Genomic DNA, 72089 nt, shown 5'->3' on the forward strand with positions numbered 1-72089 from the left:
TCATCCGGGAGAAAGTGTATTTTTAACTGGGAAATCCAGGAGAAATCTGGGAACTTTTTTTTCCTTGTCTGCATATACACCCTGTGTACGCTGACAATCAAAGTGACTTCACCATGACTTAACACTACATACAGCCAAACAGCTTAATAACCTGCTGGAAAATGAACCTCAGTTTCATATGCATTAAGAGCTTCTTTCCCATTCTATTCACAAAAATGAACCGACAGTCAAGGACTGCATATTTACTGTCCTTGCTGTCCCTTGGAATAGTATTTTGGACACTTACTGAAAGAGCTAATAAAATCTTTATTTTGTACAAGAAAACTGTGATAGTTATGTCATGGGACATACTGTGAAGCCTCTCCAACACTTGCATAGATGATAATATGTAAACTAATTGATTTTTTGTGTCATAAAATTGTCTTTATTTTTAGTTAATATGAATAAAATCACATATAGTTTATTTATAATCACCCTTTAAGAACTGACCGTAAAATAAAGTATTGTCTCAGTTCATATATGCAGTGCAGGTTAGCTGTTTGGTTATATTTCAAATGATTGACCTGTGTACCATGAGAATGTCTACAGATTTGTGGACTGTGTGCATGGTGTTGTTAGCCTTAGATATTCATGCTGGCTAACCTAAATTACCTCAGGTCAGTGGTGAACTAAGAGTATTGGAGGCCTGGGACAATGAAGCTAATCGAGGCCCCCAGTCTGCTTAGAAATTAATGTATTTGTAGTCTATATTTTATGAAAGCGTAGTCTGCTTCTATGGAATGTGGAAGAGCTGAAGAACACCCTAAACTAACAAACAACAATATTCTGCATGCACATGACATAATAACCCTCATAGAAGCTCTGACAGCTGTATCCTTAGAAATAAACAGATTTTACTCACAACATATACCAGCAACATAAGGACCAAGAGGATGGCCAAAATGAGGAATTTCCTGCTTCTTCAAGCCAAAAACGGGAAAATTACTAAGCACACACCAGGATCAAGACACACTTCTGATGAATTTCGAAAACCTCTCTGTAATAGCCATGTACGTAGAACCACTAACACCAATAGAAGACATAATAGCAGCCATTATGATTGCATTGAGACACGTGACTCCAGGACGAAACATCTTCATAGCTGGAGATCTCAACTGCAGGTTAGACATCATTTGTCATAGAACAAACGAGCTGCTAGACATGGTGACAAGGAAAGATTCACCCTGGTCACCAAGGCAGACTCAGGATGTAGCACCATGTTCTTAATATTCTTCAAAGGATCCAACATGACACTAAATAATAATAAATTATGTCACTCAGCAGATGAAACACCTCTAAAGAAGCACTGCCCAGTTGTGGCCAACTTTTGATTCCCAAACACAAAGAGCAGAGTAAAAGCAAAGCAATTAAAGCCTCACAGCAGCTAAATAGCCAAGTACTAAGTCAGTAGACAGAAGATTGGAAAGAATTTGAAAACCACTTAAAGGGAAATGACATTGAATCTGCTGCCACAACCCTGGAAAAATCGATTCAGTCTGCCCTAATGTACAATCCCAGAAGGAGAGCGCAGTAATGGTTCAACATAGAATGTTATGGAAAAAGAAACACCACCCTCCAGGCACTACATATAGCAAAATCCAGCCAGAGCCCAAAGGATCTAAGATCCTACAGCCAAATCAGAAAAGAATACAAAAATCTTCTGAAGACTAAACGAAAGGAATGCATGGAACAGGAAGCAATCAATATGGTGGAGGAAGCCATTAAGGACCCATACTTAGCATTGAGGCCACGAAAATCTCAGAGCAGTGGACAAATAGATATAATGGTTGGGGATGAACATTCCAGCAATATTCTCAACATAGGTAAAACCAACACAGCATATGAAACGATCACTATGGAGACAGACCTAGCGGAAACTAACCCCTTCATGATAGAAGAGGTACACGAGATAACATCATCTCTAAAACACAATAAGGCTCCAGGCCCCAAGAGAATATGTAATGAACGTATCAAATGGTCAACTAGCCTACTGCTCCAACCAATAACAGTTATATGAAACTTAGGTCTACAAGAGGGCAACATACCAGAACTATGCAGGATGTAGACAATTAAGATGCTATTTAAGGGGAAAGGCAACCAAATTGATCTGAACTACTACAGGGGAATTGGCTTGGAAAAATACACATTGAAGATACTAACAAGCATTATCACAAAAGCAAATTTTTCAAGAAGTAGACCAGAAGATCCCGGAAGAACAATTTATATTCCGGAAAGGCAGGAGCATGCTACATCCTATTAGTAACCTAAAAGATGACATAGAGGACACATTAACAGATCCCCAAGGAAAATTTCATGCAGTCTTTGTAGATTATACCAAGGCCTTGGATAAACTAAACAGGTGCATACTAATCTCAAAACCAGAATTAATAACAGAGAAAGATAAACTTACAATGTTGATCCATAACATGCTGACAGCCGACTTCATTCAGATCACAGCCAATGTAAGCATGTCAAAAAACGATAGCACAAACCAACAGCATATTGCAAGGGGACCCACTAAGTCGTTTACTTTTCAATATTGCCACATACGATGTTGTACAGATGATAAGAAACGAAATGGGGGATGTCAAAATCTACATATACGTTGACGACATGGTCATTGGATCGAACTCCAGACTCAACCTGCAAAGAGCAACCAACCAACTCAAGGCGGTGGCACAGGAGATCAATATGGAAATTAACATGGGAAAAACCGTAAAGATGACATGCCGCAACAGAGGCCGAGAAGCTGCGGAGGACAGAATATATCTTGGGACGGAACCTGTTGTGATGGTCAATAGCTTCGAATGTCTGGACTGGATCTGCAAACCACTGCCAGAACATTCCAAATACATGTAGAATCTCAAGTAGCAGCTGCCACAAAAGTCATGTTTGACATCAAGGCAATATCCAGACTGTCACTAAAAACGGACATGGCCTTGTTCACCGCAAAAATAGTTCCCATCACAACCTATGGAATAGATCTCATTTGGGAAAAGTTGAGTCTGAAAGACCTAAGGACTCTGGAATCAGTTATGTCATGCTTCTTGAAAGCGGCCCTACGTGTTTCAAAACACACAAATTCAATGCTAGTATACGAACTCACCAGGGAACCCTTTTTCATAGAGGAAATGCATATAAGGCTCCCATCCACCAACAACCCGAATAAACTCCTACATGAAAGAGAGAATAAGAGAAGGGAAATTTTCCTGGACTTTTATGCAACAGAAGCCATGACAAATAGACCCTGGACCAACACAAATCAAGAACTCCTCACCTGGTGAACTCAATAGCAGTGCATGGATACAACCAAAAAATATGTGCCAAGAACAAGAGTTTCCATGCTCCCAGCAGCAACTGTGTGTGTGAATTGTGCAACCAACCCTGTGACTGTTACCATTTGACCAGCTTTAAAAATGAGTAAAATCACTGGTAGAACTCTGTAAATAATAAGCAATGTGAACACAGAAATGTGACGAACAAGATGTGATATCGCAAAGCTATGTAACTTAGGCACAACTTGTGCACATTTATTCTAATAATAATATTTTATGAAAAATAAATAATATATGTGTAATGGCTGACAAAAAATATCAGGTATTTATAATGGGTTTACACTATGCTCTGGTAATTATAAAATATAAGGGGCTGTCAAATAAAAATGAGACAGATGGAAAAAATTTAAGTAAATTGTTTATAATTTCAAAAGTAATTACACTGTGTGACGAGACAGTCAATGCTTTCACAGAAAAATGCCTAATGAACCATGATACATTCATGCACCTCTGTGTCTGAAGCAAATCAACAGCCATGAGTATCTTGTTTCAGGGTTCCAAAAATATGGACTATAAGTGATTTAATTGGTAATGATTCACTGAAGTTCCACAGCAACACCCACACTAGTATTGTTTGCACATAAGTGCCTTTAAGATACCTTTTTATTTCTTGCAGCACCATCCATTTATCAGACTCATAAATTTCTACCACATTCTCCTGTGCTACAGCCAGAGCACCATTTGAAGTTTAAAGCATTAATTTTGTTTCAGCAATTTGGAAACATTTTAAACTGTACTTCTGGTACCCCTATGTAGATGGCATAGATACCAAAATTCGTTTCATGTAGAATAACTGCATCTAGCAGACAATTGGGTATCTTTCTACAGTTCTTAAGTTCCTCACAATGTTCTATAAAAAGCGTAAACATTTTGAAACCACCCGTCAACAATTGCCATAAGCTGCTAATTCATAATACGTATGTATGTTTCTATCAATATGTGTAGGTCTTCGAATTTCAAACTGTCTCTTCTTTACTGAACTTACTTTGACCTTGTTTAAGATTTTATTAAAATTTATCTGGTCATTGGGAGGAGGTGGAGGGGCGGGAAGTAATCTTGAGGCCCCCATGATTTGGAGTTACCCCATGACCAGAGGCCTGGGGCAGACTGCGCACCACCACGCCTCTTCCCATCTCCCTAGCCCACCACTGCCTCGGGTTCATTAGACAGACTAAGTACTGACTGTAATGCATTGGTTTGCTGCATTTCAGTTTCTTCTGTGAGCCTTGCTTCAGTCAGGATTAGAATGATGGCTGAGTATGACACTGAAAGGAGGTGAGCACTTTGCTTAAAAGTGCATTATCCATAATAATACTGTATGGACCGTGATATCACAGAGTAGCTTGTTACCAGTATGTCACAAACTAGTGTGTTATAAGCGCCACTAGCAATTTTACATGCAGCCAGATTGAGGGTTCCCTGAAAACTGATTGTGACAGCAATGAAGTTAATAAACTTGAAATTTAATTAATGACTGATGACTCATACATACTATTCTGCATATGTTGGCCTGATCAGTTTTGTTCTGGATCTGTTGAAGACAATAAGAAACCTGCTCAATAAACTTGACATTTAGCCTGTTTAGAGGCCAGAAAAAAAAAAAAAAATCATTTCATAGAATGTTTAATGTTTCTGATATTTCACGATATCTTGCCTAAATTATAAATAATTTTGGACTGCAAATACAGTTAACTACCTCTAAAATGTGCAGTACTTCATATATCAAAGCATTTGTTTATCAACATTGATACATATTTTAGTCATGCATTTTACATAATACCAAGGATAGCAATAATTTATTTCTTGCACAATGTTGGCATATAATTGGAAGCAGGGGATACTGATATTGCAATCTGTTTAGTTGTCACCTCTTATATGTAAAATTTCCTCTTTGTATTTTATAACAGCTGCACAGTCTCAAGATGACTATGAGTGAAGTGTATGGAACTACAGATTGCTCCGAAAAGTGCCGGAGACTCATTGCTTGTTGTTTCGAAATACAGGAACAGTTATTAGAAAAAGAGGCCAATTTGATGATGAAGCTCAAAGGTATTTATTAACTAGTTTATTCTTTTGTGAAGTTAAAGCTTTGGATATTGTTATTTTGGAAAAAAAATTTTAATTCACATTGCAAAATTCAACATAAACTAATGAAATTCTTAGCCACAAATACCATAGAGTAAGAGCGTGGGTCAGTGGGGAATGTAGTTAAGGTGACTGCTATAACAGTGCCATCCATGCAAAGTGAAGGTTTAATTATGTCTGTAACACTTCCTGAGCCTTTGTTTGTTGGCAAATCAGCACAGCTCTCATCATCAATCCTTTGCTGTATATTGTTCATATTCAGACCTATCTGTATTTTATTTTCACTCTAATACTTCATTGTTAATTGTACATATGTTACATCAATAACCATGGAATGACATTCCACCATAGATGCAGGGTGGTGAAGAAGGCGTAGGCCTTTAATGTAACTTTTTCTGCTGCAGCTGAGATTGCTGAAAGAAATCTTTTTCTTGCTTTGTTGGATGTGCTCTGTTTCATTGTCCTTCTTGCATAAATATAAAATGATTAAGTGGATTAATGAGTAACGTATTCCACACCAACATATTTTGAGACTTGGGGTTTATTTTGTAGGAATAATTTCACTACATAAAAGAAAACACTTGTGTGGAATTTATACTGTGAACGACCACCTTTATTGTACCGCACAAACACAATAGATACATACGTAAACGCGGGAAACGAACACTGTTTGGTCCTCCAACGAACCCCGCTTGCAAAGAGAATCTCTCAGTGTCTTGTTGACTATCGACTTGTCACTCCCCACTCCCACATAGCCCCCCCCCCCCCCCCCCCCCCCCCCGAAGTGCGGAGCACCCGGTATGGTGGGGTACTTAAACTTCACCTCTCGGCCTGCCCGAGTGCGGATAGTGCGCGTGTGGGTGTTGCTTGATGATTCCATTGCTGCATTAGGTCCCCTAGTGTGGGGCTCCTGTGGGTCACAGGTGTCTGGTTCTGCAGAAGGTGTGGGTTTGTTGCAAGTTGTGTCTGAAGTTATCTCTGAGACTGTAGTCGGTGCTGTCATTGTCCAAGCAGGTTTCACTCGCTCAATGGAAACCTTGGTCGACTTTCCCTGGAGTAGGATATCCATTGTGTGTGTGTACCATCCTAGCACTTGGTATGGTCCAGTGTACGGTGGCTGTAACGAATGATGTACCAGGTCTGTGCGGAGCATGATGTGGGAACAAGTATCGAGGGACTTGTGTATGAACACTGGGTGCGTGCCATGCTGAGATGTCGGGGCTGCACATAGTGTCTCTGCCTGCTTCCTCATTTGTTGCAAGAGGTGAGGTAGTTGTGTGTCTCCTGGGAGAGGAACTGGTGCAGGGAATTCTGCTGGAACACAAAGTGGTTCTCCATATACCAACTCTGCCGAGGAGCAATTGATGTCTGTTTTTAATGCGGTCTGTAACCCCAACAAAATCAATGGCAACGCTTGAGTCCATGAGTCCTCGTGGCACATCAGGGCTGCCTTTAAGGTCCGGTGCCACCTTTCCACCAAACCGTTGCTGGCCGTGTGGTAGCTAGTAGTCCGGTTTTGTTGGAAGCTGAAGAGTTTTGACAGTTGTTGGAAGAGTGTTGACTCGAACTGTCATCCTTGGTCAGTGGTAATGAAAAATGGGCACCCAAAACGAGCCACCCAAGTTTCCAAGAATGCCCGTGCAGTAGTCTCTGCAGAAATGTCCCTGATTGATGTAGCCTCTGCCCACCGTGTGCAATGATCCACTGCCGTAAACAAGTACCTGTAACCTTCTGAAGGGGGGAGGGGCCAGACCAAGTCAATGTGTACATGCCCAAAACGTGCCGTTGGGTTTGGGAATTGTCCTACTGGAGCGCGAACATGACGTCCCACTTTGCTATGTTGACACTGATAGCAGCTGCGGGCCCACTCCCGTGTATCTTTCTTGATTGAAGGCCACACAAAACGGTCCATCATTAATTTCACTGAGGCATTGGTTCCCGGGTGTGCCAGGTTGTGAATGCTGTTGAATACCTTTCGTCGGAACTGGGGGGTGATGTATGGGCGTGGTCTAACGGTGGAGGTGTCGCACCATACCTTCCATGGGCCGCAGGGGACGTCCACAAGTTGTAAATGTAGGCCAGTGGACGGGTCCACCAACAAGGACTGCAGCTGCACATCTGAAGCCTGAGCCCTTGCCAATTCGGAATAATCCAACATTGGACTTATCCCATTAATGCGTGAGAAATAGTCTGCCACAATGTTGTCAGCACCGTGGATGTGACGCACATCTGTCGAAAACTGGCATATAAACTCTATATGGCAGGCCTGGCGGGGATAACATGAATCGCTGACTTTGTAGAAAGCTGCCACGAGAGGTTTATGGTTGGTGTATATGGTGAATTGCCTGCCCTCAACGAATGGGCGGAAGTGCCTGATGCTTTCATACATTGCGAGGAGTTCCCTGTCGTATGCACTCCAATGAGTTTGACTCATCTGTAGTTTTTGTGAGAAAAAACTTAGTGGCTGCCAATGACCCTTCACTCTCTGGTGCAGTGCTGCACCGATTGCAGCTTGGCTTGCGTCCACTACTAGGGCTAGCTGAGCTCCTGGTGCAGGGTGTGCAAGCCCCACTGCGTTGTGAAGGCTGTTTTGCAGTGCCTTGAAAGCCAAGTCCATCTCGGGTGTCCATGGGAGTGGGCGCTTGCCAATTTTGTTGTGTCCGGCCAAGGCATTGTTCAGTGGCGTCTGGATTGCTGCTGTTCCGGGGAGGTGGCGGCGATAGAAATTTATCATCCCTAGGAATCGTCGGAGATCGTGGTAGTTTCGAGGCCGTGGTAGGGTACGCAACAACTCCAGCTTCTCTGGCAGTGGGGAAATGCCCTGAGCTGACACTTTATAACCCAGGAAGGTTACCACGGGTTCCCTGAACACACACTTGTCCTTGTTAAGTGTTATTCCATGGGCACTAAGCCTGCTTTGCACCTCGCTTATGTGTTTCTGATGGTCATAAACATTCCCCGAAAACACCAGAATATCATCTAAATCGGCGAGACAATATGGTAGTCCTCTTAGCACGCTGTCTAGGAACCGTTGCCATGTCTGGGCAGCGTTTTTCAGTCCAAATGGGATCACCAAAAATTCAAACAGCCTGAATGGGGTTGTCACTGCAGTCTTTGGTATGTCCTGCTCTGCCATTGGGATCTGATTATAAGCCTTACGGCAATCCAAAACACTGAATATGGTTGCCCCGGCCAGTGAATGGGTGAAATCTTGTATATGTGGCACAGGGTATCTGTCTGGAACAGTTTGGGCGTTCAAAGCTCGATAATCACTGCACGGGCGCCATGAGATGCAGAGGAGAGGACCACGGACTGTTGGATGGCTGTATAGTTCCTTCCTGTAGCATCTCATTGAAAATGGCCTTGGTTTCCCACAAGCGATCAGGTGCAAGCCTGCGAACACGTGAGGAGACTGGTGGGCCTGGAGTTGTATGGATGTGGTGCACCGTCTCATGCTTCGCTCTGCTCTTTCTTGTTCCCTGTTGTAGTTTGGGTGTTGCCTTTGTGGTTGAAACCGCAGGAGCCTGTTGTTGTGTCATCAACTGTTTTGATGTTTGAGCCATCTGCCGGTCAGATTCCTTCGTTGCTATGGTGTCCTCCCAGGTTGGTGCACTGAGGTTATCTACCCTTTGGCATGCATGAGAGGTCGGACGTCCTTGTATTCCCAGAATAACCCATCCATTGGCAGAATGGACGAGTTGTGACTTGTGTAAATCCACGGACAATGAATGTTTTGCCAGGAAATCAGCACCTAGTATAGGTTGGTCGATATCGGCCATAACAAAGGTCCAGTTACATTTTCCTGGTAGCCCAATGTCCACCGGCAGTGTTTTTTGTCCATATATGTGGATGACTGAATCATTGACTGCTTTCAAAGTGGTCTCTTCAGTGTGTTTGTCTGAAGGGAAGAAATTTCAGTGCGTTTGTCTGAAGGGAAGAAATTTACAGGCAGAGTGCTGACATCTGAGCCAGTGTCAACCAAGAACATCCATCCTATAGAGCGATCGGGAACGAAAAGTCTTTGTGAAGCAGCGTACCTTACAGCTGTGGGAGACGTCGATCCACATAACATAGTCCCGTGCTGAAATGGGGGTGTTCTCCTTCCAAGCGTCTGTGAGTTTAGGCACAGTTGCTTGTTTTCACGGTTGGCTGTGCCTAAAGCAGGCCGTGGGATGCGTTTGGGTGCGAGCAAGGCGCCTTACACTTCGTAGCTTGCGCGCCAAAGCGCTGGTGGAACCAGCAATAACCGGTGCTGTTGTTTGCATGATGCGGCGGGAGCATCAGCTGGCGACGATGCATGTGTGTGTCAGCCACCCCAACGTCGCGTGGCTCTAGCCGCTGCAGCTGGGCAGTCAGCTGATCAATGGCAGTGCGGAGAGATCGGAAATCTTCGGTTGCGTCCGGCGCTCGTCGTGCGGTCGTGGCAGCACAAGCTGGAGGCGCCGCGTCGACCAGCTCCAGCCGTGCTCGGCTGGTGTCGTTGGCCGAGGTGGTTGCGGCGGCGGCCACTGTGGCGCGTGAATCGAACAGGGAGTGCGCTCTATCGGCCACTTGCAGCAACTCGCTTAATGGCCGGCCCTCGTGGTGCAGGAGCTGTGTTATCCGCTGGTCCACAGGTTTTGTACAACGTGAAATTAAAGCCGTCTTGAGAGTGATGTAGGCTTGTTGTGGTGGGGGTCGCATAGTTATATCCGATACCACTGACGACGCATGTTGGTCCAAGTTGCATATCACTAGCGTGAACTGTTCAAAATCGTCGACTATTTGTTGCTGCACGAAAATGTTCTCCATAATAGCGAACCAAATTTCTGGACGCTCGGGAACGAAAGGTGGGGGCCGAATTTGTAACCGCAACGCGGGTGGGCCACGATCACTGGCGAACGGAAAGTGCGAAAGTCGTGGGAGCGGTACTGACGCGGGTGATGAAAACGGGACCACTTTTGGTCTGATATCGGCGTGTCCTGCGGGCTGGTTGTGCGAGGCAATATCCTGTGGTGGCGGCGTGGGACCCAGCGGCACACATGGCACGGTTGGGAACGTAACGTCGTGGGCGAAATCGGTTTGAGATGTAGGCGTCCGTGGCACTGTGAACTGAGGGTTTTGCTGCATCGTGTCGAGCTCCTTCTTGATATTTTGGATGATGCCGTCGATGTCGCGGAAGATGTTCTGTGCAGACGACATGTCGATACGAGACATTGCGGAAAATATCTAGAGAAACTTGCGTACTGTCACACTGCTTAGTTACAGGGTCACCACTTATGTAGGAATAATTTCACTACATAAAAGAAAACACTTGTGTGGAATTTATACTGTGAATGACCACCTTTATTGTACCGCACAAACACAATAGATACATACGTAAAAGCGGGAAACGAACACTGTATGGTCCTCCCAAGAGCCCCACTCGCAAAGAGAATCTCTCAGTGTCTTGTTGACTATCGACTTGTCACTCCCACAATTTTAGCTTTCTGCTACAAAAACTCTTTGAAAAAGCCAAAAATTGAATTTGTTATGTGAATACTAAACTGAAATAATAAAAACCTTCAGTCAAATCTCTTTACCTAACATACTTGAATACAATAGTAGCAATTATTTTTGTTTATCTTGAGAAAAATTGTCATTTTGCAAATCATTATGCATTTGCATATATGTTACATAATTAATTTGTATAAAGTGTGCATGTTAGAAATTTTTTTATTAATGGTGTGTTTCTAAGAGTAACATCCAGCATTTTCATCTGAGCATTTGCCACTATTAGATCCATGGGAAAGATCTGAGAAAAACCGGAGCAGATGACTTCAGCTTAAACAAATAATTTTTCCCAAAAAGTTTTCTAATGAGTGGGTTTAGGATGTGATGGTTGTTGTCTTCTAGCCAGTTACTCCACCTTGGTCCTGTGTCATCAGAAATGCTACAGTTGTACAAGTGTATGAGTACAGTATGTAACTATGAAGTACATCTGTTTCCTGAAAGTGACAACTGCCATTGATATGTATTTTAGCACATACGCACTCCCTTGTGAAATATTCTGTAAGAGAAAACATTTTGTTAGCTTCAGTTCATTATTGTTATTTAAAATTTTACTTAAATTAAATTCATAATATCGCTCATTAATTGTTCGTCTATGAGAGAATCCAACAGTCATGAGATTTCACGTGCAAAGCATAACGTATTACACTCATTTTGTATAAAAAAGCTTCCATAACATGAACACAAATCCCACCACCTGGCATGAAACATGTGAATCATTTAGCATTTGTGTACATGAAACAGGTTGAATTCTGTCTATCACTTGTTCTTAGATGTAAGCAGCTCATAAGATCCATATGTCACAAAATTTTTAACACATGCAGCAGCAATGTAGAAGGTGCTATGGGTGTCTGGTGCTTCTTATTCATGTTCAGCAATCAATTTGGAATGTTTTCCTGTTTAGTTCATTTCTCACTCACAGTATACATTGGATTCAGCATCATTCAGCCACGGATACTACCATCTTTTACTTGTGAATATATTACTGATCCTATGAACAGTGGAAATTCATGGATGCCTTAATACTTAATATAAATGAAAATATAACTGATTGATGTGAGGTGCTTAGAAACATGTAAACAGAAAACAGTATCCACAATAGCTTTCATGCTCTTGCTCTTTCTCCAGCAAATGTGCACACATTCATATACACAACCCCACAAGCATGCAAATGCACACTTCGGTACCTGTGTGATTTTGTTTGTGTGTGTACTTTTACTAGAGAAAGAGCAAGAGCTCAAAAGCTAGTGGGAATACTGTTTTCTGTTGCCTGATTCTTTGCACCACACATCAGTCAGCTATGGGCTTTATTTTATGTATTATTCACCGCTCATAGGATTTTACCTCAGGACATTGACTCTTCCTGTCTTCTGCTGGCCATTGCTGGCTGCCACTGCTACCCCTCACTCACCCCACCCCCCATCCCCCCACCCCCCACCCCGTCTGCTCTTTTTAAACTCACATTAGTTCACTATTACATAGTGTTAAATTGTCCTGCAGGGACTGGATGTTACAAAGTGCTTAGCAAATGCTTGTGTGTCACAAATAATGTGTCTTTTTCTCTCACGGATTTGAAATTCGGTATCTTACTTAATATTAGCTACTATATAATATTTGTAAGCAAACATTATTTACTACTGTCTCTGAGTTTAACTCATTCATGTACTCACTGCTAACGTTAAGTTATTGACACTAGGTCTCTTCATATTACACGTTTCTCATGAATGGAAGTCTCAGCTAAAAGTTCCTTTAACATATTACCAAAATACTCACTTTAACCACAGCATAACATTGCTCTTTTGTACTTATTTGTAAATCCCTTGCATAAAAACAACACATTCAATGGGGGATTTGAATCTTAGTACATTTTAATACGTAAGGATCGTAAACACAACAATACATTTGCATGCTGGCCCACCCACCCACCCACACACACACACACACACACACACACACACACACACACAATGACTAATAAGAAAAAAACACAAATAAAATTCACATATGTCTATATTCAATAATTTCTCTGTATGCTGGTTCATTCTTGTTCTCTCCTTGTATAGCTGTAAAAATACTTTAAATCATGGTAAGCATGTAGCCTTTGTATGTGTCCTGAAGTTGTATAACATACCAAACACATTTCTTCATGAAGAATGGAAACTTTGTAAACATACCATACAAGGCAATGATATATTTCACACCTCCTCGTCCTTTGGGCCTCAACACTTCCCATTTCTCTGTATATTTAGCTGACAGTGACAACAGGATGATTTGGCATGAGGACTAAATCTCACACCTTATACTCTCATTTTTGAGCTCTTTTTCTGTCAGATACTCTTTTGTTCTTTTGCTCAGTTTAGCATTGTAATTACTGCTTGCCTCACTTTCTGTTCTTGTCCAATGCTTGTGCATTTACATTGAAGTATACATTGTGAACTTTCATTTCGTTCTTTGTTCCTAAAAATTAGTTCATGTGACTTAAGGTCAGTAGATGAGTATGATTTCCTAAAACTGATATTGATAATCAAACCAGCTTCCTTGTCTTTTAGAACAATGTAGTCTCATAAATCAGTTCAGTTAATGAAAAATTTGTTCTGTTAGGCTGGATTTCATATAGTATTTTGATGTAAGTATTTGCTTAATCCCAGAAGCTGCTAAAAAGTTGTGCCATTGATCACAAGTAAACTGTCTTCTGTTATCTGATATTATGTCTGGTTTGCCAACCTTCACAAGGTAAGCATCATGAATTCTCATAATAAATAATGTTTTTATTATGTTTTCTGTCACGCATAGTTTCAGATACTTTGTAAACAAACCATACAAGGCAATGATATATTTCACACCTCCTCGTCCTTTGGGGAAAGCACCACAACAGCAACTATTTATAATGGCTGAGTGGGGATAATCGGATGTAACTCTCCTTTTGTGAATTTATTATTTGCTTTGCTTTTTGACAAAGTAAACAAGATCTCAAAACAACCTGTACTTTCCTTCTTGCATTTTGGAAGTAACAGTACTCACTTAAATTATTAACTCATTTTGTGACACCCAAGTGCCCCGACACATGTCTTTATGCCAAATCAGTTTGTTTTCAGTCTCCAAAGGAATTCATACTAACCAGTTATCCCTGTCAGGCCCTCTCCTGTAAAATAATACTTATTGGTTGCTTGCTGTTTCAGTCTATTTTCAGAGTTCCTTTTGCTTTCAACCAGGTAAGATATGTGTCTTGGAACTGGAAGTATTTATGCCATGTTCAGTCTTTCACCAGTAAAACTTCTACATCTCCAATCTCTTCCTTACATGTAGACAATTCTTCTAATCCTCCCCATAATGATGGTAATGCATCTGTGACTATTTTCTGTTCTCATTTAAGGGTAATTATTTCAAAACTATATTCCTGTAGGGATAATACCTGGAGGTACTAACCATACATGCAATTGTGTACAATTGAATAGGCAATTTATAGCTGTTCTTTTCTCTTTAATGTCAATTGTTTCAAATCTGTATTGCTGTAGGGGCAGTGCCCAAAGTGTAACTATTCATGCAGAAATGTAAAACAGAGTAGCAGACATAGAGCTTTATGATCATTGTGTATTTTGGTATGGGGCCTGTTAAATAACACTGAAACCCCCCAAATGCCAATACTATGGCCAAAGATTAAATTTCAGTTGTGAAATATGACATTCCACAACCTGTTAACACTCTGCTTCTAAAGTGCAAAAACTTAATTCTTCATTAATAGCTTGAATCTGAAACAAAAAAAGCTCGCATGTCAACAGATGAAGGATCGGTTGCTACATTGAAATCCAGGTTTAAATCTGAGTGGTATAACCTGTTGACTTGGCTCAGCCCTTGTTTAGTTATGCCAAAGGCATATTGACATACTGCTGTCCATTCCCATGTCATATGTTTCTTTAACACTGAGTTTATACTTTGTACAGTCTGGATGCACTACACTCCAACAACCCTTCTCACAGCAGTGACTTATCAGCAGCCTAACCTCAAAGAGAACATCAGCTATGAATATCAACAATGCAGGAAAAGATAAGATTGCTACTTACCATAAAGAAGACATGTTAAGTTGCAGACAGGCACAATTAAAAGACACTTTCATAGAGCTTCCAGCCACAGCCTTCATCAGCAAAACAAAAACAAACATCTTTCATGCAGGCAAGCAAGCACACTTCATGCACAAATTACTGCGACCTCAAGCGTCTCAGGTTGGAATGCAGCTATCATTTGGGGTGCAAGCAGCAGTCAGGAAGTGTGGGAAAGGGAAAGGGGTGGTAGTGGAGGGTGGGGAGAGAGACAAACACAGTCACAACCTCAGGAGGTTATGGGGCAGGGAGGTGGGGAAAAAGGAGCCAAGTAGGAGAGGACTGGGGAAAGAGGGCAGGAGCATTGTCAGAAGGCGGCAAGCAAAGATGGTGGGAGACAAGAATGGGGAAGAGATGATAGCACAGAGGGGCTGGAAACTGTTGGGTGGAGGCTGTGGGGACAGTATGTTAGCATAGGCTGCAGTCGAGATAACTGCAGGAGCAGAGAGTGTATTGTAAGGATAACTCCCATCTGTGCAGCTCAGCAAAGCTGGTGGTGGTGGAGGGAAGGAGCAGCTGACTCGGGTAGTGAAGCAGCCATTGAAATCAAGCATGTTATGTTGTTATGTTCAGCTTGCATTTTGCGCCTACTTAGCTGTTGGCCACAGTTTGACAGTGGCTGTTCATCTTGGAGGACAGCTGGTTGGTAGTCACAGCAATATAAAAAGCTGTTCAGTGATTGCAGCAGAGCTGGTAAATTATATGGCTGATTTCGGAGGTAGCTTGGCCCATGATGGGTTGGGATAAACCTGTGACAGGACTGGAACAGGAAGTGCTGGGTGGGTGGATTGGGTAGGTCTTGCATTTGGGTCTTCCACAGGGATATGATCTTTGTGGAAAGGGGCTGGGATTGAGAGTGGCTTAGGGATGGACTAGGATGTTGTGGAGGTTGGGAGGGTGATGGAACACCACTTTAGGAGGGGTGGGAAGTATCTTGAGTAGGGTGTCCCTAATTTCAGGGCATGATGATAGGTAATCAAAGTCCTGACAAAGGATATGGTTCAGCTGTTCAAGTCCGGGGTGGTTCTTGTTGATGGTAGGACGATTGGGGCAGTGGAGGGGGGGGGGGGGTGAGTGGAAATGGCATGGGAGATCTGTTTGTGGATTAGGTCTGGGGGATAGCGCCTGTCTGTGAAGGCCTTGTTGAGACCCTCAGTACATTGAGCAAGGGAGTTCTTATCGCTGCAGACACACCATCCTCAGGTAGCCAGTCTTTATGGGAGGGATTTGTTTGGTGAGAAGGGGATGATCTCTGTCAAAATTCAGCTACTGTTAGTGGTTGGTGGGTTTAATGTGGACAGATGTGTAGATGGAGTCATCAGAGAGGAGGTCAACGTCTAGGTAGGTGGCACACCAAAGTGGATGGGAAAGAAGATGATAAGGTTGAGAAGGTTGGCCCTGTGTCCAGTTCATATCATCAATGAACCTGAAAGAGACTAGGAGTTTGGCATTTTGGGATGCTAGGAAGATTTCCTCAGATGGCCCTTAAACAGGTTGGCATAGGACTGTGACATGCAGGTGCCCATGGCTGTGGCGCAAGTTTCTTTCTATACCTTCCCATCAAAGGAGAAGCAATTGTGGGTTAGGATGAAGTTAGTAATGTGTATCAGGAATGGGTTTAGAGTCTGACGGATGTTACGAAAGGTAGTGTTGGTGGTACAACTGTTGGCATGAGCGATGTTGGTGTACAGGCTATAGGGAGTGACGAGTAGGGATCCAGGAGATAAAAGGGTGGGGATACTGGAGAGTCAATGAAGGAAGTGGTTGGTGTCTTTGACATACGAGGCTAGATTAACCCATTAGTGCTGTGCATTGCCATATGGCAACGTTTGTAACACTTGTTTTAAAATTGTTGATTCCACGACATTAATGAAGTGAAAGTGTTGGCAGTACTGTATTCCTTTCCGCAAGACTGTAAAGATCACTACAATGCAACACTTTTAACAATACATTTAAATCCTGTGGCGTAAGTAGCGTTGGAAGTCGTTATTTGCCAAATGACGAAGAAAAATTGAGTATATATTCTTTGGAGGTTACTGCTTGCTGTGAAATAAATTAGGTTCATTTAGGCTGTTTGAATGTCAGTGTTGCCATATGGCAATGCTAGGCACTTGTACTCAGTAAAAGGACGAATTTTCTCTTTTTTCATTTAGAAGAGGTTTCTCACTTGCTTAGGTGCTGGAGATTCTTTATAATGACAATATTGAAGGTGATGTGTTTGTTGAGCCCCAAAATTATTTTCCAAGAAAGATCGGGGATATTTTGAGACAGCAATAGAGAAGAATGATGGATTATTGTATGTGCGGTAGCTGGACAACTCTGTTGTCACAATGATGTCTTCTTCATGTGGTGCACAAGAAGTTGGCCAAGTCAAGAGATTCCCGCAACTAAAAAAGCAAAGTATAATGATTCCCAGACCAAAACTGGTAGCCAAACATAATACATATATGGGAGGTACTGATCAGATGGAACAGAATCTAGCATGCTATCGCATTGCAATAAGAAGCAAGAAATGGTACTGGTGTCTCTTTACATGGTTGTTAGATGTACCATACAAAACAGTTGGATTTTGTATAATAAAGCAAGAAACCAAACCATTTCTCAGTGTGATTTCAAGAGAGAAGTAGCAACAGTGCACTTGCAAAGACACCAAGCTTTACCAAAAGGAGCCAGGAGACCATCTGCATCAAGGGCATGTTCTGACAGCTGCATATCAGATTCAGTTAGGTTTTATAAGACTAACCACCTCGTCCAGCACACAGAAGGAAAGAAGAAGAAAAGGTGTGCACACAAGGACTGTAAATCTATTGTGAGAACAATGTGTTCAAAGTGTAATGTGGTATTGTGTATTAACTGTTTTATTCCATTTCATGTAAAATAATGCCGAGTTCAAGATTTGATTTTTGATTATTAATTGTACCGTGTTATAAAGTATCAATTGTATGATGAAGACTGAATAATAAAGTTGCACAAAACTTGTATATGTAATAAGAAATTTAAATAACCTACTTATTTTAGTTGAAGTTGTAATCCACATAAATTTAGGTAGTTAAAGCGCCTAGCGTTGCCATATGGCAACATCAAATATCTCGCTAATGGTGGTAATGACTTTCATCGAAACAACTCTGTTGTGTAATTTATGCCTTTTACAGAGATAATAACGCAATTTTTTTAAAAAAGTCACGAAAAAATTAATTCCGACGCTAATGGGTTAAGGGCAATTGGTTGGATGTGTTGGCCAATGAGGGCCGAAATTCTTTCAGTGGGGGCACAATAACAAGACACAATGGGGTGTCCAGGATATTTGAGTTTGTGGATTTTTCAAAGCATGTTGAAGATGGATGTGTGGGGTGTCATAGAGGTGAGGAGGGAAATGGATTCAGGGGAGAGGTTCTGGGAAGGGTGTAAGGCTTTAAGCAGGTATTGGATGTGGTATTGGACTTTTGGGATGGGATCACTCACAGAGTTTATAGGTGGAGGAGTCAGATAATGGTGGAGGCCACCTGTCAACTAGTCACTGCAGTTCATAACAACAGTGGTGGAACCTTTGTCTGCAGGCAGGAAGATTAGGCAGGATTTGTTTTGAGGTCATGTGGCTATTCTTTCTTCTTCTGAAAGGTTGATAATCTGAGGAAGGGACCTGGGGAAGGATGGTGATGCTAAGTTGGAGGAAAGAAATTCCTGGAAGGTGACTACTGGTGTGTAAGTAGGGGGAGGGATCACAGTTGGATGGTGGTATGGATTGGAAGAGTCACAAACTTCTTTGAAGTTGAGAGTTTCAGTGGAAAGATTAACAACAGTGTTGCAGGAATGTTTTGGCTCTGGATTTGGTGAAAAGTTGGTGGGCAATTATTGGGAATGTGACAAGTTGAAAAGGTCAACTAGGCAGGGTTTAAGTGCTATGAGGGTGGACGAGGAGGAACACAGTGGGTAGGATAGTGGTTGAATAGTGATGCCCTGAGGTGGCAGTAGGATGTCAACAGGGTGCATAACATATGGTGTGGTGTCTGAGATGTTCCTCCAGGAGCTGGAGAGCAAAGGATTCGTTTACAGAGATGTGATCTATGGAGTAAGGATTGCATACTTCTTTGCTGCCAATCCCTCCAACCAAAACCACCCTAATTCTAACATTGAACCCTGCCTCCTCCAGTTCATACCACCAACCAACCATGATCCTTAGCCCGCCCCGCCCCCCCACCTCCCCCACCCCTTCCACCTCTACACAACTAGCCACCTTCAAGGAATTTTGTACCTTGAACTTAGCATCACCATCCTTCCCCAGGTCCCTCCCTCAGAACATCAGCCTTTCAGAAGAAGAAAGAATAGCCACACACACTGTAATAAAAAATCCTGACCTAATCTTCCTGCCTGCAGACAAAGGTTCCACCACTGTTGTTATGAACTGCAGTGACTAGCTGACAGATGGCCTTCGCTAATTATCTGACTCCTCCACCTATAAACTCTGCCAGAGTGATCCCATCCCAGAAGTCTAATACAACCTCCAATGCCTGCTTAAAGCCTTATGACTTCCCAGAACCTCTTCCCATTTTCCTCCTCACCCCTATGACAACCCACACACCCATCTTCTACATGATTTGAAAAATCCACAAACCCAACTGTCCTGGACACCCCATTGTGTCTTGTTATTGTGCCCCCACTGAAAGAATTTCGTCTTTCATTGGGCAACACATCCAAGCAATGGTCCATATCCTAGCGTCCTGCATCAAAGACACCAACCACTTACTTCACCGACTCTCCACTATCCCCACCCTTTTATTGCCTGGATCCCCACTCATCACTCCCTATACCCTGTACACCAAAAACTCTCATGCCAACGATTGTACCACAATTGAACACTACCTTTCCCAATGTCCTTCACACTCTAAACCCATTCCTGATACACCTTACTAACTTCATCCTAACCCACAGTTACTTCCCCTATAAAGGGAAGGTATAGAAACAAATCCATGCCACAACCATGGCCACCTGCATATCACGCTCCTATGTCAACCTGTTTATGGGCCATCTGAGGAAATCTTTCTAGCATCCCAAAATGCCAAACCCCTAGTCTGGTTCAGGCTCATTGATGATATCTTCATGATCTGGACTCATGACTGAGACTCCCTATCTTCATTACTTCACTATCCCAACACCTTTTGTCCCATCCAATTCATGTGGTCCTCCTCAACCCAGCGCACCACCTTTCTAGATGTTGACCTCCTCCTCTGTGATGGTTCAGCCACACCTCTGTCAACATTAAACACAACAGTACATGCATTTTGACAGCCGTCATCCCTTTCACATGAAAATATCCCTCCCATAAAGCCTGGCCACCTGACGAGGTGTGTGTGCAATGACAGGAGCTCCCTTGCTCAGTATGGTGAGGGTGTTACCAAGGCCTTCACAGACAGGCACTATCCCCCAGCCCTAGTCTGAAAACAGATCTCCTATGCCATTTTTCCTCACAGCCTCAATTCTCCCATCACCCCAAAGAACCAGCCCCAAAGGAGTGCTCCTTCATCAACCAGCACCACCCTGGACTGGAACAACCAAACCATATCCTTTGTTATGGCTTTGATTAGCTATCATCATGCTCTGAAATGAGTGACATCTTACCTGAGATACCTCCAAAGTGGTCTTCCATCACCCACCTGACCTCCAGAACATCCTAGTCCATCCCTATGCCCCTCCCAATTCCACACCCTTGCCACAAGGATCATACCGCTGAGGAAGACCCAAGTGCAAGACCTGCCAAATCCACCCACCCAGCACTTCCTATTCCAGTCCTGTCATAGGTGTTTCCTACCACATCAGGGAAAAGGCCACATCTGAAAGCAGCAATATCATTTATCAACTTTGCTCCAATCATGGTGCAGTTTTTTTATGTTGGTATGACTACTAACCAGTTGTCCAACAGGATTAACGGCAACTGCCAAACTGTGGCCAAGAGTACAGTAGACCATTCATTGGTACAACATGCATCTGAACATAACACACCTGGTTTCAATGGCTGTTTCACTACCCAAGCCATCTAGATTCTCTCCTCCACCTCCAGCTATTCTGGACTATGCAGGTCAGGGTTATCCTTGCAACACATTCCTGGCCTCAACCTATGGTAACATACAGACCCCATACCCTCCACCCAATAGTTTCCACCCTTCTGTCCTCCCCATTCTCTTCTCCCATCATTTGTGTTTGCCACCCTCTCCCAATGCACCTGCTCACCTTTCCTTGCTCCTCTCCCTTCTCACTTCTTTGCCCTTTGCCCCCCCCCCCCACCACCACCACCACCACCACCCTACCCCACAACCTCCTGACACTGCTTCTGTTGGCATTCTAGTTCCTGCATGCTCTGGCAGACAGCGTTTGTCTCTCTCCTGCCCAAACACTACCATCACTTCCCCTTCCTCTCTCCATCCAGATTGCTGCTTACATCCCATGTAATAGTTGCATTGGGGCCTGAGATGCAGGAGGTGGTGGTTATGTGTGTATGACATGTGCTTGCTTGTGTGTATGAATGGTGTATCTTTCTCTTTTGCCGATGAAGGCTGTGGCTGAAAGCTGTATGTAAGTTTCTTTTAATTGTGCCAGTCTGCAGCTTTACATGTCTTTTTTTACAGTAAGTAGTGATCTAGCTTTTCCTACATTGTTGATTAACCTCAAAGGGGTTACATCATCAGATGACAGAGCTTCAATTATGCACACTGCCTAGTCCAGCTAGTGGTGGAACAAGTGCCGCCAGAGGTCACTGGCCCCATGGACCTGTTTGCCTCCATGAGCCACATGATCACAAATAGCTCCTCTAGTGTCGCTATGCTGCCTGGGTACTTAGGGCAGTGCAAAGCCGCTTCAGGTGCTTCCATTAAGCTCTGTGCCAGGTGCCAGCTGCATCCACAGATTTTCAAACAGAGTCTTGACTGGAACCTTCACTGTGTACGATGGTGTGCCACACCCACCATTGCCAGCCAAGGGAACTGCCAGTGTCTTTCACGATCTTCTGGACTTGGCATCTGCATCAGAGATGATCATGAACTTGGTATTGGCTGTTGACGTTCACTGTGTTGTTTCATTCTACTTTTGAGTGAATAATAAAATTTGACTGTTTCACCATTATAGCTTTTTGTGGACTTATGTAAATTCAGTGCGAATCATGAACTTTTGCAATCTGTTGTAGTGAGTAACTTCTTCCCAAAGGAGGAGTGTTTTGGTTTATGTACTTCACAGTAAAACTGCTGTGTGTTGTTTACCTCAGATGTGTTTTCATTGCACCTCAACCAGTGCAAGACTTACTAAGTGGCAAGGAGAAGATGGTTTGTAAACCAATATTTTCACTTGTGTTTTGCACCCCAGGTATACAGTGTCAGTATGCATACAAATCCTACGTTGTGAAGACCATGGTAGTGAATTTTTGCTCCACCATGCCTAACCCTTCCGATGTTACTACTCAGATGTTGCTACTACTCCGCGGCATGCAACAAGCTGTGCACACGATAGTGGACAAGATAGTGACCACCACCACAACCATGTCCAAACACTGTGATGTCCAGCTGGTTGTCCTGCATCGATTCACTGTGAAAAGATTCAGAGGGGCATTGCCATCATTCCAAGTGTCGACTGGAAGATGAGTGCTGGGAAGCTATGTGGTCAGAATGGAGTAACCATTCCTGGCCCATGGTATTATAGCTAACACCTAGCAGTATGCATTATTTTTAGCCTATGCAGATCTGGAAATTTATCTGTTATTTCAGGAACTCAACCATGAAGTGAAGCCCAATGCCCTTCCGAACAATTGCTTAAAGACTTTTACTAGAATATTTCAATGTTCAAGTGCATGTTAGGGTGCCACACAGTGTTTCTTTTAGCAGCCACAAGCTTTCAACAGGACCGTGTCTACTCGTCATCACTGATATTGTTCAGATTTATGGTATATGCAGCGCCTGTCCAGAAATGAAAGTGGTGTAAGTGAGAGCTCCAGATGGTTAAGTGTTTGGAAAAAATAGCAATTTTGGTGCAGGTTGGGTGAGGTATGAGGTGTTCATGTTTATGTAGTCTCAAGGCAGAGGTTGGTGCAGTAGGAAAAGTAATCCAAGGGTTATGAAATTGAGTCCCTGTATGGAAACATTTTTTTGTTTTTTTTATTTTCCAAGTTTTGTTACTTACACTGCACATAAACCAAGATAATGCTAAATAAGCATTTGATGTGATGAAATCCTATGTTCAAGAGAACAGATTTCTCCTTTTAATTGACTCATGGGAAGGACAAACAGATTCACAATTACAAAACAAGATTTTTCAAGATGAAAGAGGATTGCCATTGTGCAGTAGCTAAGTGATCCCCCCCTCCTCAAATACATTCCGTTAGTGCAACCCTGCTTTGGCCAGTTTCATCATCAGCTAGAGAATGTGATCTTATCTTGTCAAGAGAGAAAAAGAAATCACATCTCAAGAAGACTGCATCAAAATACATTCCATTGTATGTCACTAGCTATCCCTATGAATATCTGGTAAAATGTTGCAATACATGTGGTTTTCATACCAAACTGTGGGATGAGAGAGAATCTTTTGCACATTGTAAACCATGTTAGTTTTTGTATAGAAAAAATAAATATGTAGTTGTAAAAATGTGGGGTTTATAATGTTTGCAAACCATCCAGAAAATTACTGCTTCCCCATTTTTTATTACCTCAGCATGTGTCTACCATCAGCTTCAAAATAATAAAAGTATCTAATTTTGTGTATGAAGTTCTCATGTATACCTCACCATTTTTTTTTCTGGAAATTTATTCGCAATCCCAAATTTTTCTCTTTTTCTTTATGAAAATGTCAATAACACTATATATTGAGCGTTATTTCATTTTATTTTCAGTGTAAGTAACGGAAAAATTGAAAATAAAAGAATTTTCACATAGGAACTCGAATGCACGAACTTCAGATTACTGTTCTTCTTGGGTCCTGCCCACTCGTCTTGTATAGGGTGCCTAAGGGATGCGGCATTCTTGGAATGCTGTACAACAATACAAGCAAATAACATTAGTAGTTTTACTTCTATAAAGCGGATCTACAATACTTAACTTAAATGTACAAAGGTGTTACAAGCGATGGGTGACACGCAACATAAATCCGAGTCCTGGCTACATACAACATTCAAACAAGCAATGGATATGGATCACTACAATCTGATATTTTAGCACTCTCTGTTAGGTCGTGCTAATGCTGCCCTCCAGTGTCTGAATACTCAGCACTGATGTCCAGCTTGGCTGACAGGAGTGGTGCTTATATTCACTTCTTGCAGGTGTCACTCCTGTTGTGGTGTGAGCCTAATCAGCACACCATTGGCCGACATTGTTTCACTGCCTTCTCTGGTCTTGCATTCTTCGACTTCATTCTGGTGCTTGTGGTTACACCAGAACAACAAGCAGTGGATATGGATCACTACAATCTGATATTGTAGCACTCTCTGCTAGGCCGTGCTAATGCTGTCCACTAATGTCCGAATACTCATTACTAATGTCCAACTGAGGCTGACAGGAGCGACGCTTATATTCACCTCTTGCAGGTGTCACTCCTGTTGTGGCATGTGGCACTGTCTTAATCAGTGCACTGTCTTAATCAGTGCATCTTTTCTTTGCCTTCTCGAGTCTTGCATTCTTTGTCTTCGTTCTGGTGCTTGTGGTTACACCAGAACAGTTCTGGACTCTTCCCAGTGTGTCAACCACTGCTTGGGAACTACACTAGTGTAAACAGCTCATGCTTTGCCTGACCCATGCCAAAAATGCTACTTTTCTAAATGCTTGCCCATCTGGAGCTCCCACTTCCATTCTTTCATTTCTGGACGAGCTGTACATACATGATAAATTTGGATGAAATCAGTGATGATGAGTAGGCATGGTGATCCCCTTGTGAATGGACCATCTTATAGGGAGAGAATAGCCAAATTGTAGGGTTTATCACATGACTATCAGTTCTAGTGCACTAAATGTAAACAGTCCTACACAATTTCCCTTGTTAAAGACATGGTTACTGTACATTCACCAGATGGAAGACTTCGTAATGAGCTCCTCAAGCAAAAGGATCCACCATTAGAGACTTATCTCCCAATCATTAGGGCTTTTGAACAGTCTGTACAGTCATCATTAGCATTACACGACACTTTGAAAATGTTTGTGGCTGGCCTGACTAGCTGTCTCCAACCCTAGCCACTGACTTGATAGCATTTTGATTCGCCTGGGGCTGGCAATCCCTCGAAAAATGTTCATCACTCGCAGTGGTTACTCTCGTGCAGCCACTGTTTTATCACTCACCTACAGCAGCAATGTTTTAATTGCCTGAATAAATGTTCTTCCTGCAACAGAATAGGACACAAGGTGGAAGTTTACCAACATTCCCTCAAGATGGAACCCCTTCCCCTACAGTTGAGAAGGTGCCTGACACCTATACTGTGCTCCCTGTTTGTGATAGACTCTTAATGCTCATGGTGAAAATCAATGCAGTCCCATTGGATTTCCAAGCTGATATGGGTTCTTTCATGAGTATCATGATTTGGGAGACTTATCGCCATTTGAGCTCACCTACACTACAAGAATTCTCAGGATGCATGCATAGCTACAGCAACGATACTATCAACATGAAAGGACAGTTTTTGGCTTGCATTCAGGATCATTCCACTGCTTTCATGCTAAACATCTTGCTGGTAAACATTTAAGGAATCACAAACATTCTCAGTTTGGATCTTTTTAATACTTTGGACTTGGAAGTAAATGACTCCACCAAGAGCATTCAGCCACCAGAGGCTAGCTCATACTTTAGCAACTTACGTTCCAAGTACAATACAGTCATGACGCCCTCCTGCCAACAGCCATTCCCTGTTTCTTCAAAGTGTGGAATGTTCCATTTGCTCTCAGTGATGAGCTGTAGTCAGAACTACAGTGTGTCTAAGAGAAAGGCAGTCTCACTGCAGTCCCCAGGAGTCGGGAGTGTTATTGTGGAAAAGCCATTTCACTTCAAATTTACAGTCACTTCAAGGTCACAGTCAACACACAATCCACCACGAACACCTATCCAATTCCAAAAGTGGATGACATAACGGTGCAACTTGCAGGAGGCAAAATTTATTAGCAAGATGCTTTCTTTCAGCTGCCTGTGGACGAAGCATTATAGAGCATTCTGCTTGTTAACATTCCTTTTGGACTATTCCGCCATAACAGGCTTCCTTTTGATACTGCCAATGCTCTGGCTATTTTTCATTGGTACTTGGAACAGATGATGTGGAGTGTATCCAGCATAGCAGACTATCTTGATGAATTCTAGTCATTACAGGAGTTGCATCCAACCTTGATGTCCTTCTTAATGTTCTTTAACAAGCCAGTGTCAAGTGTAACATTTATTGTCCCTCAGGTGGAGTATCTTGATCATGTTCTCAGTGCTTCAGGAATACAATCCACACCCTAATACATTTAAACAGTCCAGTAACTTCTAGTCCCAAAGGACATTAAGTAATTACAATTTGTGCTTGGCCACCTTAATTATTATTGCAAGTTCATCCCACATACCATGGTCATGATGGAACCACTCCATCAGTTGTTATATAAAAATGTGAAATTATGCTCTTTGATCCAGCAAAACCTTCAATTGTAGCAACTGATGCTTTTTATTATAGCTTTGGTGTGGTGTTATCTCACATAATATATAGTGTGGAACGTCCTATTGCGTTCATATCCAAAACTCTAACACAGGCACAATACAACTACAGCCAAATAGAAAAGGAGGCTGTGGTTGCTGTGTTCGCACTCAAGAATTCCATGATTATGGCTGATGCTTCATGTTATTGACTGAACATAAACCACTTTTACCATTATTGAAAGCAGACTCCAATATTCCTACCACACTGGCGTGTTTCGTCCGGAGATGGGCATTGTATTTCTTTGCTGCTCGTACGACATCAGATATCACTCAACAGCTCAGCATGCCACAACTGACATTCTCTATACATTGCCAATTGGACATGACACACATTTTGATTTGAAACCAAAGGTCTCTTGCCTGATGGACACAGAAGCTGAAGAAGGTGTAGCCACCCTTACTTAAGGTGCAAAGTTCGTTCCCGTCACTCACCGGAGGACCCAATTATCCCAGAAATACTTCATTTGGTACACCGAGGATGAGTAACAGATGGGAAAGAGTTGGCTCATCCAGAAGTCCAAGCATTCTGGCACAGGTGCCACAAGTTCTCTACCATCATTAGAGCCCTCGTGTTGCAAGGAGAAAACGGTCGCACCTGCACTGTGATTCAATCTGCCTTGTGACATGGTATACCATCTCCCAACATCAGGGCCACTGGGGAATTGTGCTCATGAAGAGGCTGGCCCCTCAACATGAGTATTGGTGACAGATTGATGTAGATATTGCCAACATGGTGGTGGCATGTGAGACCTGCCAAAGCAAACAGGCAACACACACTCACAGGTAATCCCCTTGGCTAGGTGCTTCGTGCCCCAATCTCGACTCCATTTAGACTTTGCAGGTCTTCCTTGGCTATTTTTGGTTGTTGTGGTTGGCAAAGTAACCAGATTCCACTACTTCAACATCCTCAGCAAATGCTCTCCAGGCTCTGTATGGATCTTCTCCACAGAAGGACTCCCAGAAACCATGGCTACTGTCAAAGGGCATCAGTTCACATCTTCTGAATTTACTACTTTTTGTGCTTCTGATGACATTGCCGTAGTGTGCAAAGTGCCTTTCATTCTGCATCCACTGGATTAGCAGAACATTTTGTATGCCCATTCAAGTCACAGTTATTAAAGCTGCATCCCCTTCATGATTTAGATGAAGTCCTCACTTTGTTTTTTGCACTGTATTGCGCCACACATCAGGACGACATCAGCCCCATCAAAAAGCTCCATGGATGATAGGACCGGTCCAAACTCTCCATCCGTCAATGTACAGGACCTCTGTTTCCCCATTCGTGGTCTCGATGCCAACTTTATTCTGTCAAAGATGATGTACGGGCATTGGTTTTTTCCAAAAATCCCGACCAGTGGGGCCCTGGCAGTCGTCACCAATTTATTAGGACAGAACATGATAGAAATATGACTAAACAATGGCTCCATTTGTCACAAGCATCTCAACCAGGTGTGCTCACAGAAGACACCTCCTAGCATTGGATTGTTAGGCTCTTTGGTCCCAGAGTTGGACAACAGCATTGCTCAGACAATAATGCCCGTGTTGCCATGTGTCATGGCTTAAGGTATGTGTGTATGTGCAGTATGCAAAGTTTGCCCTCACCTAGTTTATAAGGTAGTTTGTCACTGTCGCCACCAGAAATCCATTGTATCGCAGAATGGACCAACCCTAGACTGGAAATATTTTTACGAAGTGACTTACCAGTAACAGACAGTGTTTCATTTGCATTGAAAGATTAAGGATTTGTATACCATTTCTCTGAGATAACAGAAGAGGAAGGAAATTAAAAACTTTACAATGATTCATTCATTGTTGTTGTTGTGGTCTTCAGTCCTGAGACTGGTTTGATGCAGCTCTCCATGCTACTCTATCCCGTGCAAGCTTCTTCATCTCCCAGTACCTACTGCAACCTACATCCTTCAGAATCTGCTTAGTGTATTCATCTCTTGGTCTCCCCCTACGATTTTTACCCTCCACGCTGACCTCCAATACTAAATTGGTGATCCCTTGATGCCTCAGAACATGTCCTACCAACCGATCCCTTCTTCTGGTCAAGTTGTGCCACAAACTTCTCTTCTCCCCAATCCTATTCAATACTTCCTCATTAGTTATGTGATCTACCCATCTAATCTTCAGCATTCTTCTGTAGCACCACATTTCGAAAGCTTCTATTCTCTTCTTGTCCAAACTATTTACCGTCCATGTTTCACTTCCATACATGGCTACACTCCATACAAATACTTTCAGAAATGACTTCCTGACACTTAAATCTATACTCGATGTTAACAAATTTCTCTTCTTCAGAAACGCTTTCCTTGCCATTGCCAGTCTACATTTTATATCCTCTCTACTTCGATCATCATCAGTTATTTTGCTCCCCAAATAGCAAAACTCCTTTACTACTTTAAGTGTCTCATTTCCTAATCTAATTCCCTCAGCATCACCCGACTTAATTCCACTACATTCCATTATCCTCATTTTGCTCTTGTTGATGTTCATCTTATATCCTCCCTTCAAGATACCATCCATTCCATTCAACTGCTCTTCCAAGTCCTTTGCTGTCTCTGACAGAATTACAATGTCATCGGCAAACCTCAAAGCTTTTATTTCTTCTCCATGGATTTTAATACCTACTCCAAAATTTTCTTTCGTTTCCTTTACTGCTTGCTCAATATACAGATTGAATAACATCGGGGAGAGGCTACAACCCTGTCTTACTCCCTTCCCCACCGCCACTTCCTTTTCATGTCCCTCGACTCTTATAACAGCCATCTGGTTTCTGTACAAATTGTAAATAGCCTTTCGCTCCCTGTATTTTACCCCTGCCACCTTTAGAATTTTAAAGAGAGTATTCCAGTCAACATTGTCAAAAGCTTTCTCTAAGTCTACAAATGCTAGAAACGTAGGTTTGCCTTTCCTTAATCTTTCTTCTAAGATAAGTCGTAAGGTCAGTATTGCCTCACGTGTTCCAGTATTTCTACGGAATCCAAACTGATCTTCCCCGAGGTTGGCTTCTACTAGTTTTTCCATTCGTCTGTAAAGAATTCGTGTTAGTATTTTGCAGCTGTGGCTTATTAAACTGATTGTTCAGTAATTTTCACATCTGTCAACACCTGCTTTCTTTGGGATTGGAATCATTATATTCTTCTTGAAGTCTGAGGGTATTTCACCTGTCTCATACATCTTGCTGACCAGATGGTAGAGTTTTGTCAGGACTGGCTCTCCCGAGGCCGTCAGTAGTTCCAATGGAATGTTGTCTACTCCGGGGGCCTTGTTTCGACTCAGGTCTTTCAGTGCTCTGTCAAACTCTTCATGCAGTATCGTATCTCCCATTTCATCTTCATCAACATCCTCTTCCATTTCCATAATATTGTCCTCAAGTACATCGCCCTTGTATAGACCCTCTATATACTCCTTCCACCTTTCTGCTTTCCCTTCTTTGCTTAGAACTGGGTTTCCATCTGAGCTCTTGATGTTCATACAAGTGGTTCTCTTATCTCCAAAGGTCTCTTTAATTTTCCTGTAGGCAGTATCTATCTTACCCCTAGTGAGATAAGCCTCTACATCCTTACATTTGTCCTCTAGCCATCCCTGCTTAGCCATTTTGCACTTCTTGTCGATCTCATTTTTGAGATGTTTGTATTCCTTTTTGCCTGCTTCATTTACTGCATTTTTATATTTTCTCCTTTCATCAATTAAATTCAATATTTCTTCTGTTACCCAAGGATTTCTACTAGCCCTCGTCTTTTTACCTACTTGATCCTCTGCTGCCTTCACTACTTCATCCCTCAAAGCTACCCATTCCTCTTCTACTGTATTTCTTTCCCCCATTCCTGTCAATTGTTCCCTTATGCTCTCCCTGAAACTCTGTACAACCTCTGGTTCTTTCAGTTTATCCAGGTCCCATTTCCTTAAATTCCCACCTTTTTGCAGTTTCTTCAGTGTTAATCTACAGTTCATAACCAATAGATTGTCGTCAGAGTCCACATCTGCCCCTGGAAATGTCTTACAATTTAAAACCTGGTTCCTAAATCTCTGTCTTACCATTATATAATCTATCTGATACCTTTTAGTATCTCCAGGGTTCTTCCATGTATACAACCTTCTATCATGATTCTTAAACCAAGTGTTAGCTATGATTAAGTTGTGCTCTGTGCAGAATTCTACCAGGCGGCTTCCTCTTTCATTTCTTAGCCCCAATCCATATTCACCTACTACGTTTCCTTCTCTCCCTTTTCCTACACTCGCATTCCAGTCACTCATGACTATTAAATTTTCGTCTCCCTTCACAATCTGAATAATTTCTTTTATTTCATCATACATTTCTTCAATTTCTTCGTCATCTGCAGAGCTAGTTGGCATATAAACTTGTACTACTGTAGTAGGTGTGGGCTTCGTATCTATCTTGGCCACAATAATGCGTTCACTATGCTGTTTGTAGTAGCTTACCTGTATTCCTATTTTCCTATTCATTATTAAACCTACTCCTGCATTACCCCTATTTGACTTTGTGTTTATAACCCTGTAGTCACCTGACCAGAAGTCTTGTTCCTCCTGCCACCGAACTTCACTAATTCCCACTATATCTAACTTTAATCTATCCATTTCCCTTTTTAAATTTTCTAACCTACCTGCCCGATTAAGGGATCTGACATTCCACGCTCCGATCCGTAGAACGCCAGTTTTCTTTCTCCTGATAACGACATCCTCTTGAGTAGTCCCCGCCTGGAGATCCGAATGGGGGACTATTTTACCTCCGGAATATTTTACACAAGAGGACGCCATCATCATTTAATCATACAGTAAAGCTGCATGCCCTCGGGAAAAATTACGGCCGTAGTTTCCCCTTGCTTTCAGCCGTTCGCAGTACCAGCACAGCAAGGCCGTTTTGGTTATTGTTACAAGGCCAGATCAGTCAATCATCCAGACTGTTGCCCTTGCAACTACTGAAGAGGCTGCTGCCCCTCTTGAGGAACCACACGTTTTTCTGGCCTCTCAACATATACCCCTCCGTTGTGGTTGTACCTACGGTACGGCTATCTGTATCGCTGAGGCACGCAAGCCTCCCCACCAGCGGCAAGGTCCATGGTTCATGGGGGGGGGGGGGGATTCATTCATAGTATACAATAAAAATAGAAAACAGCTGTCTGTGTTTAAATAATATGACTTTATCTGCTTGTAGCCCTTGAAAAGGGCAAATTAACACGAAAAAAAAAGTTCTGCAACCTCATTTTTCAGCCTTTAGCACTGACTATTAACAATGCCCCGTGCACGATCCTCAGTTACATAATTTTTGAGGAGGGTTTCAAAAATTAGAATCAATATGAGAATACTAGTGATTTTTTGTAGCATTCAAACACTTACCACTATTTGAGGAAAAAACTGAATGACAGACAGACTAAGTTTTCTTTTATTTGCTTATTTAATTTAATATTTTGATCATGTGTACCTTGAAACTGAGAGACTAAAAGTTTTCAAACTTTCTTTGATTTCAGTATTTATTACAGGAAATTACAGGAAAAAACCCCAAAAATAGGTTATTTCAGAAACAGGTTATTTTGAGCACCTTTAACAGTCAGGTTAAACTGGTGTGGAAAAATATAACTGAAAACTGGTTGTTTCAGCAATTACCACTATTGCTAGGAGTTGCATCACAATGGGTACATGTGTAGCACTGACTATCAGTACCAATTGCACAACTGTTTCCAGCATCTAAGTTTGCCAGAATGCCTTCTTGTGCCCCTAGCTAAGCCGGGGCTTGTTCTGCTAACACAAAGGAGTGGTGACATTGTTTGTTTTAGATTAGCCAAGTCCAAACCTCTGAACATCTGACAGATTAGTCCTCAACATGAGTAAGATTGGATTTTTAGTCCTTGGTTCACAAAAACGGGCTAGAAGGGGGCAAGGGTGAGGGGAGCACCCACTTCTGTGGAGTAAGGGGTACTATTGCCGGTGAGGATTGGTTGAAATCATTGTCACTGAAGTGTACCGGTGAGCCTGCAATGGTGCAGCAAACCCTGCAGCTCGGAAGTGTCCATGGTCTTGATGGGTGGTCTACACTCTGCTCCCCTCTCCCACCTACCCACCCACCCACGCACCCACCCACACAGGCTGTTGTACATGTCAGCTGGAGGGAAGATGCAAGCATAGGATTTTGTGGCCATTGTCAGAGTCAGAAAATTCTTCTGGGTGTGTGACTACATTGTCAGTGTGTAAAACTTCTGGCGTTTAGGCCATTATTGCAGATGGACTTCCTCCAGGTGTTTTTGCAAACTGCTGAATGAGAAAATTTTTGGTTGTTGTATACTGGTGGATGCGGCTGTTATCAAACACTGATAGGCTATTGACAATGAGGGGGGGAGGGGTGCTGGACATCCTTTATTGGTGTTTTCATTACTTATTTTCATTGGTGGAATGAGATGTTCTTGGTTGGTGTTTGCTTTATTGCTTGCCACAGATGGCTACGGTAAATGGAAAACAGGCGGTAGTTGCAACTTAGCACTGTTTACTTGCTGCCAGGTGCTGGATGAAGCATAGCAGTACTCCATGTACCTGTGGCTGCTGTGGTCTCCCGCATGTCTGTGTGTGTGAGCTGCTTTTCCATAACACTGTTACTGGTTGGCAGCGTAGACACCGGAAGTCAGTACCCATCCTATCTATTCTTGTTGGTAGGTCAATTTGATATTTCTATTGCCTCTATAATCTCCAAGAATAAACCTGAGGTTTTCTTGATTGGAGTCAGTGGTTATGGCATGAGGATGATAGCTAAAACTATGGCAGCAAAGGATGAATATGTTCAGGTTCCTCTACTGATCAGGTATCATGCCAATTGTTCAAAACAGTAACAGAATAAAAGATGTTCTTGGCTAAACAACAGGTGCAGTTGACAAGTTACCTGCTGCTGGAATTTACAAAATTGTTTGCAAGTGTGGATTAGTGTATGACGAGACGGGGCAACCTATCAGCGCACAGGTATATGAACATGAAAGACATACTGGACTTAGACAGCACCCCAAGTAAGTGGTGGAAATACACCAGGATAAGTGTGGCAAACAGATAGTATTTCGTGAAGCCTGTGTACTGGTGAAACAGATTTCCAAATAGGATTTTATCTGTTGAGACTACAAGTCAGAAATGAAATGTCGGTATAGGGAGGCAGAAGTGCTAATCACTGTGTACATAATAGAGGATAGTATGAATCAGCACATGCAGTTTCCTGCACTTATACCCAGAAAACATGATGTGCATCCAGTGGTATTTATAAAGTCTTTCCAAATTGTATTACCACAAATGTAGACCAAAAATCAGAAGATTAGGTTTATCAGTGGTTACATACAAGGTGATTCACCACTGTGGGCAACATAAGTTGCCAACACATGCTAGAAACATCAACATCCAAAGAGAAGTTGCACAAGGAGGTTTTGTATCTGGAGTTATAAAATGTAAGATAAGAAATTTCAAAAAGTACCCAAACGAAGTGAAGTAGTGAGAGCAGAACATGCTACAAGTAGACATTTTTAGGATTCTGAAGGGAAAGCTTCCATTCTACATAAGAGAAAAATTATTAACAGCACCAGACTGCAATGTAGAGGAATTTTTGATGGTATTTGATAGCACTGACATGTTGGAGGCAGATCAAAGAGATGCAATAGGACACAATTTTAGAATAAGGAATGGCAGAAGAAACTATGAAAACAACTGAATCCTTAACAACTCCCCCCCATGCCATGCACCAGGATTTCTTATGCCAGTTCAAGATGCCGCACCTCAATTCTTTAGACAATGGATGTTGTCCAGCCTGAGGGGCAATGCAAGAACACAGAGAGAGCTAGTTAAGGAGAGGCTTTATGTAATAGCATCCTTCTGCAGAAGTGATTTGTTATCCCCTCCTCCACTGTACATACTTGAAGCAAACCTTGATGAAAAATTGTGCGCACAGCACTGTCCAAGGCCAGTACTGAGCGTGCCACAGAGGATGACCAGAATGGACTTTTCCTGCCAGGGCATGAGAACAGAAGTCAAAGTCAACCCATTTTGAAGGGTTACACCCACTCAATCACTCTGCAGCACAGAGCAGTGGTATCTGGAGCTCCACAGACCGTGTGGGTGGCAACCATTGTTGCAGATTTACCTGACATTGCAGCAGAGAGGGGCATGCTAACAGTGGGTCGCCCAACGATGACACTGGACTTGGGTGTGGCACGATGTTGTCTCTTCAGGTGAGTCCTGTTTCTGTGCACAGCATCATATGGACATATCCACCTGTGGAACTTCCAAGAAGGATGAGTTATGCTCAATTGCATTCATTGTCATTATGCAGGACCGGCACCTGGTGCGATTGATGAGGGGATTCATTGAGTATACAACATGAACACATCTGGTTTTCATATCTGATAACTTGCACAACAGCCCTTACATTTCTGATGTTTTAAGGTCAGTGCATGTGTCCTGTCTTCAGGGACTCCATTTCATTATCTTTGAACAAGGTAATGCAAGACCGCATGTTGTCTGTGCTGTCATGTTCTCCAGATCTTACCCATTGAAAACATCTAGTTATAAGTTATAGAGAAACTGGAACTCCACCATTTTCCCCTTTGTTTGAAGAACTCTGAAATAGAGCTGAAGCAGTGTCGAATGATGTAACTGTATCTGTCATCCAAGCTTAGTTCTACTTGAAACTTCCTGGCAGATTAAAACTGTGTGCCCGACTGAGACTCGAACTCGGGACCTTTGCCTTTCGCGGGCAAGTGCTCTACCATCTGAGCTACTGAAGCACGACTCACGCCCAGTCCTCACAGCTTTACTTCTGCCAGTATCTCGTCTCCTACCTTCCAAACTTTACAGAAGCTCTCCTGCGAACCTTGCAGAACTAGCACTCCTGAAAGTGCTACTTGTTTCCCAGCTATGTTAGAGCCATTGTTGCTGTCAGAGGTGGCAGGTCTGTGTACTAAATTCCACACCCCCTATATCTCCAGAATTTTTACAAATGTTATGTTTTCTTTCTACAATACTGTGTGTGCACAAGAGGAAAAATTCTGTTTTATAAAAAGATAATAACTATTTATCAAACATGACTGTTTCAAGTATGAAAAGGTTTTTCAGAGGCCACTACTCATCACAGAATTTGTTGATTATTTAAATTATTTAATGAAGTACATAAACCTCATCTTCAGATTTCAGTAGTAATACAAAAACATTTAACAAAAATATACACACTATCAATATGGCTTTAAATTGTTTTATACTAACAAGCAAAGTTGTTAAAAGTATTCTGAGCATACAGAAACATTAAACTGAAAATATAGAACACTTTTAGTATCTATGTGCACTTTTGTTAAATGTTTTTGCATTGCCATTGTAGCCTGAAGATGAAATTTATACTTCCTTTGTCAGAAAACTTCCATGACAGGTATTTTTTTTTAATTTATTTCTGAGTTTGCAATACTAAAAAGGAAGAAATGTTGCTTTTATGCTACCTTAAAATGACCTTGGTCATGTTTCTGTGCAAACCCACTAGGTGGCAGGGCTGTGCTTAGCAATGCACTGTTTGGTTTCTTGAGTTACGGTGACACAATGGATGCTGATTGTAAGCAAAGAGGGAATATTAAGTTCTGCATTAAGCTCAGAAAAATCCCTAGTGAAATGTGAACAGTGATTAAGCAAGCATATGCAGATGAGACACTTTCAAGGAGTGGTGTTTTAAAGTGGCACACAAGTTTTTTGTGAAGACAGAGATTCAGTGCAAGATTATTCCAGAGCTGGTTGCCCGTCTACAGCACATTCTGATGCAAACATAGAGCATGTAAGGGAGTTATTGCAAGATGACTGTCATGCAACTGTGCATGCAATATCAGAAGAACTAAATTTGAATCATGATATGAGTCATAAAATTTTACGCAAAGATTTAGGGAAACGGAAACTTAATGCAAAACTTGTCCCTCGCACACTAACAGATGAACGAAAAGAGGAAAGATGAAGAATTTCTGCTGAACTACTGGATAGAGCAGATGTGATCCCACATTTCTGTCAGAGATTATTGCTCAGGATGGAAGTTGCTGCTACCAGTATGACCCTCATGCGAAGCGTCAAAGTGCTCAATGGAGGAATCTTGGATCACCAGCAACCTTCGAGAACAAAGGCAATGTTTATAGCATTCTTTGATAGTAAAGGATTAGTTCTCCATGAGTATATTCCTCCAGGTCAAGCAGTGAACCAAACTCTTTACATCAAAGTCTTGAAATGTTTGCGACAAGCAGTTCAGTGACACCACCCAGTTATGTTGCATTCTCAGGACTGGCTCTTACTGCATTACAATGCAATACCCCCTACTGCTTTATCTATTACTGAGTGTCTGGCCAGACATTCTGTTTTTACCATCCCAAATCTGCCATATTTGCCCGACCCCTCACCTTTTGATTCTTTCATGTTACTGCGAGTGAAAAGGCTTCTGAAAGGAAAGCTTCATCAAGATATCGCTGACATCCAACAGGCTGTGACAAATGAGCCTACAAGCACTCCATTTCAAAATTTCCCTGCTTGCTTCCAAGACCTCCAGAAACATTGGCAACTGTGTAGTTCGATAGGAGCTGGGATCATTACTTGGTAAGTGCAATTTTCTATTTTTTTTTTTAAGGAAAAACGTCCTGGAACTTTTCTGACAAAGGAAGTATTTTGAAATATGTGGCTTCATTAAATAAGTTAAGTAGTCAATACATCTAGTGACTGGTAGTTGTCTATCAAAAACCTTTTTGTAAGATTTTGTTATTTTCAATCTTTCCTGATGCAGAAATTGTGATACCCAGCAGCATATATGAATAAATGCAACCATACTAATGTAGTTTACTTCCCCTTTACATGTTCATTGACTGGATTCTTCTGCACCACACCTTCCCTTTTTACTGCCTCTCACTTTCTCCTCCTGCTCCTCTTCCTCCTCAACCCATCGTCCCCGTCCCATGGATAAAGTGTTGTTAATTTATCTTAGTGTAATATAGTAATATGAATAACTGGTTTAACAGAGCTAGAAATGATGGCAAAGGAACGAAAGGATAAACTCGGGGAGGTACGTGAATATCAGAAAGAGATGGAATTGAAACAGAGACAGGAGGATGCTACAACAGATACTTTAAAGCATGAAATGGTGAGTTTTTAATTTGATTTGTACCGCATATAAAACAATTTTACTTCCTATTCTTATACTGATAATGGGTCATTTCAAGACAGTATGGTGAGCTCTGTAGTTCTAATTGAATTTTAATTTAATTTGAACTTGTAAGCCATTTATATGATTGTGAATCTTAAATGCTTTTAGTACCATGCCTATTTATTTATAATTTCAAGGTAACATGGTGTATCTGTACTTTACTGTATAGAGTTATGATTACTTGCACTGCACATACATGTGCAAATGTTACTTAACATTTTATTAAGAGATAAACACAAATGGAACATTTAAATACATAATTCAGTGGCACATTTGTAGTTTTTTCCAAAAGAAAACAAAATGAAAAATAGACTTTCCTAGGACTAAATGACACTAATAATGAAACAGACTATGTTTGATTCAGTGACAGAGAAATTGTACAGGATTTGTTAGATGTGAACCTCTTTAGAATTTCAAGTGATCATAGATTTGTCATATGCAGAGTAAAAATAGATTCAAAGCTAGAAAGAAACTGACTCATCAGATTGTGGTCTTCAGTCCAAAGATTGGTTTCATGCAGCTCTGCACACTATAGCCTGTACAAAATTACTTCAGGATGCACCGCTATGATGGTGAGGCCCATGCTCAAGGCACAGCATGCAATCCACTAAACCCACAAGATCTGTAGCCACAGCAACCACCTGCAGTTGCCAAACATCACCCCCTACCAACACAACACATCCCACTTACTATATACCTTAATTTTAAGCAGTTTGCTGTCCTGTGTGATCTTTCATTGCACACTGGGATTTTGTTTGTGTTTGGGTTTATGCTCACAGGAGTTATTATTTTATTTATTACTGGGTGTTACCTGCTGTTTTGCTCACTTATCAGTAGTTTTGTTGTGATGAGTATTGGTGAGTAAGTAAGCTAGTAATTTTTCAAAATTTCTGTGTTTGTAGTTGTGCAGAGACATATGTATAAAAAGTATATGCAGTCCCGGTATGTGGGTACATAATGAATGTGTTTCTATTATTTTACTGTATATCAAATCTGAAAGCATGCATTGTATTTTCTACTTATATTAAAACAGTGTCTTGATTCATTACATTCATGCAGAAGTATAAATTTTAGGGTTTTCTCTGGCTCGCCTAGTACTGGACGTTAGACTTTTCCTTCAGAGCAACACATACCAACTATTCTTTCAAGTATATTAGAAGCTGTAAGAGATACATGACACCCAATGTCTAAAATGCGGTGGACTTGTGACTGTTCTAATGTCTCTATAGCTCTTAAGGCTGCCTGATGTCCTGCATCCAAGTTCTGGCAGACATGAGATTGCTCTGAGGTTTGTTGAATTAAAGTAACTTTCACAGCTTGAACTCTCTTAGAACAATACACTACATCAGCTGTATGTTTGCTCAAAAAGATACAACTTTTTAAAGTAGCCTTTGGTATTCCTCAGGGTTCAATCTGTTTCTATACCAAATATCATCAGAATAGATTAAAAGGAAAAGTCATTAAAATGTAATGGAGTGAGTTACTTTCGCAATTAATACTACTGGCATTAATACTTAAGTATGGATTAAACATGTTCAGAATTAAATAAGCATTGTATTGATTACTTTGAATCATGTTCAAACAAATTTCAGGCTTGTAACTGGTCATAGTTTTAATTCATTGCACATTATTTCACCTAGGGACCTGCCAGTCATCTTCAGGTGAGCCATGGAAGACTAACAAAGACTTGCTCTGTTCCACCCTATAAAATCTGATGAACTGTGATGGTGGCTACCAGTTGGACAGTGCAAGAAACTTCATCATCCATGATTGTTCTGGTCAGAGACAATGAAGTGTGCCGATGGGCGCAGCAAGCAGTAACACAGATGACATCTGAGCTTTTCGGTTTCACCAGTGAGGGCACTGGGGCCGTGAAGTGTGGTCCATCTGTCAACTTAAATTTTGACGCATGCACAGAATACTTGCAGTGTGCTATGTGGGACAGAACAGAGCAAGTTTTCATTAATCTTTGATGGTTCACCTGAAGATGACTGGCAGGTGCCCAGTTGAAATATCCTACAATCAATGAATTAAACTATGACCGGCTACAAGCCCAAACTTTGTTTGAACATGATTCAATGTAATCAATACAATTCTTATTCAATTCTCAACATGTTTAATCCATACTTAAATATGAACACCAGTATTATTAATTGCAAAAGTGACTCACTCTGATACATTTTCATGACTTAACCATTTAACCTATTCCAATGGTATTTGGTGTGAAAATAGCTTGAACCCTGAGGAATATCATAGGCTGCTTTAGAAAGTTGTATCTTCTGGAGCACTATTAACATTTTTTAATTATGGTATACCTGAGTGGCATGCAGACAGCGCTGGCATGATGGTTGGTGACTCTCAGTGTCTACAGATTATTCTGTGATAGTGCAAATCCAATGTTGTTGTGCATCCAGTTTATGCTGTTGAGTTCCTACACCATCTGGCTTAGCTTTAGAGATTTGGTGGAGATACAGCAATAAAATTGGGTAGTAAGCCAGAGAACTGTGTGTAAAAGTATACTTATAAGCATGCTTTCAGATTCAGCAGAGCTAAATAATAGAAACACATTCACTACGTACCCACACACTGGCACTGCATACATTTTTATACATACTTCTCTACACCACTACATACATAGAAATCTTGTAAAATTACTAGCATGCTTATTTACTGCTGTATGAAGACAGATGAGAAAAATGTTTTGCACTTTATTGGCTATTTAAAGACTGAGAAACTTAATGGTGACTCACTACTTTCTGTTAACGAGGTAATAGATAGAACTGTTGCAGATTGGCATGGAATGAAGAGTAAGATGGATAAACATCTAAGTTCGACTCATTGAGGTTTTATATTAAGCAAGTAATTTGTCACCCTTAAGGAATCAGGTGTTTTTCAATGCACACACACTTCGTTATTCACAGTTTTGCATGACCTGGGATTTCACTGTGGACGTTTCTGTGGCTGGGAGCTGTTGATGCAGAGGGATGATATAGCTGCTTGGCAATTCCAATTTTTAAGCAGATCCTTGGCACAAATATTAATGAAGTGGTGTGGCTTGTAATTTGGGTCAGTTCTAGTCTTACTGTGAAGCAGGCTGGACAGATGATGCAATGATGCAACTAAAGGAACAGTGACGATACCTTCTGGCAAGGGTGGAGGGGAAGGCATATTCTTCTGCTAATAGGCACGTCACAAGGTTTCCTCATTCTGTCTCTCAGTTTTTATGTCAAAGAAGACTGTAGATAATCATGAAGAAATGAACTGTTTTATGTTTATAAAGTGATTTGTACAATCCGCAGTTCAAAATCTGGAAAAACTATCAAGAATTGTACTTGATAAAGCTCTTGGCATCAAGATCATAATGTCAGTGTAAAGGTATATCCATACAATGCCTCTTTCTTCATTTGCAGTGGCCAACACATGGGAACAAAAGCACATGCACAAAAATGAGTAAAAGGAATGAACGCATGTATGCATGCATGTTCTCTTGTCCACATGTTGCTTCTTTGTGCAAGCAGTCTTCTGTGCATCACTTTCCTTGCTCAGCAATTTCTGTTGCGTTTATTGTGATGAAAGGTGACAAAAAAAGAAAACACGAGACTAACTTGGGTAAAATAATATCTAAATAACAGAAGTACAAGAAATACAAAGAGACGGTGACTTTTGTTTGCAAATTTCAGTAGACGTTCATAGCAAGATATAAGATTTTCTCCTTGGGGAACTACACTGATAAGGCAGGCTATAACATTTCATTAACTGACAACCAGTTCTGCTTTCCAGCTTTTGAATTTTTGTGTCATCTATGCCTTTTATTTTGTTTTATGGTAGTTTATTGATGAGTTCCATCTATCCCATGTTTTCTGTTGTTCATATGATGGGCTCCTCAATTGTTGTGCTACGAAGTTGCCAAAACATGAATGTTCATCTTGTTTTCATATCCACTTTTCATAAATTTGCAGGTTTCTTCTTCTCTGTTTTCTTAGTTCATGAAATTCAGGACTTGTTATTCTTTATAGACTTTTTATCTGATTTATCTGATACATAATGCTCAGGACATCACATCTCAAATTTTTGGTTAAATAATCTATAATATTTAGAAGTGGCATTCTGTATGTCTTCTCTTTGTCTGTAATCATCTATACATTTCAGCATGCTTTCTTTGGAGTCTGCAGACATTAACACAAATTGCATTAAAGCGTAACCTCAACACTACATGACAAACCACATGTGGCTCCCAGCTGCCTGTCATCTGCTGGACAGAGCAAGGTTCTCACCAAAGCCAGGAAGTAATACGCTTTTACACACAACCTCCATTTCCAGGAAGTTGTGCATACATGGTTGCATTGCTGGAAATGTACATGCAATCGTGAAGTTGAACAGAAAAAAATTATTGTGGGGATGCACCTTAAGTGATAATCTCTGAAAGGTAGAGCTCATGGAAATAATATCTCTCCATAAAACACAGTTCCCCATTTATAGAAACAATGAGCTGTCAAATATTGTGTGCACTCCAGACAGACATTGTGCTGTGTGTGGCTCATACCACATTTATTTTGTAGGTGTAGCCCTATTTTGTACTGCTGTGGCAGAGACAGGTGGTGTGCAATGTGCTCAAGGTCCACCTTGCATTTTACATGCTTTTATAATTGATGGATTACATATCCAGTTATTGATCATTCATTTCCCATTTTATATGGCTTTATGATGGGTGGGTTACATATTTAGCTACTTTTACACAATCTGATGATGCCCTGAAAGGGTAAAACACATCATTATTATTAAATAATTTCGTAACCAAAACTGTTTTTATTCTGGAATAATTTGAAGCTGGTTGCTGTAGCATCCTTCCATAAAGGAATGGAATGGAATAATTTTTACTATAATTTTGTATTTGTATAATTGCAAATATTTATGGCTCTTTTAAGCAACAGCCTTGTTATAGGGTTTATTCATTCGTCCGATGTTATTATTTTTGTCATGGATTATTTCACAATCCTTCTATTCTGGTGAACTGAACCTAATTGCATTGCATGAAATGTATTCACAGTTGTGAATGACTGGGACTCAGACATTGATGATGCAAAGAGGAACTGGTTGCCAGCTAGTGAAATGTTATAGTCAGCCTTATCACTGTAGTTTCTCAAACAGAAGTGTTTAAATCTCACTGTACCCTCCCAGTGAAATTTGCAAACAAATGTCACCATCACTCTGTATTTCTTGTGCCCCCATTATTTAGATACTATTTTACCCACAGTTGCCCTGCATTTTCTTTTTCTGTCGCCTTTCATCACAATAAACACAGCACAAATTGCTGAGCAAAGAAATCGCTGCACAGAAGGCTGCATGCACAATGAAGCAACATGTAGCCATGGTAACATGCATGCATACGTGCATTCTTTCTACTCTTTTTGTGCATGTGCTTTTGTTGCCATGTGTCAGCTATTCCACATGAGAAAAGAGGTATTGTGTGGATATACCTTTATATTGAAGCTGCTCAGTCATTTCCATTATGGATAATCCCATACAGGGAAGACATTGTACTTGAAAGTCACTTGTCCAATGTAGGCAGATAAGTATGATGTTGCAATGCCTGTATTTTTCCAAATTAAGATGGAATGTTCCTTCGGACATCCATGCATGTCTGAAGGAAAACTGCATTGTAATTCGGAATAACAGCACCATTGCGATATCATGCTTATCTATCAACACCAGGCAAGTGACTTTCAAGCAAAATGCCTTCTTTGTATGGGAATAAACATAATGGATGCATGAGTACAGGTTGTGGACACATGGTTGACAAGAAATGGAAGTTCCGAGGCAGACCATGAGTCTTGTTTGGAAAGCCAAATTCTAAGGCAACTGCTCACAATAAGCAAGAAATCCGCATTTGAGTCCCTGCCTGGAACAAATTTTCATTGTCATCATTCCATTATACAGGTGATGGTTGTCTGTATCTGCAACTGTGAATATATTTCACATATTTCATAATGGCTGTAATTGCCGCAGTGCCTTTCCTTTTGTACATGCATGCATGTCTGAAGGAACATTGAATCATAATTTGGAATAACACAGGAATAGTAAGATCGTAATTAAAGTGTTCTTGTGATCACAAAAATTTGGATCATAGGAATCACTCCCAATGTGTTTTTTCTAAACAAGTTACTATTTGAAACTTCCTCGCAAATTAAAACTGTGTGCTGGACCGAGACTCGAACTCAGGACCTTTGCCTTTTGCGGGCAAGTGCTCTACCATCTGAGCTATCCAAGCATGACTTACACCTCATCCTCACAGCTTTACTTCTGCCAGTACCTCGTCTCCTACCTTCCAAACTTTGCAGAAGCTCTCCTGCGAATCATGCAGAAGTAGCACTCCTGAAAGAAAGGATATTGCGGAGACATGGCTTAGCCACAGCCCGGGGGATGTTTCCAGAATGAGATTTTCACTCTGCAGTGGAGTGTGCGCTGATATGAAATTTCCTGGCAGATTGAAACTGTGTGCCGGACCAAGACTCGAACTCAGGACCTTTGCCTTTCGCGGGCAAGTGCTCTACCATCTGAGCTATCCAAGCACGACTCACACCCCATCCTCACAGCTTTGAGGACAGGGTGTGCGTCATGCTTGGATAGCTCAGATGGTAGAGCACTTGCCCATGAAAGCAAGGGTCCCGAGTTCGAGTCTCGGTCCGGCACACAGTTTTAATTTGCCAGGAAGTTTCATATCAGTGCACACTCTCAAGTTATTATGTGTTCATATGACACATTAATTCAGTGAGAAGCTCCATGTTACATAGTTTGTGTTATTTTACACTTTTGACAGTAAACCTGTTTAATTTCATTTGTCATCACAAATAACATTGGGCTCATTACCTCCTCTAAAATTACTATAAGTTAATCATTCACTTGCTTTAAATAATGGAAACTGGAACATCAACATTGATATTCACTTCCTTTACTAATTTAAAACCAAATTGTAAACAAGTTTATTACTTTTATGTTCTAATCCTTGTGATATAAATGTTGCAGTTTCATGCTCCTTAAAACAGTCTCTGAAACCAGCTTTGACTAGCTATGTAACACCACCACCAACCCCATTCTGTGGTTCCAATTGTAGAGCCCGCACAGAATACTGTGGCCAGTAGATGTGCAGACAGCAGGGTACACATTGGGAGAGTGGAACGATAGGAACTGCAGGCAGATGCTGTAGGGAAAATGCCAAGTGCTGCAGGGGAAGTGTTGTTCTAAACATAAGCCTAAGCTCACATATTTTTATAAATTTTAAGTGGGCCACCACCATGCCCATACTTGCATGGTGACCATTCAGTAAGATATGTCACCTCTGCATTAGTCAGTATCTAAAACAATTCTGCTGAAAATGCAGCGATTTATTTTTGCCTGGCTTCTTATATGTTATGGAGTATGAGACCTCATCATCATCATCTTATACATTTGTAACTTTCAGAGAAGCATCATGAGTGATGAATTTTGAGTAAAACATTCACATTTCTGTTGTTGCATTGTTAAAATGTGCTTTTTTTGACAAATTACAGCGGAGTTCACACAGTCTCACCTCACTAACATGTTGTGCAGACACAATTGTGAGAGAATACTGAAAAAGTCGTTTATTAACTGAGGAACTGAGGAAAAGTAAGGTCAGTATCTTCTTAAAAAGCACATACTAGGTAAAAAATAAATGTCTAATGTCTTCTCTTACATTGTTCCAAAACCAATAGCATTTCTCATTTCATCAGGTATTGATGGCCCTTAAAAATCACATTCTCTCATCGAAAATGTTTGTAGTTAGTTGAATAAGATGGTAGATAATGAAGTTACACATACTAACCACATGGAAAAATACTCTCCTCTTTGTATGCTGTCATTTGCCAAAATCTCGTTTCGATATCTCAAAGCAGTTGTGAAATTGAGGAAATGTTATGGATATTTCACTTTGGCTTTATTGCTGGTGCAGCATGAGAGTAAATGAGTGTGCTATGTCAGATCAATTTTCTCAAGATTGGTGACACGTAAAGAACTCCAGTGATCTAAAGAAAAATTCAATATGTTAGCTAAATTTCATACACACCAACATGTATTACGTATTGTGCACCAAACATAAAACCATAGCAACCCCTATTTTTCATTTAAAACTTTATGAATTTCATGCATTGTCTTAGTTCCACATAAATTTCATAATAATTATGACCATTAAAGAAATAATGGGCACATAATCAAAAACCTGACATATAAAGCTGCAAGTAAAGCAAAAATGAAATATTTTTGTACCAAGTAGTTTCTGTAAAATAGTTTGAGAAAAATTGCTTGATGTGCACCTTGATTCTATCATCGCTGACCAGTTGAATGGTGGTTATTCATCAGTCCACTGCTCTACCAGCCAAGCTACCAAAAATTTGCGAGGAAGCAGGATAATGATAATTTTTGCTAAGAGTTTAATTTCATCAACTGACGCCATCCTTTGTAATAGTGGGAAAGTGTATCTTGGAGATAAATTAATGTCAGTTTCAAAGTGCAAGCTATTTTTAATATAGTAAGGGAATTCTGGCATCAGTGTGGTAGCATTTTGCCAGTAAAGTGCAACCAGTTTTAAATAACAATAATCAGATAGAAAGGATACACTGCACCAAATTCTTAGGCCTCCACATAGACAGTAGGCTCAACTGGGACCACCATGTCCTCGAGACTGTAAAAAGGCTGTCCTCAGCAATTTTTGCCATTAGGACAATCTCACAATTTGGAGACATAAATGTCACGAAGTCCACATACTTTGCATACTTCCACTCCGTTATGTGTTATGGCATCATCTTCTGGGGCAATTCACCCTCATCTAAAAAAATCTTCCTCATGCAGAAAAAAGTAGCCTGTATAATGTGCAGAGTACTCTCGAAAACCTCCTGCCATACGCTCTTTAAAAAACTTGGAATACTTTCCACAACCTGCCAGTATATTTTTTCCCTAATGAGTTTCTTGGTTGACAATCCTGCCGACTATGAAACCAATGAAAGCTTCCATTATCACAATACAAGAAAGAAGGCTGACCTCCACTTTGAACTTAAAAGTTTAACTCGGGTACAGAAAGGAGTGCATTACTCCAGTGTCAAGATATTTAACTTATTACCAAGCTATATAAAAAGTCTACATAGTAACAGTGCATAATTCAAAAACAATCTAAAGACATATTTAATTGAGAAGACGTTTTACTCACTTGATGAATACTTCAACAGAGAAAAGTAGGCTTTGTATGTATTTATATTTACTGTTGTTTGTTTATGTTCTTTTTGTTCCTATTTGTAACCATATACTTACTGTGACAAATAGGCTTTTGCATAATGTATTATTCCTACAACTTTATTTTAGTTCATTACTATTTTTGCAAGTCTTATGTAATTTATGTCTAGTTCTGCTCTTGTAAACTAATTGATACCATGGTCTGTGAACATATATTACTCAAGTCGTTCTACATCCTAGTGTCATACGCATAACAGGATATATGGAATTTGTAGATAAATAAATAAATACACACCTTCTCATTCTCTGACATACTCAAAAACAATTTTTCAAGTGTTTTTGAGCATGTTGTTGGGCAGTGTGATACTATATATCATTTTTAATCCATTTTCTGAAATGTAAATTCCAAATCAAGACATCCCTGTGGATTAGCTTTATGCCTGTAAGGAGTAGCGAGCTAGGCAGTGACATCACATGAATCACATGACTCGAATGGAGCATTTTAATGGGCTTTCAAATTAAGCGATTTACTGGACTCTCAAATTATTAGAACTTCGTTTTCGTTTTTATAAAAGAATACTGAAATTCAAGAAGGAAAAAAGCACATTACAAGCATAAAATGGCATAATTAACCATTTGAGATGATTTCCAGAAAATGGCCAAAGACCCTTTGGTAGCCAACACAACAGCATGTGTGCCACCAGTCCAAGACAAAGCAATCAGATGTTGCTGAATTGTCAATTTAGCAGACACCACTCCAGCAGTGAGAACACTAAGGACAAAACTGTGCTGTGTGTTACAGCCATGCAAAAAAATTCAGTGTTTTTATACTGGCAGATACCATATGAAACACACATTCTCCAGAGACCAATCATTTTTCCCCATTCGAATTCACTTAAATGCTAATATGTCATCCCTTGACATCAATGAGGCATACAGGCACTTGCTTTCATGTTTCTGCTTCACTTGATGGTCTTCAATGATGCAACATTGAATTTCCCAGTGAGACAACAGAGGGCACTGGTGTCCAATGTTAATTTCTTATTGATAGTACACTTCCTCCAAGTTTCTTTTTTAGAAACATTAGCGTCCCCCCTCTCCCCCCTTTCCCCTGGGAACTACTACATTGGGGCAGCTGACAGAGAACTGTGACACAAAGTAAACTAGTGGAAAATTATTTAAGCAGTATTGGTTACAAAATTGCTGACATCTTTACTGACTCGAAGGTAACATGTTTGAAACTGCTAATAATAGTGTGGGAACACATATTGTAATTATAGCAGTTCTAATTGTGTGTGTATTTTTTCTTTTAATATGTTTACTTCATATTCCTTTGACTGACATAGGGGTCAAGCTCTGTGCTCTATCTACTTCTACATTCACTCTGCAAATCACTGTGAAGTGCATGGCAAATCAATGTGAAATGCATGTGGGAGGGTACGTTTCATTGTACTAGTTATTAGGGCTTCTTCCCATTCCTATCACATATGGAGCACAGCAAAAATTACCGTTTAAACACCTCTTTGCCCACTCTAATCAATCTAATCTTGATCTTTCAATCCCTACAGGAGCAGTACGTAAGTGGTGCAGTTCAGTGCCTGACAATAAAAGTGAAACACATGGAAGGTGTGATCACATGTTAAAATAACTTTGTATATAAGGGGCGTTCAAAAAGAAATGAGCCGGAGGCATAATTATGAAACCAGTACTTATACGTTAGAAGTCTTGACCCTGGCTGTTGAGACACTTGTCCCACTGTGACACAAGGTGTTGAATGGCTGTCTCATAAAATTCCCGGGGCTGCAATGTTAATCAGTTCCACACATACAGCTGGACGTCGTCATCCGAGGTGAATTGTGTGCCCCTTAGAGCCTTGTTAAGGGGACCAAATTGGTGTAATCACAGGGAGAGAGGTCCGGACTGTATGGAGGATGACCGAGAACCTCCCATTTGAATTTCTGCAGGAGTGCTGTGACTGTGTTGGCCATATGAGGCTTTGCATTGTTGGGGAGCAGAATGACCCCACAGGTGAGATTGGCTGGTCATTTTAATTTGATCGCTTTGCGAAGGGTGTTCAAGGTTTGCAAGTAATGCTGGGCATTCACTGTTGTCCCGTGCTTCAGGAAGTGAATCAGAAGGGGGCCATCTTGGCCAAAGAAGAACATCAGCATAAACTTCCCTGCTCTCGTGTGGACGGCAATGTCCAGCTGTACGTGTGGGTTGGATAACATTGCAACCCCGGGAATTTTATGAGACAGCCATTCACCACCTTGTGTCACAGTGGGACAAGTGTCTCAACAGCCAGGGTCAATACTTCTAACATACATGGTCTGGTTTCTGTAATTATGCCTCCAGCCTGTTTCTTTTGGAATGCCCCTTATACATATACACCGTTGGCAAGTACATAAATGATCAGAGCTGAAATTCCTTGTGATAGTTAGAATGGCCATCAGAGTACATTAGTGCTGTTCAAGTTTAGTGTTTTGCTGGGTGTGGTAGGTTATATAAGGGGTGTGAACAGTGTCATATTTTGAGTGATCACTGTCAAGGACACAGAGGTGCTATGTATCAGAGTTAGCTAGTATCATCAGCACCTGAAAGTTTGAAAGAGGCCTTGTTGTGACACACTATTTGGCCAGTTGATCAAATTCTGCAATATCCAGATTTGTGAGGCATTCGGATGTAACACTAGGCTTAGTTGGACTGCATGGAGATGTGAGGACACGCATACTGCTCATAAAGGCTCCAGTCTACCACCTATTGGTCAGAGACTAGTAGCAGCCAGACTAGGGAATTGCCATCTCGTGTGCATGCTGCCTCTAACACCACAACACAACTGGCCACGTTTGGAGTAATGTTGTGACCATGAAGCCTGGATTGCTGAGGAATGGCATTGCATTTTGATCAGCAATGACTTATGGTTCTGCACTATCCTGGATGACCATCATCAGTGAGTATGGCAGCGACCTGTGGAGTACATTCTTACAGTGCTTTGGAGAGACACAGTGGTGTTACTCTTGTCTTCTTTGTGTGGGGATTGAAGGAACTCTGAAGGACCAGGCAAGGTGACACAGCGGTTAGCACACTGGACTCACATTTGGGAGGACAATGCTTCAAACCTGTGTCCAGCCATCCTGTTTCAGGTTTCCCATGATTTCCCTAAATCACTCCTGTCAAATGCTGGGATGGTTCCTTTGAAAGGGTATGGCCAACTTTCTTCCCCATCCTTCCCTAAACCAATGGGACTGATGACCTTGCTGTTTGGATCCCTCCCACAAATCAACCAACTAACCAACTCTGAAGGCACAACAGTACGTCATTGACATCCTGTATTCTCATGTGTTACCTCTTGTGCAACGGCTGTTGTGATGCTGTTTTTTCGACAGGACATTTCTTATTCACACATGGTGTGTTTTTCTCTATGAACTGTCTGTCAGATGTTGAGGTACTCCTGTGGACAGCAAGATCTCCAGATCTGTCCCCATCAGAACATGTGTGAAGCCAGTTTGGACATCAATTCTGTGCCAGTTCAGCATCCACGATATCAAGGACCAGTTACAACAGTTGTGGACCAGTTTTCCTCAGGAAAGAATGCAATGGCATTATAACACCCTTCCAAACTGAATCAGTATATGCATCCAGGCCATAGAACATGAAACATCATACTGATAAGTGGTCTCGTACTGCTAAGTTCATTGTAAATTAGACTCGATTTTGTAGTCATTGAAATAATATCACATATCCTCTCAAACCATGAAGTTTCATTTTGTTTCCTTCTTCCCTCTGGGTGCTTAACTTTTTTTTGTCAGATAGTATATATATCCCTAGATTCAGCATTTAAGACTGGTTCTTGAAACATTGGGGAATTTTGTGACTTTCTTGAAGTGTCTACCAGCTTATTTTCTTCAACAGCTCTGTAAAACTCTTCCACAAGTCAAATAAACCTGTGGTCAGTCATGCTGCCCTTTTCTGTATACATTCAAAATCTTGGTATGAAAATCTTGAATGCTTGGATATTTATTACACTATATGACACTTATGTCAGATGTTATCAAGAATTGTCATTGCCTAAGATTCAACAGCAGTGACATACATCCTGTGTAGTATGTGATAGAACAGATTTCAGATCCCATCATATTAACTGACAGGCACGTCACTGCTGTAGAGGTACGTAGTATAAGTAGACTTAGGTTACTGCTACTACACATACAGTTACCATTTTGTAGAAATCGATGTACATACAGTTGTTTGTTCTTTTGTATCTGATGCCATTGATGATGAGTTATGTACCCAAAAACTGGTTTTGGTAGTTTTACTGCAGTTCATAGTGCATAGAAGATGTCCTTTAATAAATTCTGTGAGTTATACAAGTGTTTTTGTAAACAATCTTCTTTGTAGACCGACTGCATTTTCCTATTATTTTAGCAGCAAACCAAAGTTTGCCAACTGCTTTACCTATGACTGAGCCTATGTGACTGTTCCATTTCATATCACTACAAAATGTTACATTAAAGTATTTGCATGTGTTAACCAATTTGAGTACTGACTCATTAATATTGTGGGCATATTGTACTACTTTTTTTGTGTGAAGTGCACAATTTTACATTTCTGAACATTTAAAGCAACTTCTCATTCTTTGCACTTCTTTGAAATCTTATCAACATCCAAGTGAATGTTAGTGCAGCTTTTTTCAGACAGTATTTCATTACAGGCATCCACGTCATCTGCAATAACTCTGAGGTCACTATTAACATGGTTTTTGAGGTTATTAATATAAACTACGAACAGTAAGGGTCCCAAAACACTTCCCTACTGTAGACTTTAAGTTACTTCTACATCAGATAATCTCTCCATCCAAGATAGCATACTGTGTCCTTCCTACCAAGAAATCCTCAAACCAGTCACAAATTTTGTTTTATACCCCATGTAATCATTCTTTCTATAATAAACGTATGTGTGGTACAGCCTCGACTACCTCTCGGAAACAAGAAATAATGCAGCTACCTAATTGCCTTGATGCCTGGATTTGAGTATGTCATGTGACGAAAGAGCAAGTTGGGTGTCACATGATCAATGTTTTGGGTATCCATACTGGTTGGTGTAGAGGTGGTCACTCTCTTCACAATACCTCAGTACTTTTGAGCTCGGAGTATGTTCTAAGATTCTACAACAAATAGATGTCACGGATAAAGGGCAAAAGTTTTACACACCACTTCTCCTACCCCTCCTTGAGTCAGTTGTGACCCATGCTTTCTTCTGACTACTGAACACAGTTTTTTTGTCTGAGGGATCTAAGGTAGATTTTGGTTAAAAGAGGGACTAACTCGGTGCACATTTGATATAGAATCTAATAGGGATTTCATCGGGTTCTAGAGATTCATGCAGTTTTAGCAATGTCAGGTATCTCTCAACACCCATGGCATTAATATCAATATCACTCATCTTTGCTATGGTGGGAGAATTAAATTGTGGCAGAACCACTGGATTTCAGACTCCAGTTGTAGATATGTGGAAACCTTGGAAGAATGTGTTCTGAGGTATCCCTTCCTGGCAAAGGGAAGCTGGAGGAAGGTGATTCGTCTCTGGCTAGGAGGTGGGAACCAGTGTCCCTGGTTGGCGGGAAGCCATCAATCCTAACGCAGGTGTTAGGTGTATAGGAGATACACTGTTGGAAGTAAAGCTGTGAGTGTGAGTTGTGCATCATGCTTGGGTAGCTCAGTAAGTAGACACTTGCCTGCAAAAACAAAAGATCCTGAGTTCGAGTCTTGGTCTGGCACACAGTTTTAATCTGCTAGAAAGTTTCAGCTTAATGCTTATTTCAGAATTGTGATCCTTTATCTCATCACTAATGTTTCCAAGCAGAATATTCTCTTTCCTTGGACCTTTACAAGGTTTATTAAACTTCTGTTTAAAGTACTTATAGAAATCTTTCATTTCTCCCCATATTAACATCTGTTATTACACACTGTGAGTGTTTTTTATTTATTTATTTATTTTTTAATTCAGTTGAAAGATCTTCTGTATCACTACTAACAAAATGAGCAAACTTTGGCATTTCCAGCACGACTTTAGAGAACCCAATTATTCTTTATAATCCTCCATTTTTCCCTAAAACTTTGCTTCACCTGGGACTTCAGTCCCCTCACTACATAACAAAAAAATTTCATTTAAGGGGAATTGGAACACTCTATCCTTACAATGTTAAATTTAGTGACTTGGGTTCCCTGTATTTCAGGAACCACTATAGCCGTTGACATGAAACTTTTGCAGGACATTTAACTGTATGTTCTGAGTCTACTGAACTACAGTAATTGCATTTCAGCCCCTGCTTTTGGAAATACAATTTTTTAAATTACACGGTTAAAATTTTGTGTGCTTTTTTTGTATGTTACTCTAAATAATTTTAATTATGCATATCATTATGTTCTTCTTCTAGTTCAGTAGACTCAGGATATGCATGTTATTACTTCCTGAAAATTTGAATACTCTACTCGAAGTGGTTTCTGAGATTTAAGGGAAAACGCAACAGAAAATGAAAATTTTCAGAAACGGCTTCTAAAGTTTCAAAAGACTGTAACTCACTTAATATATGCTTAATTTTTTTTTATTTTTAGTCACTCAGAAGCATCCTGCACCATACTGTATGTCATCCTCTTGATCTTTTTCCAAGTTTCTTCTTCTTTTCTTCTTTCTGGACTCCTTAGTGGCCAACTGTGCTGCATACTCTGCTGTATCAACGTGAACCTTGTTCATCCATTCAAGATCTCTGATGCAGTTTGCTCTAGGATTAATTCCCATATGCTGTAGCATTTTCACCCTACCGATGTTGCCATCATTAAATGCAATAACAGCATCAGTGACCCCCCACTTTATTGTCTTCATTCCAACAAAAACATTTTTGGTGAGTGAGTCCATCTAAGATTGTTGAACGACTCATTGGGATTTTGAGTCTAACCATGCAGACACTTCTTCAGTAATTCAGGATTTTCCAGGTGTCTGTAAATAGGTTTTATGATATCCATAACTGCTGCTGGGATGGAATGTTTATGGCTGTATGAATTGTTTGAGTACTGGGCATTGTGGCAACTGCACCATGAATCAGGTCCGGGAGGGCAAAGGTAGTGTACTGTTTTTTCAAGAGTTGACAGTCTGTGGAAGAAGGTAGCCCATACAGACTGCTTCATTTTCAACAAATCCTCAGTATTATTTCTAATGGGCACCCCATAACACAGCTGTAGTTCATCAATCATTTCGTCTGTCAGCCTGCCTCTTATGGTTTTACCATGAGAAAGTATCTTGTCCCTCAAACTTTGTTTCAGCTTCCTCAACCTGGTGCCCATTCTCTTCTGGACATGGCCAACACATTCCAGTTTTTTGATGATCTTCTCACCATAAGGCTGAGTGGCTACTACATTGTTATATGCTTTTGAGTCTCCATTACCTAAGAACTTAGTTTAACACACTTCCCTTTTGTTCACAGATCAACTAAAAATTTCAATAGCTGCAGAGGCCTCATTACAACCACTTGTTCATTCATATTTTCTGTGACAGATATGCACTTCTTCATTCCCTGACTTGCACTGTTTGGTTAAAATCTAGAAATCTATTACCTTACCAGTACCCACACTGGTCACCATAGCAACATAATTCTTAGAACTGTAGCCACACTTCTGCCAAGTGCCATCAAAAGCTATTGGTATGTCACTCATACGATCATTTATTTCAAGAACTTCATTTGCAGCACCCTTCATTGACTCACATGCAACAGATTCCACAGCAGCTCCAATAAATCCTGCATATTTATCGATTTTACAAGGTGGGCATGGCGTATTCATAATGGCACACATTGTTTCTGTTGCAGTGCATCCTTTGGTAATAGCTCTCAATCCATAAAACCACATAACATTTACTTCTAAATAATTATCTTTACACTTATCAGAATTCCAAAATGAATGAGTATATTTACAACTGGCACAATTAATGATAAGTTTCCTGGCTAGTCCATTTGATACCTCACTATCTTCATGTAAACTAAATGGCCCTCCACATATTTTAAAACACACACATTCACCTAACACCCTTGTTAGGATGTGTAAATCTATTAGAATATAACCTAACCTGCCATTTACATCAGTTTCATTTTGAGAAAACTGTGTATCACAATATTTTATTTTAATCTTCGAAGCACTAATGGGTGTTTCTCTAGATACTGAAGAGTTTGCCTGTATTTCATTGTCTGTAATTTCACATGCCACATGTTGAACACAAAGTTTCCCTTTATTCAAAAATCTATTACCATGAAACCCATGTTTCTTAAAAACCATATGTTTTGGCATCATAATTCACTTTTTGAGAGTTTACCAATCTATTAATTGCTTTTCCTCAGAAAAATATTAGCACTTTGACATACATGTTAATACTCTGAAACGATACAAAACTGCTTTTGACAATGCTACCAATGCAAACACGTAATTTAACCTTTATAACACAGCAATCCACAGTCTTCTCTATAAAAAATTACTGGTTTTATTAGATCTTGAAGTAATGTATGTAAAAAATTTAACATTTTCAACCAGTGTAGATTATATTTTAAAAAAATACTTCCCATGTGAGATTATATATCATTTTATCCGGAAAATTGCAAATTTTTAATGGGATAAAAATCCAAAAATGCGAGAAAAATTTTCTGTTCTAACTCTCTTTTAACTATTTTAGTAACCTACATCTTCATTTCCATTTCTCAAACTGTCCACATTTTTATTGAAACCATTGTCACTCAGAAAAAAAATCAATATCCTGTTGTCTATCACACTCTTGTCCTTCTGCTGATGTACTTCCATTTTCTCAATCTATTCAAACAGTATTATCAGTTCCTTATTCCTTTTTCCCACTGGTTTACCCCAATTTGTGACTGAACAGCATTTAGAAATCTCCTTCCTCCAAACAAAGCTCACCAGTTTTTTGTTTCTTAGCCTTTTTGACTTTCTCAGCAATCCTCCTCAAATCATTTCCAAAATCCCTGAGCAATGACAGTTTTCTTTGTTATCACCACAGGCACAATTCTGATTTAAGCATTTATTGCTGCAAGTGACCCCTGTATCAGAACCATCATATACTTCCACACTGTGAACCATCAGTGGATGGGTCCTTATTTTAACAAATTTCTTCTCCCCTCACAGGACATTTATAGTTGTTGAGATAGATTGTGACCTGGTCAAGGTATGTTTCTCCCTTCAAAACCTCTATTACCATTTCTACCTTTGTTGAAATCCTGGTTCCTCACATGAATCCCATTACTGAATAATAATTTCTATAGTTATAGTCTTCCCTTCTCTCCAGCTTATTATTATTATCATTAGTAGTAGTAGTAGTAGTAGTAGTAGTAGTATCTTGTCATTCCCCCAGTTTTGTCACCCAAAGACAAAGTTTTCAAACACAGGAAAATCCAGGGTTGATTAATGACAATATTATGAAAAGGATACATTGCTACAAATCATACAGTGGAGTTGTGTTCTAGACAGGTGTAACAAAAAGACTGCTAGGCCTTCTTCTTGTACTTTGTGTGTGTGTGTGTGTGTGTGTGTGTGTGTGTTGGTGGGTGGGTGGGCGGGTGTGTGTGTGTATTATATGGTGAGTAGCAATCTATCCTTTTCATAATATTGTTAAAGACAGAGTTTTATCTATTGGTTCTGCCTAATACCCCATCCAATTTATGTACATATTTCAAATTTTTCACAATTGAGTCATTTGGTCTTCATACCAACCCCCAATGTATTTTTTCAGATAATCTCCTCTTTAACACATCAAATTGTATTAATTCATGAAAAGGTTGATTCAAGTGACCTAAATGTTTCAACTGACTTTTGCAAAATTTTTCATTCAAATCTCCTGATATCTGCCATATGGTCCAATTAGGAACTCACTCTTTATCCAAGCCTGTCCAGACTCTCATCAAAACTTTTTAAAAATTATTTTCCAGATTCATCAAATGTTAAGTTTTAACAGTTAATATGGTTACCCCAAGAGGATGCTTCTCCCTCCAGAAATCATGTTACAGATTTAATTTTTATTTCGTGCTCATGTCAGAAGCATGTCATCTTTTCAATACTTCATAAAGTCCACTGGGTGTGAGGTACCAACCTCCAGAACACTTTTGACTGGCATAGTGGACCATGTATGATACACAAAATTAATTTTCTTTTCTTTCAACCATGCTCCCTTTTGTAATTGTTGCAATTGCTTTTTTGGGCATTTACCACATTCTCTTTCAAAGTTAGCACATTACTTATAAATTGGTCATCAGTATCACTTACAAACTTTTCCACTCTTTCCACCTTTTCATTTAAATTACTAATATCCCCGTTGCTTTGACCTTACAGTTTCAGTTTGACAGTTCAACTTGGAATGGACATTTGAAATTTTATCTCTTATCCCAGGCTCTGCTTTAATTACATTATTCAGTTCAATTGATTGCTAACTGGATTGTATGGAACTTACCCTGTTATCCACATCATTCACCTTTTCAGTCAAACTACTAGGTTTTGCACTTATAATTACCACTTGACTTTTAACCTCAGCTGTCTGAGCACTCAGTTCACTGATTATTTCATTATTTGTTTCTGAAATATTGTTATCTTTTCAACAATTGTCTTTTGAAAGCTTGTGATCTGTTTTTGTAGTCTTGTTATCTGTTTGTGCCGTTTGACCCCTTAATCTATATCCTTCTTCAAACATCTGTTTTCTCACTTCTTTAAATATTTGTTCTACTATGCTATTCTTCCTGATAATGCATTGCCCACACTTTGGTCTAGCTCTGAATTGTCTCCTTCTACTGTCTCATGTCACACTTCCTCTTTCAAAGATTAAATGAAACCCAATAGTAGAAAAATAGAAACAAGAATTTATATAATCGTAAAAACTGTCCCTACAATTTCATGAGGCACAGCACAACATCAAAAAATAAATGAATTTTGTAAGAGTATTTATCCTCATCATATGTAAACAGTCATCCACGATGTAGGCTCCAAAATGGATTGCTCTACTCACTGTATTGTCATCACCTCTGGAAACATCTTTCAGTTATCTGCAAAGAAACATATCCATTCTTGTAGAAGTTGTGTATGTGTAGTTAGTATCTAATGTCCGACGTAACAGTTCTGTAGTATCTCCATTTCTGTGTAATGATCACATTCTGTATAAATAAATCCTATTTTCAATAGCCCAAGTGATTTGATCGGGGTAGTTGTTAGCACCCTTAGAATCACATTACATTTTAATGTTATATTTTTTCAGAACATGGCTTTTCAAGTTGTTTTGGTATTACAAAAATCCAAACATGAAATTAGTACCATTATTTATATGAATTATCTTGTTTCTAAAATTCAGTTGGAGTTAGTTAGTTAGTTATGTGTTCTGTAGATCATTTTAACAATTCTTTTATCAGAATGATGTGCAATGTGTCAGTAAGGTATGGATATGTGATTAGTGTTACTACTAATCAACACAATAGTTTTTAGTCCTCCTCATGCCACTGCACTTAAAAACAAGGAGTTTTCTTTTCAGACTACCAGTTTTTAAATAGTTATTTGGCCATAGAGCAGGAGCTGCCCAGGAGAAATGATTGTAGGTAGATTTAAAAGTTGCTTTGCTACTTGTCAGGCATTTTATGCTATTGGGCAAATGATCAAAAAAAATTTTTTTGCTGCTTATTAATCCCCTTTGAACCACTGACAGCTAATAATGGGTAATAAAGGGTGTTGTAGGTATAGATATCACCATTCTTCTCAAATTGTGATGGATTATTTACAACAAATTTCATAAGTGAATATATGTATTGTGATGGTGCAGTTAAAATTTCTAATTCCTTGATGAGGTACCTATGTAATTATGTAATTAATACTTGTATTTCATTCAGCTCACCAGTTTTGACATAATCTAAATGTGTTGTGCCTGTACTGTCGTCTAAGCTTTTCAGTGAGGTGTAAATTATTGAAAGATAATAAGTTTTTATGAATGTGTATTTTAAAGCTCAGTATTTTACCATATTGTATATCACTTTGTATTCCCTATTCATTTGATTGACTTTTGGTTTTTATAACAGTGTTGTCATTGTCAAAGTAAATCAAGTAATAGTCTTAATTAATTTGCTTCTCAAGATATTATCTTTTGATCAAGATATTATCTTTTGATATGTATGTGGAGTAAATATGTGAGAATATAAAGTGAATGTATGTAAGTCTATGAGCATAAATATCCAGGACAGCATTCGGATGTGTATTTATTCATCTACAGGTTTTATGTATTTTGTAGTATCTGATACACAGCATATTTTGTTACAGTATGTACTCATATCAACTGAGCTTTAAGACCCACCTAATTAGTTGTTGCTGGGCTATTTTAAACTTAATAGCCATTGTAAAGCAGCAAAGTCTGTAATTACTGTACTGACCCTTCCTCCCCCTGTGGGGCTCACAATTCTTATGTGAATATATGCTTGGCTATGATGGGACCCAAGCCTTTGCAGCATTGCTTCCTTACCATGCTGTAACCTTATACTTCCAATAACCCTTTCCCCCTCTGCCTCTCCATTGGATGGTTTTCTTGGTGCAGACCCTGCTTGGCCGTGGTTTATGATTGGGCCTCGAGTTTCCATTTCCAGCTTTTTCTACAGCTTTTCATTAAATAAAAACATGGTCCCCATTGTTGTGTTTGACATGCCACCAATTTTCAAAATTCTCCAGAAGTGCAGATTGTGCAGGGAAGATCACCCAGTGCGGTGTATGCTCCACCTTTGTGCCTTTCCATCAATTGCACTTTTCTCTTTAATAAAGTAATATACCCAAAACCCAGAACAGTAGCCATCCTGTTGTGGGAGATCGTCAAGTACCTGCATGATGGTAGCCCTGACCACGCAGGGATCGCCCAGTTGGTGCCTGAACTGAAGACCCCCAATGTATGCCAAGAAGTTTGTGCCCATCGTGACTGGGCATGGAGACTCTGAGCAATAGGTTACTCACCAGGCGACTGTTTCTGAGGTTGGGTGGTACCCATGGGGAGAGCCCCAGTTTGGAATGGGTGGCACCATGGCAGATGAGCCGAAATGTAGCAGATGAAGCTATCTCCTGCTGGTGGCCATACAGCTCCAGCAGTCTCTGTGAAGGATAGTCCTCTTTTAATGCAGAGAGATATGATCCTAAAATATTCCCTCCCATGGCTACGCTGTGGGCAGAATGTGGGGCTAATCAGCAAGCAGGGAAATACTCACATCCCCACTACTTAGTTTGCAGAAGGACTGATGGGGACTCCATCTTGGCCACAAAGACTTTATTCTTTGGGGAAGTTGCAGCCATCTCCAAAATGATGATTGGATCAGTTTTGATCAGAACAGCATCCCCTGCCTAATCACGCATCCAGTTCACTTATAAAGAGCTGGGTGACATACTAGTAACTGTCACTCCCTACAACAGTCTAAATATGGTTCAGGTCAATGTTTTCCACTGAGACCTGCTCTTGCAATCTGATGATGAGCTACGCGCTGACTTGGAGCAACGGGGTGTGTACTCTGGCTGTCGTGTACATAGGGGGCCAAAGGACAATAGGGTCACTACTGGTGCCTTCATCTTGGGCCTTTGAGGGCAATTTATTGCCTGAAAAGGTCAAAATGATGTTATATTATGCAGTGTGAAACTGTATGTCCCCCCTCCCATGCAGTGCCCCAAGTGCTTGAAATTTGGGCACATGTCTTCGCATTGAAGTGATGGCCCCATCTGTAGAGATTGTGGACGAGTGCTGCATGCGAATGCTCCTTGTGCCCCTCCCCCCCAATCTGTGTCAACTGTGGAAAGCACCATACTCCTTGCTCACCAGATTGCTCTGTTTTCCAGAGAGAGAAGGAAATATAAGAATAAAAGATTCTAGACAAACTATCTTACCAAGAGACCAAGAAGAAGTATGGGTGGTAGCATCTAGCATGTACAACAATGTTATTTGCTATAGCTATGACAATGTCGCCCCCTTGGGTGTAGATACTCCCAACTGTTACAGCTTCTACATTGAGCCCTCAGGGCTTCTCAACCATGCTTCCTCCCTGACTGTTGAGCTCCTCTCTTGCTGCTTTCTTAACACCTACATTAGGATTGATGACTTCCCACCAACCAGGGACATTGGTTCCCACCTCCTAGCCAGAGACGAATCACCTTCCTCCAGCTTCCCTTGCCAGGAAGGGATACCTCAGAACACATTCTTCCAAGGTTTCCACATATCCACAACTGGAGTCTTTACCTGAAATTAATTCAGAGAAGCGCTCGCCATCATCGAAATCCTCTAAGGAGAGGAAAGACAAGAAAATGTCCTCCAACAGGAAGGACGTTTCAGTGGCCACCACGCCACCAGGTCTCGTATGTTCCACTCCTGTGGCGGAGGTCGAGTTTCTGGTGGCCCCTGAGGCCTTGGTTTGCACAACACAGCGGAATCTCAGAACCTATCTATATTGATGCCATAACCCCTCAATCAGTGGCAGCAGTTGATCCTAGGGTGTAACCTACCTCCTTCGTCCCTTCATGGCCTCACAGTACATCAACAACATTATTCTCCAGTGGAATTGAGCTACGACATCTTTCAAACACTTCCCCCCGTCTTCTACATTGCCCTTCAGGAGACTTGGTTTAAAACAATAGAGATCCTGCCACTTCATGGACACCAGGGATATTATAAGAATAGTCATATCTTTGACAGGGTGTCAGGTGGAGTTTGCACATATGTTCTGGACACACTATTTAGGAAACTTGTGCCTATTAATACACCTTTGAAAGCTGTTGCTGTTTGGGTAAGGGTATTTCAGGATATTATCATCTGCATTGTTTTCCTCCCTCCCAGTGGTGAAGTGGGTCAGAACATATTGTTTGCATTGGTTTCTCAGCTTCCCCCAGCTTTCCTAATCTTGGGAGATTTCAATGCCCATAATCCTTTGTGGGGTAGAACCACGATCATTGACCTCAAAAACTTACTGACACAACTTGACCTTTGTCTCTTGATTACTGGTAGCCCCACATACTTCAGTGTGGCACACAGAACTTTCTCAGCCATTGACCTTTCCATTTGCAGCCCTTGTCTTCCCATCCACTGGAGAGTCCAGGATAACCTGTGTGGTAGTGACCACTTCCTGATCTTCCTGTCCCTCCCTCAGCATCCCTCCCCTGGATGCCTGCCCAGATGGTCTCCCAACAGTGCTAAAAGAATACAACTACAGACATTCTTTCAGCAGCTGATGTAGCAATCCCCTGTTCCTTAGCCCACCCTGACAGAAGACAGTACCTTGGTGATCATAAGAAATCTCAGAGGCCATTAGAGATCATAGGAGAGCTCCCCAACGCCATAAGTGGCACCCATCGACGGAGCACATCATTGCCTTTAAGCGGCTCCATACCTGGGACCAACACCTAATAAAACAACAGAAGCAAGAATGCTGGGAATGATACATTTCAACTATCAGACTGTGTACCTCTCCTTCACAGGTTTGGACTGAAATCAGATGTCTCTACAGATACCAGACACCTACAGATGTACCTTGTATTACTTTGAATGGCACTGTCTACACTGATCTAGACGCTGTTGCCAAACATTTTGCTGCCCTGATATAGCCCCAGGGCTATGATCAAGCATTGTCGGTGGATTGTCAGCATCATATCCTTCCCATCTTTAATTGCATGTGGATTGAGAGCAAGTCCCCATCACAGTGGCGAGAAAGCATTATTGTCCCAGTGCTGAAAGCATGTAAACACCCTCTAAAAATGGACAGTTATCACCCAATAAGTGGGGTAATTGTTTAGTGGGGTAATGTAAGTGAACTAAAATTTATATAAAATGTTCTTTCAGGCTCTTAATTTTAATGGCATGCTGTTATATTATCAATATTTAGTTCATGTACTTTGATGAATATGGTATTGGGGAATTTCAGTCTCGCTGCTTCCAAAATTACACAGGTCTGCAAGTGAAAAACTGCATACTTTTGGAGCTGCCGTTGTCTTATTTTTCATCATGATCCTCTTCAATGATTGTCTGCCATAATAACTAATTCTCATTTTTGTATGCATTATGACCTTGTGGATGACGTTTATCCGTTTCACATGTATGTGGTATAAATCTTTGATATGGTGCCTCTTCAGTCACCAAACACTTGAGCTACCTTGTTTATTGAAGCACCCACCATATGAGCACCAACATCTACCCACATTCTGAGTCACTTAACTCCAGCATAACACAGTCACAACTACACAGAACACTGTTTTGATCATAAGTGACACTTGCAAAATATTTAGGATATTGTACAGGTGCCGTTCATGGTCAGATACAACAGCACAACCAGCAGGCTTGGCTGGCATCTGCATTTACATTCAAGTATGCGTTTCTGGCAGTGTTTCCATGTTTGTAAGTGGTAATATAATATTTTTCATGTGTAAATGTAATGTTTTACAAATAAGTAGTTGTTAAATCATACATATCTAGAAATACCATAAAGTTTATCTTTGCAGAAACTTTTAAAAGACAAGAATCACAAATTTAAAAGTGAAATAGAGATGCTGAAGCCCGCATCTCGTGGTCGTGCGGTAGCGTTCTCGCTTCTCACGCCCCGGCGGGGTCAGGGATTTTCTCTGCCTCGTGATGGCTGGGTGTTGTGTGCTGTCCTTAGGTTAGTTAGGTTTAAGTAGTTGTAAGTTCTAGGGGACTGATGACCATAGAAGTTAAGTCCCATAGTGCTCAGAGCCATTTGAACCAAGAGATGCTGAAGAACGAAATAGAAGCATTAAAAAAATTTCAGCCATCAGCTAAGGATGCAGCTCATTTACAGTCATGTCGGTAAGTTTTCAAGGTGAAATTAAAAACATTTTATTTTTTTATTAAACTCTCTAAAAGCTCTGAGAATTCAGTCATGTATGTCTTTTTATTTCTTTGTTTTTATCTTTACTTCCAAATTCAGTTACATCCTCAAGGAGATCTCTTGACTTCTCAAAACAAATATCGGACAGTTGCTACCATTAGATTAATGGCAAACTGTGACACATAATTTTACAACAGCAATAGACGTGAACAGTGATACAAATTATTGAATGAGTAAAGTAACCACTCATTATTCGATTGAGGCATTCAGCTCTTGTCAGGCACATAAGACTGAAATTATTAGGTTCTCTGTGTAATGCACAACTGTTTGTTGAGTTAATGAAAAGGTGACTCCAATTGCCTTGTAGAACTTTATTCAGTCCATAACCAGTTTCAGCTTTTTTACTAAGCCATTCTCAAGTGGATCTGATACTGCTATACGTATGATAGAAGTATACATGTGTATGATTGAAGATGAAAAAACAAAGCTTACATATGTTCATGTAATGCACACTTAAAGTTACTTTGCAAATTTGTAACTGTATCAAAATGGTATCCAGATGTTTGTAAATATGCCCTGTTAGCAGCCCGCAACACATTAAAGCTATGCCAAAAAACTCTTTAGTTCCCTGTAGTTCAACTTTTGTCACACTAGGACTATAATTCTTTACTTGACCTGGACACTGTAACAGTATTGCATTTTTATTTTAAAAAACAAGAAGTGTTTTCACCCTCTTACTTATACAGCATGCAAATTCAAATACGTCCAAATATAAAGCCATCTCTCAGTGTATGATCACCGAATATACCAGTAATCTGTAATTTATTGTCAAACAAATTAATTACATTCTTTCTGTTTAAGTAAATAACCTTCTCAGTGTTGGAACTCTTTAGATACCAAGACTGTGACTTTCACAATACATTATTTCTGGTTAGGTGGTTAAGAAACCAACTTTTCTTACATTTTTGAGACTACTAGCAAAAGTTAAACTGCACATAAGTTTGATGGTATTTCTTTATCTCCTTTGTTATACAGATGGTAAACTTTAGCATATCTCAACCAACCAGTAAATGTTCTGGTGGCAAATAAGTAGCTATGCAAATAACTTAGTATGTTACTAAACTTGGAACACTAATTAACTCTGCTGATATTTCACTCTAACCACTAGATTTTTTATTTCAAAAATTTTATGCTGTTTATTACTTCTTCTAGTGTAGAGAGAGCCACATTCATATTACTAGAGTTATTAGTAACAGCTGGTGTCAGATGTTCAATGGCAGCATCTATTCAACATGAAAACCCTGTCTTATCAGCAATAGTTTATGAAATGTTTGTTAAAAAGTCTTGTCACTAGAATGAAATTTTCACTCTTTAGAGGAGTGTGCGATGATATGAAATTTCATGCCAGATTAAAACTTTGTGCTGGACCGAGACTCAAATTCAGGACCTAGCCTTTCATAGGCAAGTGCTCTACTGCCTGAGCTACTCAAGCATGACTCCTGACTTGTCCTTGCAGCTTAACTTCTGCCAGTGCCTCAGTCTTGAGTTAGTCTTGGTCTGGTACACAGTTTTAATCTGCCAGGAAGTGTCAGTTTTGCAACTCTCCACACATTTGCTACCAATATTTCATTTACTCTTAATACTATAAACTAGTTCACTCTCAAAAATGTTGGGCTCAGGACACGGATTTATATAAAAAGACAGTGGAAGAGACCTATGTGGCAATATATGCCATCACATATTTGATCTCTATCATAATTTATATCCATTGTACTTGAAAATAACTTTCGGCTAAAATTTTTGTAATCATACTGAGAACAAAATAAGAATACAACAGTTGCTGCCAGTTATGGAGTCGTTCTGTTAAATCTTAGTTTACTGCCTTCTACTAGCAGTCAGATCCTAGCCCACTGCTTGTTTCTGGCTTTCTCATTCACTCACAACATACCTGTTTATATCAGTGCATAACATCAGTCTCTAGTAAATTTGAGGTTTACTCTTTGAAGAGCAGCATTCAATAAAAATAATTTACACAGCATGAAGGACCACCAGTGAAACATAGGTATAAGAGTGTGTTGAGAAGTAATGCCTCCAAAATTTTCTACTCTGTCCTCAAAATCAGTTGATGTATTACCTGTCATGCATATTACTCAGTCGCTGATGCAAGTTGCAAACCCCTACTGCTAGAGGGCTGTGAATCGTAGTGTGGTGGTATGTAATGTAACTATATCACTGAACTATCAGACCCTCAGAAAACTGAAAGCTCAAATTCGAAGAGTTCGTCCTCACATGGAGCATCCTCTCCTTCAGCATGATAATGCTGCATCAGCCTGGAGCCTTGGATTCACTGTCATTGATAATCTTCTGTACAGTCTGGAGTTGACCCTATCTGATTTTCATCTCTTTCTAAAGCTTAAAGAACACTTTCAAGGACTTCACTTTGAAAGGGATGAAGTGATGCAAGCAGAGGTGTGGTTGTGGCTCTGTCAACAAAGTCAAACACTGAACAGTGACAGTGTCAACCAACTGATCTCTTGTTGGGAGAAAAGTGCTCATCGCGAAGGTGACTGTGTTGAGAAATAAATGTGTAAACATGAAGAATAAAGATGTAACATGTCAGTACTGTTTGTTTCGTTTAGAAAGCTTTAAGAATTTTCACATGTAGGAAGCATTACTTTTCAGCAGGCCCTTGTGGATTAAGTCCAAATGGCATAATATACAGGGTTATTACAAATGATTGAAGCGATTTCACAGCTCTACAATAACTTTATTATTTGAGATATTTTCACAATGCTTTGCACACACATACAAAAACTCAAAAAGTTTTTTAGGCAATCACAAATGTTCGATATGTGCCCCTTTAGTGATTCGGCAGACATCAAGCCGATAATCAAGTTCCTCCCACACTCGGCGCAGCATGTCCCCATCAATGAGATCGAAAGCATCGTTGATGCGAGCTCGCAGTTCTGGCACGTTTCTTGGTAGAGGAGGTTTAAACACTGAATCTTTCACATAACCCCACAGAAAGAAATCGCATGGGGTTAAGTCGCAAGAGTGTGGAGGCCATGACATGAATTGCTGACAATCTCCTGTTTAAGAAATGCCGAACATCATGATGGAAGTGCGGTGGAGCACCATCCTGTTGAAAGATGAAGTCGGCGCTGTCGGTCTCCAGTTGTGGCATGAGCCAATTTTCCAGCATGTCCAGATACACGTGTCCTGTAACATTTTTTTCGAAGAAGAAAAAGGGGCCGTAAACTTTAAACCGTGAGATTGCACAAAACACGTTAACTTTTGGTGAATTGCAAATTTGCTGCGCGAATGCATGAGGATTCTCTACCGCCCAGATTTGCACATTGTGTCTGTTCACTTCACCATTAAGAAAAAATGTTGCTTTATCACTGAAAACAAGTTTCGCACTGAACGCATCCTCTTCCATGAGCTGTTGCAACCGCGCCGAAAATTCAAAGCGTTTGACTTTGTCATCAGGTGTCAGGGCTTGTACCAATTGTAAACAGTAAGGCTTCTGCTTTAGCCTTTTCTGTAAGATTTTCCAAACCATCGGCTGTGGTATGTTTAGCTCCCTGCTTGCTTTAATCGTCGACTTCCACAGGCTACGCGTGAAACTTGCCCGCACGCGTTCAACCGTTTCTTAGCTCACTGCAGGCCGACCCGTTGATTTCCCCTTACAGAGGCATCCAGAAGCTTTAAACTGTGCACACCATCGCCAAATGGAGTTAGCAGTTGGTGGATCTTTGTTGAACTTCGTCCTGAAGTGTCGTTGCACTGTTATGACTGACTGATGTGAATGCATTTCAAGCACGACATACGCTTTCTCGGCTCCTGTCGCCATTTTGTCTCACTGAGCTCTGGAGTGCTCTGGCGGCACAAACCTAAGTGCGGCTTCAGCCGAACAAAACTTTATGAGTTTTTCTATGTATCTGTAGTGTGTCATGACCGTATGTCAATGAATGGAGCTACAGTGAATTTATGAAATCGCTTCAATCATTTGTAATAGCCCTGTAATATTGGAAAGTGGAAAAAAGTAATGGAATGAGTTAAGGTAACCTCTCACATTATAGCTGAGATACTGAGCAATCAACAAGGGCATAAAAAAGATTAAAACTCTTGTTAAGAGTCGTGATAATGTCTTTCCACAGGGTAAAGTGATCCACCCCTGTCGTAAGGCCTCTCAGTTCACTCGATGGTCTCACTGCAATCTCTCATCTTGCAGTGTTCTATCCCTTGCCTCTGAAATCACTACGCTGTGTGACACAAGCAACTCCTCTGTGCCAAAGCAGGCTTACCAGTGCCACATTTGTATCTTTTTATGTTGATACACCCTCCCTCCCAGCCAAGAGCCGCCCTTCCCTCCATCCCTTCCTACCCTTCATTCCTCTCATCCACTCAACCTGACAAACCTCCTAATCATGGTTACACTGTAGCACTAGGATAATATTGCCATGCATCTGTATATGTGTGTTTTTATTGGTTCCTTAGCTCTGATGAGAGATATTTCTGAAGGATTAATGACAATTTCAGTCTTATTTAATGAAAAGGCCACTCCAGTTGCTTTGTAGTACCTTATTTAGTCCACTAGCAGTTTCAGCTCTTTTGTTTAGCCATTCTCAAGTGGATCTGAAACTACCACACATATACAGATGTATACATACATATGATTAAAGATGAATAAAACAAGGCTTGTGGAGAAGTGCTCTGCAAAAGATACAAGTCTGGTAGATGTAAAATCTTGACTATCTAATGTTGTCATGAGAATACAGTCATCTAAGGATCATTTAATTTATTACGTTATAATTCTATCTTTTGCTTAAATTGGAGTTCAAATTACTCACACTGTACTCAATCAATATTTGATAATGAGAGCACTTAGTGACTTTAAACTTATATCAAACCATTTTTAAACTTTTGCACTTACGTACTTAACGTCAAATATGTAACACATTAACTCATTTGTAAAGTAATCAAATGTTTGAAGCTGTTTAATATATGGGCATTCAATTCTTTAAAGAATCCAGGGGCGGGGGGTTCTTATTAATACTGTAGTAATCAGTGTGTAATGTGTAGCCACAAGTGGGCACACAGCATCAGACGTGATCTGTCGCGTCCGCCAGTGACGTTCAACAAATTATTGGCCCAAACTAAAATATATGTGAAACAAGTGTGTTCTGAGGGCCAATTCATTTCCAAAATGAATTTTTCACTCTGCAGGAGAATAGGAATAGGAGGAGATACTGGCTGAATTGGAGCTGTGAGGTTCTGGCTCAATAGTTCAGTCGGTTAGAGCATTGCCCACAAATGAGAAATTCTGGGTTTGAGTCTCAGACCTGAACAGTTTTAATGTGCCATAAAGTTTCAAAACAGCTTGTTAATGTTTATTACCTCTCACAGAACAATCCTTGCTATGATATTGTTGTTTCATTAATTTGTCAAGATATTTGCTGTCAGTTTGGGAAGTATATCTTTTGTAGACCATGATCAATTAATTTCCAGATTTTTTTGTGAGCAATGGTCATAACTGGACATTTGTAAAGTGAAATGGATGACAGATGAGAAAGAGTTGTACAGTAATTTATTGGTGAATTGTAGATTGACGGTAATCTACTGTGAGGTGAATTCTGGTATACAAATGGTGAATTTGATGAAGAGGGTGTTGCAGGTGTCAGCATTGGCAATGTTTCGAGAAGACTAATGGTTGCAGTTGTCAGAACCAAGAATGGGTTTGTCAGGGAAGCGCAACTTCCATGCTGCGCAAAATCAACAGAAGACCACTATCAGAGCCAGATGAATTCGATGAACTTTGAGAAGGGATTTGAAGAGAAGGTGTGAAAAAAGATGTGTTGTACACTCTAGTTTGTGTGGATAAGCCACCTGAGAAGTCATATGTTATGGATTTGGCTGAAAACAAAGACACTGTGTCATACACTCACACTTACAATCGCAATCTAAACACAATAGAATTAGTATAGGAAAATCTCGAAAGGCGTACTTGGGGCGCAACATATCAGGGGACTTGTGGAATCTTAAAAACACTTCCTTCCAGTTAGTTACTGCCAAGGGCTGAGAAGGATTTTGGAGTAAAGGGCAGAAGTAGAGGAGGAATAGTAGGTGCCGCTGTTCAGCACCGACAAAGTCAAAAAATAATTGGCATGTGATGGTGTCATTGAAATTGCTGCCAATGAAATCATCATAATACCGCCACATCTGCTATCAAAGAAATCATAAATATAACTACATCTGATGTAAGTGATTCATTTTCTTTCTGTTGTATAAGTGTATATAACTATTGCAGTTAGAGTCTTTATTAAATATGTCAATACATAAGGTGATTTCAGTTTTGACTGTGAACAAAATTTAAGTGATCTTTACGTCCATGTGTGACTTCTGCTTTTGCAAAAGTGTGAAGTACTGGAGATAGGCAAGGCTGGGCTCGCTTTCTCCACTCCCTGCAACACACTCTGCAATCAGCCTGCTTACAATTAACACACAGTATGTCCCTCAGACTAACTTAAATGTAAATTAATAACTGTAACTGAAATTTTCTTGAGGTAATTAGCTTAGATCACTTGCTTGCAATTATTTGTTTGTTTACAGGCTCAAATACCGGCTTTACAAGGATATAACTGGAGTGTGCTGGGATTATAAAGCTAATGCACCTCAGGGCTGTATCCTTTAATGGAATAACATATTTCTTCTGATTATGGTGTACAGTGATGACCAGCTGAGTTAAAAAAGTATTCACTATAGCATGTAGCACCATCTTTTACTATTATCATGATAATTATTCATCATGCTGTGGAGTCTGCGAAAGACATGTTTTGGAAGACAAAACCGTTCAATTGCAACCACAATTTATGAAGAACAGTCATGCACATCCCACATTTGCTCAACGTGATGAAACTCATATGACTCTTGGGGCAATCAAGCAACTTCATGGAGAGGTAATTAAATCGCTTTTACATAATTCAAGAGAGATTAGAGTAATGTCCTGTTAGATATACACGTTTTAAGTAGGTGAATAGACAAGTGCACATGATCTACCAACAGGTTGGGATACTGTTGTGTTATGAAGAACGTTGACATACAGATTATAGTGTGTGCTTTCCCCATTCACAAGTATTTACCATACAGGAATGTTGCTATTAATGTGAAGTATATCTCGCTCAAAAAGTGACTTACACTTTATCGTTTGTGTGTACTAACCAGTTCCATAATTTCATAGTCAAGGAAGTAGTCTTTTACAGTGTGAGCATGTATTAGAAGTGTTGTGCATCCATGTTTATCTGTGTGCCCTATGATGCAGGGCTAGTAGAGTACTCGGCTCTGTGTTTCTCAGTGAGGTAATGGCTTTGATGGGAATATCATTTCACATATTGTTGTTGCTTTTTAACATTGAATTGTTTGCTCTTATAACCCTAAACTAGACTATTGCTGTCAGGTGATGCTGTTAACATTAAGACTTGACCCTGATGATTGTGATTTTTCCCAAGTCAGTGTGTTCATAGTAAATTTGTCTCACGGTGGGCAACTGAGAGCTCAGTGCACAGCACCAGAACGGAAATTTCTCACGTGCCTGATCATGACCAAATGTGCAGAAATCTCATGCGATTCCCACTTGGACTGCCAATACAAGGTCTGATGGCTCCATGGTTGCATGCCTAGTTGAAATATTGCTGTTGTTGAGATAAGGCTAGTACCTCTAATTCAATTACCCCTCAGTATACTTTTTGTCTAAATATTTTAATAAACATGTTTTAGGCAGTACATGACACTTCCATATACTCGGTATGCATTTAATTTTTGGGCTCAAAAATAAGTTGGTTATGAGCGTCATATTCATTTTGTGAAGTATCATTTCTTTCTTCCTGTACATTTCAATAGATACGTTGTTGTTATTGTTACTTCACTTTGATCAGTTACCTCGTTTCTGACTTTCGACGTGCTACTACAAAACTTTCCTTCATGCATAACATATGCATTAGAAAACA

At 40.4% G+C, this 72089-nt stretch overlaps 1 protein-coding gene across 1 annotated transcript; it reads left to right on the forward strand.

Annotated features, from left to right (window-relative positions):
• Positions 1–5178: 5178 nt before the first annotated feature.
• Positions 5179–45617, forward strand: LOC126175687 (uncharacterized). Its single transcript, XM_049922620.1, has 3 exons — positions 5179–5423; positions 37783–37904; positions 45515–45617. The coding sequence occupies exons 1-3, from the start codon at positions 5297–5299 to the stop codon at positions 45575–45577; spliced, it is 312 nt and encodes a 103-aa protein (XP_049778577.1). The 5' UTR covers positions 5179–5296; the 3' UTR covers positions 45578–45617.
• Positions 45618–72089: the final 26472 nt, after the last annotated feature.

This window comes from Schistocerca cancellata, chromosome 3 (genome assembly GCF_023864275.1).
Source record: "Schistocerca cancellata isolate TAMUIC-IGC-003103 chromosome 3, iqSchCanc2.1, whole genome shotgun sequence".
In the NCBI taxonomy this organism is placed as follows: Eukaryota; Metazoa; Arthropoda; class Insecta; order Orthoptera; family Acrididae; genus Schistocerca; species Schistocerca cancellata.

Bases quoted from the DNA above. Each gene is read 5' to 3' on its own strand.
- LOC126175687 (XM_049922620.1), top strand. From the start codon at position 5,297: ATGACTATGAGTGAAGTGTATGGAACTACAGATTGCTCCGAAAAGTGC. The intron at 5,424-37,782 runs GTATTTATTAAC...CTGGTTTAACAG, and splicing joins TTTGATGATGAAGCTCAAAG to AGCTAGAAATGATGGCAAAG. The intron at 37,905-45,514 runs GTGAGTTTTTAA...GACAAATTACAG, and splicing joins ATACTTTAAAGCATGAAATG to CGGAGTTCACACAGTCTCAC.